Source organism: Podarcis muralis, chromosome 13 (genome assembly GCF_964188315.1).
Source record: "Podarcis muralis chromosome 13, rPodMur119.hap1.1, whole genome shotgun sequence".
Classification (NCBI taxonomy): Eukaryota; Metazoa; Chordata; class Lepidosauria; order Squamata; family Lacertidae; genus Podarcis; species Podarcis muralis.
The window spans coordinates 2,064,823-2,124,865 of record NC_135667.1 but is presented as its reverse complement, the minus strand read 5'-3'; the positions used below and the strand labels follow the sequence as shown (position 1 = coordinate 2,124,865).

Below are 60,043 nucleotides of genomic sequence, written 5' to 3'. Positions count from 1 at the left end.
TTTTGCCAATTTCACAGGTGTCAAGTACCAGGAGTACATCATTTTCATTATATTTTTTTTCAGGGTGGCACATGCTGTCAATTTTAGACTCTCATTCCACAAACCCACGCATCATGCTCGATATTGTACCCAAAATCCATTGCCCATTTCATCACCTCCTTTGTTCGTCTTTGGTGTACCATTCTAATAAAAAAATTGTACATTTTGGATAATAATTTGGTCCTGCCTTCCAACAATTCAATTTGAAATCTGGAATTTTTTTTTAATCATTAAATCCTTCTTTCTTATCACACATAAACACATCATTCACTTGGTGGAATTGCAGCTATCCTGTTAACACATCCTCAATACAATTGTAAGGCTTTAATTTCCAACCTCTGTTTTCATTAGGATCTCTTCATAGGTAACCCACCTTCTGGGGAGACCATTCCACAAGGGGGGGGGGGGGCGAGCCACTGCAGAAATGTGTCTCCGCATGGAAAGAGCATACAGAGAAGGGCCTAACTCAGTTGACCAGCGCAGAGTCCGGGTCGGTTTACATGCAATGGAACTAGACAGTTCAGAATTTGCAGAATTAGTGCAGAATTTGGTTGCAAACCGGAGCAAGACGGTTTGAGCATATTGCACCGATCCTGGCCCTACTGCACTGGCTACTGATCAGTTTCCGGGCCCAATTCAAAGTGCTGGTTTTGACCTACAAAGCCTTAAATGGCTCAGGGCCGCAAGACTTCAAGGACCGCTACTTTCCATATGAACTGACCCCTGAGATCTTCTGAGGCCCTCGGTCACGTGCCTCAAGAGGTCCGGAGGATGGCAAGGCGAGAACAGGGCCTTCTCTGCAGTGGCTCCCCGTCTGTGGAATGCTCTCCCCAGGGAAGTTAGTCTGGCGCCTTTATTATACACCTTTAGGTGTATAATAAAGTGCCAGGCAAACACGTTCCTTTTCAACCAGGGTGATCCGGTTGACATCCTATGCCCTTTGAAAATGTGGTGTTTTGGCGAGGGGGGTGGCTATTGGCTTTTGTTTTCATAAGGTATTTTGTGTTTTTTTAAATTAGGTGTCTTGGCTTTACTTTGTGAACCGCTCTGAGACCCCCGGGTATAGGGTGGTATATAAATTCAATTAATAATAATAATAATAATAATAATCATCATCATCTTATCGTGGCAAAATGGAAGAGTAATGAAATCCCCTCTATACAAGATCGGATCCAAAAGCTGACAGAATATGCCGAATTAGACGGTCTATCAGAAAAAAACAAAGAATAAATCAAAACAGGAATTTGTCTCAAAATAGGAGGTTTTCAAAGAATATTTGAAATATATAGTAGTTTAAACTCTGTTGCAGCATTCGAGGAACTTCAGTAATAGTTGCAAGGTAGATATAAGAATTAAGATATATTTAGAAAAAGTTTAATTATGATAAAAGCGTGTATTTCGTAATACGAAATTGAAAAATGGAATAGACGGGATTTTGGGTCTTTAGTGTGAAGACCAATTTATTACGTGTCTATGGTTATTCCTGTGTGAAATTTGGTATTTGTGTTTTCTCTTTTCTTGTTGTATCAATAATAATAATAATAATAATAATAATAATAATAATAATAATAATAGCTGGTCCTTGTGGTCCCACAAAACTAAGTATTGAAGAATGGTTTCCCGGCTCTCTGCAGGCTTCCTCAACTCCCCTTCCGAAGGACCCTCCACCTGGGGGTCGCAGTGGGGCTCCTGGTCTCCGCCATCCTGTACATCGGCCTGACCCACTGGGAGAACATCTTCGCCCGCCGCAGGTCCGTCGTCCTTCAGATGGGCAGCTGCCGCTTCCAGCTGGACCTCGGCGTCCACCTCGCCCTGTACCCGCACCTGCAGCGCTATCGTTGCCGGGAGCTGGTCTCTGAGGACGCCTGGTGCCGCGGCCCCTGGCCTGCCCCATTGCTCCTCCTGGCCATCAAGTCGCACCCGGCGTCCTGGGAAAGGAGAGCTGTCCTGCGCCGCACCTGGGCCCAGCAGAGGCCGATGGACGGCTTCTTCCTCCAGCCCGTCTTCCTGGTGGCCACGGCCTCCGAAGACAGTCTGGCCCAGGCGCTGAGGCAGGAAATCCAAGTGTTCGGGGACGTCCTGTGGTGGGACTTTGGGGAGTCGCCCCGAAACCAGTCCCTGAAGGAGCGCTGCTTGCTGCAATGGGTCCACAACCACTGCCAGGGAGTGGCCTATGTCTTCAAAGGTGAGTGGGTGCAGGTGAGGTTGGGGCATAGCTGTCAGCTTACAGATTTGAAAATAAGGGACCAGCAGCCTCGAAAAGAAGGGATCAGCAGCCAAAATAAGGGATTTTCCAAGCACAGGTATGTTCAACTTCTGAGCCAAAGGCAGAAAGCCCAGCCAGCAGCCAAACGAAGCCTCAAGCTGTGGTCCCCACAGCGCAGCAACCCGGCAAAGGGGATGCAGCAAGGAAAACCGCCGTCACCTTTCCGCTGGGAAGCGCTGAGCAAAGGCGAGTCCCCAGGCAACGTGGCCGATTTGATCGGCACAAGGCATGCAAGCTCCACCCCACCAGTCGTTCTCAGACTCCTTATTGGGTGAGCAACGCAGCCAAGCAACACAGCTGGAGCCTCCCTCCTCCCTGGCCGGCAGGGAGGGAGGGAGAGGAGCTGCTTCCTTTGAAACCCGGGAAATTTAAGGGACATCATCAATAAGGGACAGCAGCGGGACACAGCGCTGGGATAAGGGACTGTCCCACAAGATAAGGGACGGTTGACAGCTATGGGTTGGGGGGGGTGAGGAGGGGCCACACACCTGTTTCTTTCGGGGTTTGGTCTTTTCTTTCAGTGGAGAATCCTGAAAATTGTAGCATTGGAAGGGACTAGTGGACGCTTGGGTTGTGGACGCGATCCGTGCAGGAGGCACGTTCGCAACCTGCGGCACATGTGGGTTGTGATTCGGCGCTTCTGCACATAGCGTGATTTAGTGCTTCTGCACATGTGCGACTGACAAACTCCCTTTTTTTCCTTTGGGGATATTGTGCATTTACCCTTATCCAGTTATTGATGCAGAAAAGGAACATTGCGAAAAGCTACAGGGAACCATGCAGAGGGCCTTCTCAGTAGTGGCGCCCTCCCTGTGGAACGCCCTCCCATCAGATGTCAAAGCGATAAACAACTACCTGACATTTAGAAGACATCTGAAGGCAGCCCTGTTCAGGGAGGTTTTTAATGTGTGACATTTTAATGTTTGTTTAACTAAAATGTTTAACTAAAATACAATAACCTATTAAACATTAAAAGCTTCCCTGAACAGGGCTGCCTTCAGATTGCAGCGAATGACGACATCTTTGTGAACCCCTATGAGCTGACACAGTACCTGAAGGACCTCCCCAGAGCGTCCAACTTTGCAGTTCGAAAGCACGTCAAAGTGCAAGTAGATAAATAGGTACCACTCCGGCGGTAAGGTAAACGGCGTTTCCGTGCGCTGCTCTGGTTTGCCAGAAGCGGCTTAGTCATGCTGGCCACATGACCCAGAAGCTGTACGCCGGCTCCCTCGAGATGAGCGCCACAACCCCAGAGTCGGCCACGACTGGACCTAATGGTCAGGGGTCCCTTTACCCCTTTACCTAGGGCTTTCAAGGTCAGCACTAACACTTTGAATTGTGCTCGGAAACATACAGGAATGGTACGATGTTAAAGAATTCCAAATAAAACAATACCCCAATGGTAGGAACCATGCTAACGGGAAACCGAGCGCTAACCCTTATGTCCTGCCGTTGCAGCGAACGACGACATCTTTGTGAACCCCTATGAGCTGACGCAGTACCTGAAGGAGATCCCCAGAGTGTCCGACTTCATCCACGGGAACCTGGCCAACGAGGAGCCCGTCGTGAGGACGGGGGACGCCGCGGTGCCCTGCCTCCTCTACCCGCTGGAACACTACCCGCCGTTCATCACGGGGGGAACCATCCTGCCCGGAGCCTTGATCCCGGAGCTGTACCGAGTCTCCCTGCAGCTCCCCGTCTTCCCTCTCGACGAGGCGTATTTGGGGTTCCTGGCCTTGGCGGCCGGCATCACCCTTCGCCACGAGGGGCGCTTCCAGGTGCGTGGCGTCGTCAAGGACGAGCCCGAAGCGTACAAGGAGTCCCTGACCATCCACGGGGTCTCGATGGAGAGGATGGAGGAAGTGTGGAAGGAGCTCTGGGAATGAGCCAAACGTTTTAGGCGCACCCCCAAGGGGATGGGACCTGAATTAGGTACATACCCCAGTTTCATGGTTTGGGCTCAGGTGTCTAGGGTGCCCCCCATCCCCCACAGAGGGGCTGGCCGGTTTAATAGCCTTCTTGTTCAGAGTTCTTTAAAGTTACCCGGGTTGAACGGTGGCGTTGCGACAGCCCAGAAGCCTCCCTTCGCTCCTCAGAGTGGACTTGGAGCAGATAGAATCCAGGAATCATCCATTTTGGTCCCATTCCCCCCCTCCTGATGGTGGAGCAGGGCTGGGTTCAATTCTGCACTGCTGCAAGTGCCTGCTCCTGGTGAGGAACGGGCCCCCGCTGCTGAAGCAGCAAGATTCAACCCCTGATCGACAGGCACGGGTTCAAATCCTGCTCAGTTTGGCTGCGGGTTCGTGTGTCCCGTCTTCCAAGCTGCAAATGTCATAAAGCCGACACAACAGGGAGGGCCAGATTTTTCCTCCCATCGCTAGGCAGTCCCTGTCAGAGGTGACGCCTGCTTGCCCAAAAAACAGGCTTATCTTTCTCTGCCTGCCCAGTACCACTCGCTGGAGCAGCTCAGATAGATAAAATCCTAACAGGAAGAAGCTCTTTGCAAGAGCTGATCTTTCTTCAGGGGCAGCTTGGAAGCCCCCTCCTCTTTTCAGGCTCCACAGCCCTCGCAAGGGATTTCGGCGTGGGGTGGGGTGGGGCTGGTGACCCGTCAAATCAGGCAACATCACGATGGACAGGTGGGTTGCCCCCCTTCCCCGCGTCGAAGTTGGCCTTGCGAGATTCGGCTCCCAGAGCCCAAAACAGGCTCCCCCGGGCAACCCCTACCTTAAGGGGGGGGGAGAGTCAATTTTTACAGAACTCCGGAATTAAAAGGGCGAGATAGGCGACCCAACTAAACCCAGGAACGCCACCCCGAAACGGTTTTCAAACAGGGACGTTTATTGAAATCTCGTTGGAAAAGTTAACATGAATACCCATAAAAGGACACAGCATTTGGGTGGGTGGAAGAGAGACTAACACACGGGTGGGCGGGGGGCAAGCAGGATTGAGCGGCTTCATTTTTTTTAAAAAAAGAAAAGCTGGGGGGGGGGGCAGAACTGAAACCCAACTTGGCAGGACGACTCCCGGCTCAAAAGAAATCGACGTCTTCCGGGGCGTCCAAGTCTCGGTACTCCACGATGGCCCGTGGGTCGCCTCGCACCATCCTGCAGAGAGAATTGGGGGTGAGATGGGGGTGCTGGGGCCCGGCTGCGCCCTCTCTGACCCCCCTGTAAGGCACAGCCCCACACCCCTCCACAATGGGTCTGCGGCGGCCCATTTCTGCTCTTGCTTGAATTAGATACACGAACTCCTACCTGTTGCGTGGTTTGTTCAGGTAGCCGCCCTGCCCTCGGAAGGTGTCGTAGTTCCCCCTGCCGGCGGCGTATGGGGTCGGCGGGTAAGGAGGGCCCCCTGTGAGAGACCAAAGGGGGGGGGGAGATCATCAGAAACTGACACACTGTGTTATTATTGGGGTGTCTTTGGAAGGTGCCGGGAGGGTTTTCGTTTCTGTTGTAGTTGATAAAGCTGTTTTAAGTACACATGTTATTAAACTGTTCGTTCCGAAACAAAAATTAATGTGTTTGTTTTTCATAAGAAAGAAAGAGGAGCCTGGCTGCATCAGGCTAATAATAATAATAATAATAATAATAATAATAATAAATTTTATTTATACCCCTCCCTCTTCAGCCAAGAGCCAAGATTTATACCTCAGCCCTCCTCAGGGCGGCTAACAACCAACTTAAAAAACAAGATTAAAATACAACATTAAAACGTTAAAACATTAAAATAAAGCCTCATCACAGGAGAAGAAAGGAAAAAAGAAAGAGGGGAGAGGGAGCCAAATTGATTCTAAGCCACAGGCGAGGCGGAACAACTAGTCCAACATCCTGTCCTCACAGGAGCCAACCATTTGCCCCAATGAGAAAGCCACAAGCAGGATTCGAACCCAAGAGCCACCCTCCACTCTCGAGGTTTCCAGAAACTGGTAGTCAGCAGCACTGCTGCCTCTGACTGTGGCGGCAGAGCGGAGCCATTGCAGCCAGTAGCTGTGAATAGCCCTCCCCTACACGAATTCGTCCAGTCCTCTTGTAAAGCCATCCCAGAAGACAGCCGTCATTGCCTGTGGAATAGCGTTTCCTGCAGGGCTCCCCTGGACAAAGCCTGCTCCCAGGGCAACAGCACTGCTTGCTCCCCGGTGCCCCCTTGTGGGGAGGCCTCGCTAGGGCTGTGCCAGGAGCTTTTACGTACCTCCGTATCCCAGGATGGGCAGGCGGGGCTGTCCGTAGGGCAACAATCCCTGGGGGGCCTGCGGAGGGTAGGGCAGCCCTGGAGCCAAACCTGCAAGAGGAAGAGGGAAAGTGTAGTGTTCCCAAAATTTAAATTAATACAATACCCACGAGGCTTGACCAGCAAAACCCTGGGAAGAGATGCCAATAATAATAATAATTCCTCTCCACCCCTCGGCCCAGGTCGTTTTATTCACAAAAGAACTTTTTACACAGTGTTCATAAGAACCAATCAGATTTCCTATGAGCATTTCAAAAAACCCCATGTGGGACAAAGTTAAAACTACAAAGAAACTATTTCCTACTTGAGCATGCATATGTCGTTCAGAGTAAATAAAAGAGGAATAAAAGGAGGAATGCATTCAGCAAAACCCCGGAGGTCACAAACAGGAGAGACAGAATGGCAGTATTCGCCATCTCCTTGTGAACTCTCTTCCTGGCCCTTAAGATCTATCTAAAGATTAAACTACATCAAAGTAACCCACTATCCTTATGTACTGAGGATGCCTGATGAAGCAACTGGCCTGTGCTTCAGAATGCTTATACGTGCCTGTCAGCAAATGGCAGAGATGCAGAGGCTTGTGGGATTCGATCAGGAACTATTGTCACTGCATCAAACCCAGTCAGCGCAATGCTTTCATTGCGGACACAATGGCTTGCTTCATTTTTTATAATTCCTCATAGCAATCCCACCTGACCCCCACACTCTGGATATCTGCACCCCTACAGAAAGCACTGCGGTTGCTGCGGGAGAGAGGCAGAAGGGATGCTTGGGGAGAGGAAGAGAGCTGCTGCGTCAGGCCAGGGCCCCCCTCCGTAGTCCAGCATCTTGCTCTCACTCTGGTTTTTAAACCGCTTTGAGGTTTTTCCTTACGAATATAAGAATAAATACCGTATTTTTCGCTCCATAAGACACACTTTTTTCCTCCTAAAACGTAAGGGGAAATGTCTGTGCATCTTATGGCGCGAATGTGTGGATGATCGCTGGCTCCCTTTCCAGCCCTGCCCCCTTGCCCAGACCTCCATTGTTGAATGTTCTGCAGACGGAGGCTGTTTGTTTCCCCAACGACATGGGACTGGCTGATTAGATTATCTGTCTGGAAACAGTAGAAACGGCTCCCTTTCCTTTCCTATAGAAGCTGCAGAACTGTGAGTTGAACCCCATAAAAACAGGATTTTTTCCCCTTTGCAAAGTAAGCTCAACAACTTTGAGCTGATCCTCAAAAAAGGGGGCTTTCCCCCTTTGCAAAAGAAGCTGCACAACTGTGAGCTGACCCCCCCCCCACAAGGCTTTCCCCCTTTCCTCCTCTAAAAACTAGGTGTGTCTTATGCTCAGGTGCATCTTACGGAGCGAAAAATACGGTACATTGTCAGTGGCAACACATCTGTCTCGAGAGACAACGGAGTGTGCCTCCGGAGGTGAAGCCAAACAGCTGGAGAATCGCAGCGCCTGCTGTGGCTGCAGAAACCGGCAACTCGTAACTGCTGCCTCCTGCGTTGTTTTCGCTGCATTAGGAGCCCCGGAGCGCCCTCTCCCAATATAAAAATATTGTGGGAAACGAGCACGATCTGAGTGTGTCCTCTTCTGAAAAGCACCCCTGCGCCCTGTGGATTTGCTGATCCCCCTGGTTCTGCCTGTCCCCCTCTGCCTTACCTTGTCCTGGGGGCTGGTTGGGCTTGAGCTCCGGCAGGGCAGGCCTCTTGGCGTCCATGAGGAAGTTGTTGAAGAAGGACACTTCCTTCTTCACCTCCTCGATCTTCTCCGCATGCTTGTTGAAGATGTGCTTGCGCACAAACTCTGGGCCCTGAGAGAAGAACGAGAGCGATGGAATCGGGGAGTCCGAAAGGGAGTCCCTGAGCGTCATCTAGTCCAACCCCAATGCAGGAATCGCACCTGAAGAAACCCTGGCAGGTGGCCACCCAACTTCTCTTTATCAGCCTCCAACGAGCCTCCCTTCCGAGGGAGTCCGTTCCACTGTGAAACATCTCTCACTGTCAGAAAGTGCTTGCTAAGGTTAAATCAGAATATCTCCCTTTGTGCAATCGGAGTCCTTTGGTTCAGGTCCTGGCCTCTGGAGCAACTCACTCCATTTCTCGTGCATCAGCCTTCAGGTATTTGATGAGAAAGGCTCTCATTTCCCCCTCAGTCTCCTCTTTTCCAGGCTAAACATCCCCACTCCTTCCTCCTAAGGCTTCCCAGACCCTTGATCATCTCAGTCTCCCTCCTCTGCACATCTTCCAGCTTCCATTGTAACTCGCTCTACGTGGGGCTGCCCTTGAGACTGACCCAGAAACTTCAGCGGGTGCAGAATGCAGAAAGCGAGACTCCTTACGGGGTCCTTGCCACAGGATCACATTCACCTGATGCTATACCAGCTGCACTGGCTCCCGGTGGAGTACAGGATCAGGTTCAAGGTGATGGTTTTACCTTTAAACCTTTAAATGGCCTAGGACCCTCATACCTACAGGACCGCATCTTCTGGTATGTCCCATGGAGGACCTTACGGCCTTTAAACAAAAACATCTTGGAGATCCCAGGCCACAGGGAGGTTAGGCTGGCCTCAACCAGAGCCAGGGCTTTTTTGGCTGTGGCTTCGATCTGGTGGAACACTCTGTCACAAGAGACTAGGGCCCTGCGGGACTTGACATCTTTTCGCAGGGCCTGCAAGACAGAGCTGTTCCACCAGACCTTTGGCCAGGGCACAGTCTGACCCCCTCCTCACAGAACTCTAGCCCAATGGTTGCCATCAATTTGATTTTGAATTGATTTGAGAATGAACTGATTTTAGAATGTTGTGTTACTTTTATTGTTGTTAGCTGCTCTGAGCCCGGCTTCGGCTGGGGAAGGCGGGATATAAATATAATTTTATTATTATTACTTTTATCAATAACCTCCTTAAATTCTGGCACAGGACTCCAGGTGGGGTTTGACCAAGGCAGAATACAGCGGCACTATGACTTCCCTTGATTGGGACGCTAGACTTCTGTTGATGCAGCCTGGAATAGCATGTGCCTTTGTTGCTGCTGCATCATGCCGCAGGCTCGTGTTAAGCTGGGGGCCTGGAGAGGGAGGAGAGGGGCGTTTGTGCACGTGCGTCAGGGAGTGTGGCCTCCCCCTTGGTCAGACCTGAAGCTGGGAGACCGGGCTCACCTTGAACTTCTTCCCGCTGAGGGGGCACAGCCACTTGTCCTTCCCCAACTCCTGGGTGTTGGCCGTGACGAACTTTTCCACCTCCTGCTCCGGGTCCTTCTTGCCCATCTTCTGGGCCTCCTCCTCCGAGAGGAACTCCCGGGCGCTGAACAAAGGGCTCAGCTTCTCCTCAAAGGTCTTCTGCCAGTCAGACACTGCAAAGGGAGGGCAAAGGGAGCTCGTGGGGCCTCCGAGGAAGCTGCATGTTGGGAGATTTGGGACAGACCAAAGGGTTTCCCTTGGGGGGCAACTGGTTGGCCACTCTGAGAACAAGGATGTCGAATTGGATGGGCCATTTGAAAGGCAACTCTTATAGTACAGTGGTGCCCTGCAAGACGAATGCCTCGCAAGACGGAAAACCCGCTAGACGAAAGGGTTTTCCGTTTTGGAGGTGCTTCGCAAAACGAATTTCCTATGGGCTTGCTTCGCAAGACGAAAATGTCTTGCGAGTTCCTGCAAGGTTTTTCCCCTCCCCCCCTTTCCCAAGCCGCTTAACAGCTGATCCGCTAAGCCGCTTAACAGCTGATCCGCTAAGCCGCTTAACAGCTGATCCGCTAAGCCGCTTAACAGCTGATCCGCTAAGCCGCTTAACAGCTGATCCGCTAAGCCGCTTAACAGCTGATCCGCTAAGCCGCTTAACAGCTGATCCGCTAAGCCGCTTAACAGCTGATTCGCTAAGCCGCTTAACAGCTGATCCGCTAAGCTGCTTAACAGCTGATCCGCTAAGCCGCTAAAGAGCTGATCCGCTAATAGCGCTAATCCGCTAATGGGCTTGCTTCGCAAGACAAAAAAACCGCAAGACGAAGAGAATCGCAGAACGGATTCCTTTCGTCTTGCGAGGCACCACTGTATTGAAGTGAGCTGAGGAGCCAGGAGTTCTGGTCACCCAAATGACCCTCTTTCTTCCCAGAAGCAGAGATGGTTATCCTCACCAAGGTCCTGAAGCGTCTGTAACCTGAAGCATATGTAACCCGAGGTACCACTGTATTATCATAAGGGAGCTGTGCCTGGAGGAAGAACTGTGAGGGGAGAGACTCCACCAGGCAAGGCTTCCTTCCACCTGCCTTGCCCCACCCTCTAGTCTCTGCTTCTCAATTTGTATTGTATTATGTTATGCTCTGTGGCTTGCCGTTGTTTTATTGATTGTAGTTTAAAAATTATTTACAGTGGTACCTCGGGTTACAGATGCTTCAGGTTACAGACGCTTCAGGTTACGGACTCCGCTAACCCAGAAATAGTACCTCAGGTTAAGAACTTTGCTTCAGGATGAGAACAGAAATTGTGCAGCGGCGGCACAGCAGCAGGCCCCATTAGCTAAAGTGGTACCTCAGGTTAAGAACAGTTTCAGGTTAAGAACGGACCTCCGGAATGAATTAAGTTCTTAACCCGAGGTACCACTGTATTGTAATTGTTAAGAGTGGATCTCTGTTTAATTTTTATATGCTGATATGATTATTCCATACTATTCTAACGATTGTTGAATGTTACTTTATTTGATGTAGGTTGCTTATTTTAAAGTTATGTTTTATTAGCACATCTTTGCATTGTGTTAAAAAGGTAAAGGTACCCCTGCCCGTACGGGCCAGTCTTGACAGACTCTGGGGTTGTGCGCCCATCTCACTTAAGAGGCTGGGGGCCAGCGCTGTCCGGAGACACTTCCAGGTCACGTGGCCAGCGTGACAAAGCTGCATCTGACGAGCCAGAGCCGCACACGGAAACGCCGTTTACCTTCCCGCTGGTAAGCGGTCCCTATTTATCTACTTGCACCCAGGGGTGCTTTCGAACTGCTAGGTTGGCAGGCGCTGGGACCGAATGACGGGAGCGCACCCCGCCGCGGGGATTCGAACCGCCAACCTTTTGATCGGCAAGCCCTAGGCGCTGAGGCTTTTACCCACAGCGCCACCCGCGCCCCTTGCATTGTGTTAGATTGTTATAAAGTGTGCATCCTTTGTTTCTTCAGCTTGTAAACCGCCTTGGGGTATTGTAAGATAGAAAGACGGTACACAAGTTAAAAGTGATGACGATGATTCTCTCTCTCTCACACACACACACATGCCGCCCACCTTCTCCATGGGTGACCCGGTTGGGGGGGATGGGCCCCCGCACGTGGATGATCCCGCAGCGGTTGGGCATCTCGTCCTCGTTGACGTACTCCGAATTGTTGTAGTAGTCGACCGAGTGGACGATGCGCAGGTACAGAAGCAGCTTGTCCAGGACCTGGAGGGAGGGAAGGAAGGAAGGAAGTTGGCCCTGGGTGAGTGGGGGGTCCTTAAGGGAAGCCCGCCGGGGGTGGAGGGGGAGGCTGAGCTCACAGCAGCCCCCGGAGTTAGTGGATCTCTGGAACGGTTATTATTAAATTGCACCCAAGGATCACAGGACAGCTTAAAGCGCAAAAATACAAAGATGCATAACATTCTAACAAACCAACCATTATCTCCCTTCCCCAGTTTAAAAACATAGACTGTTTTAACCATATTTGCACAGCAGTTTCTAATGTTGTGAGTGTCCTCTATTTCAGAGGCTTCTACTCTGCAGCCTCTTATAGTTGTTTTAACTGCGAGTCTTTTAGTTCTTATGCTCTTACCGTTGTTTTAACTGCGTGTTTTTCTTTGTTTTTAGTTCTCATCTGTTTTAATTATCAGTTTTTATCCATCCATTATCTGTGTTTAATTTTGTATTTTATTCAGATGTTTTATCCTATGCTTGTTTCTTTGTCCTTATTTGCTCTAACAATTATCGGTTAAAAAAATACTATCTTATTTATATGTTTTGGGGGGTTTTTTTATCCTGGTCTGTGACCGTAATAAAGTTCATTCATTCATTCATAGACTGTTTAATTCGCCAAAGGCCTGGGAGAAGAAGAAAGTTTCCATCTGTAGTGAAAGTGCCAGGCGAGCCTCGCTGGGGAGAGCATCCCATGAGCAGGGAGCCAGTGCAGAAAAGGCCCCGTTCTCATGTTGCCACCCTCCGGACCTCTCTTGGAGGAGACACACAAAGAAGGACCTCAGATGAACGTGGTCCTTGAGGCACTGCAGTCCTGAGCTGTTTAAGGCTTTATAGGTCACAACCAGCACTTTGAACTGGGGCCGGAAAACACTGATCGGCAGCCAGGGCGGTCGGGCCAGGATCGTTGTCATGAGCTAAGACCGCCTTGCCCCGCTGAGCAACCCAGCTGTCAAATTCTGCACCAGCCAAAGTTTCCGAACAGTCTTGGGGGCAGCCCCACATATAATGCGCTGCCGTAATCTAACCTTGAGGAGTTATGGGCTTTGTGTTGTGGGGCTGTTGCTCTGGACTCAATCTCCTGTGGCGTCTCCGCAGGAATTTCCCTGCCTGAAGCTCTGGGGAGCTGCTGCCAGTCAGTGTAAGACAGCACTGAGTTGGACGGACCCTGATGGTCTGACTTGGTCGGAGGCAGCTTCCTAGGTCCCCAGCTTTGTAGGGGTGCAGATATCTGGAGTGTGGGGGTCAGGTGGGATTGCTATGAGGAATTATGAAATATGGAACAAGCCATTGTGTCGCCGATGAAAGCATTGCGTTGACTGGGCTTGATTCACTGACAATAGTTTCTGATCAAATCCCACAGGCCTCTCCACCTCTGCCATTTGCTTTCTCTACGCCAGAACGGCACATATAAGCATTCTAAACACAGACTGGGCATCCTGAGCCATAAAGATGGTCTGTAACTTTGATGTAGTTTAGATAGATCTTAAGGGCCAGGAAGAGAGTTCACAAGGAGATGGCAAATACTGCCATCCTGCCCCTCCTGTTTATTACCTCCGGGGTTCTGCTGAATGCATTCCTCCTTTTATTCCTCTTTTATTTACTCTGAACGACATATGCATGCTCAAGTAGGAAATAGTTTCTTTGTAGTTAAAAGAATTTCTTCTGATCTGACTTTGTCCCACGTGGGGTTTTTGAAATGCTCAGAGGAAATCTGGTTCTTATGAACACTGTGTAAAAAGTTCTTTTGTGAATAAAACGACCTGGGCGTGGACAGGATTATTATGATTGGCACCTCCTCCCAGAGTCTTGCTGGTCAAGCCTCGTGTGTATTCTATTAGTCAGAGTCCAATCCTTCCTTGTTTTGGGAATGATACACAGCTTCCCAAAAACTAAAGCTCTAGTCCTCCGACCTCCCCCATCCTCAAACCGAGCCACTCTCACTCAAGAGTCACCTTGACGAGCTTCTCGTCCCTCTCCACGTTGAGCTCAGCGGGGTTCCCTTCCTTGGGGGGCTCTTCAGAGGGCTCCCCGCTTTTGCCCAGCAGCTCCTCCTCCTCGGCGCTGACCTCTTCTATCAGGTAGTCCGTGATGTTCTTCAAGATGGGGTTCTGGGAAGGCAAGCTCTGGGGTGGCAGAGAGAGAGAGAGAGAGAGAGAGAGAGAGAGAGAGAGAGAGCGCTGTGAGCTTTGCTCCCGAGAGCAAGTGCCTCTCTAAAAGACAGACGGCCAAGCCTTCCTTCCGACGGCTATGGGTCCAACTTCCCTAGCTTAATTCTGGCCCATGTAGGACCAGTCTGGAAAGTTAGCCTTGGTGAAGACTGGACGTTTTCATCCCCCAAAAAGTTTTTGATTTGAGTTTCCATTGAAATGAGGCTGTATTTTAATATTTGAATGTTGTATTTTAATCTTGTTTTTAAGTTGTATTTCAATTAATTTGTTTTTATATCGGGTGTTAGCTGCCCTGAGCCCGGTCTTGGCTGGGGAGGGCGCAGTATAAATAATAATAGTAGTAATAATAATAATAATAATAATAATAATGATGATGATGTTAAAAACCAACAACCCATCCGCTTGAGCCACTGTGTTTCTCTATGGTCAGACTTTCCCTGAGCTGGTGCCCCACCAGCTGCTTTGGACTACAACTCCCATCAGCCATGCTAGCTGAGGCTGATGGGAATTGTAGTCCAAAGCAGCGGGAGGAACACTAGCTCAGGGTAAGTGTGATAAGAACAGAGGCGACTTCCTGCATCATACGTAGACATTCGGCTGAGAACTGGCTTGCGAGGGGAGCCCTTTTCATGGAGTCACAGAGTTGGAAGGGACCCCTGGGGGTCATCTAGTCCAACCCCCGGCAAGGCAGGCAGCGCAGCTAAATTTCTGGTTTTCACATACAGCAGGCTCGATCCACTTGGCCATCTGATGAGGCACAGAGAAATCCAAAGGGCAGAAAAACCCAAGGGCCGCGGGCGCCTCCCAAACTGTCCCCCCCACCCCGGGCCCCGAACTGACCGAGACTTCGGAGGCAGGGCGGGCCTCCCCGGCCCCCCACAGCTGGGTGCGGTCATCCATCGTCTGGATCAGCTTGGCCGCCAGCTTGATGTCGTTGCGCAGGATCTGCTTGTGCTGCGTGATGCCGTTGACGTTCCTGACGCGCCGGGTCAGGTCGCGGTTGACGCCGGGGCTCAGCTCGCATTCCCGCAGCTGGGGAGAGGGCGGAGGGCAGGGTCAACGGCAGAACAGCTCCCCAAACCTTGCTGAAACAGGGAGGGACCCCCCTCCTCCTGGCATGCAGTTGTGTCCAGGCATCGCATTTTAATAATAGCACAGCACACAGGCACTGTTTATCCTCTCTACCCCAGGGGGAAAAAACCCCTACAGATCAGGATATACAACTTAAGAGAAGAATGAGGTGGGATTGGTCTCTCGCAGTTCCCAAACTTTGGGGGGCCATCCTCGCCTCTGCTTCACCCCCCCAGTGCCCCTACAAAAAGCATTATTCAGAAAAGTGGTTTGCACAGCCTGTTCAGGAAGATAACAACGTGATACAGTTCAAAACAGGAAAGATTAATTGCAGAGTATAGGAGGGCACATGTCCAGAGTGTGGGGTCAGATGGGATTACTATGAGGAATTATAAAATGCATCAAGCCCATAGCTGTCAACTTACAGATTTGAAAATAAGGGACCAGAAGCCAAAATAAGGGATTTTCAGGGCACAGGTATGTTCGACTTCTGAGCCCCTCCGAGCCAAAGGCAGAAAGCCCAGCCATCAGCCAAACGAAGCCTCAAGCGGTGGTTCCCACAGCGCAGCAACCCGGCAAAGGGGATGCAGCAAGGAAAACCACCGTTACCTCTCCGCTGGGAAGCGCTGAGCAAAGGCGAGTCCCCAGGCAAGGCGGCCAATTTGATTGGCACAAGGCATGCAAGCTCCACCCCCCAGTCGTTCTCAGACTCCTTATTGGGTGAGCAACGCAGCCAAGCAACACAGCTGGAGCCTCCCTCCTCCCTGGCCGGCAGGGAGGGAGGGAGAGGAGCTGCTTCCTTTGAAACCCGGGAAATTTAAGGGACATCATCAATAAGGGACAGCAGCGGGACATGGCGCTGGGATAAGGGACTTTCCCACCAAATAAGGGACGGTTGACAGCTATGATCAAACCATTGTGTCTGCTATGAAAGCATGGCGTTTACTGGGTTCGATTCACTGACAATAATTTCTGATCAGATCCCACAAGCCTCTGCATCTCTGCCATTTGCTGACAGGCACGTATCAGCATTCTAAACACAGGCCAGTTGCTTCATCAGGCATCCTCAACCATAAAAGATATCAGGTAGCTTCTGTGATGTGATTTGTTAATCTTTAGATAGATCTCAAGGGCCAGGAAGAGTGTTCACAAAGAGATGGTAAATTCTACCCTTCCTTCCTTCCTTCCTTCCTTCCTTCCTTCCTTCCTTCCTTCCTTCCTTCCTTTATTGCTGTTTATGATCTCCGGGTTTGCTGAATGCATTCTTCCTTTTTAGTTCTGTTTTATTTACCCCAGAAGTATGCATGCTTAAATTAGTTTTTGTAGTTTAACTTTGTCCCCATGTGGGGGTTTTGAAATGCTCAGGGGAAATCTGATTGGTTCTTACGTACACTGTGTAAGAAGTTCTTTTGTGAATAAAACGACCTGGGCCGAGGGGTGGACAGACAGATTATTATACGCACCCCTCCCAGAGTCTTGCTGGTCAAGCCTCTGTGTGTCTTGGATTAATCAGAGTCTAATCCTTCGCTTTGGGAATGCCACAGCAGAGTTCATTCAAAACCCAGTTAAAACGATTCAGTTCATCAACAAAACAGATGAACTTGATTCCAGGGATACGAGCTTCTCAAAATTCGATAGTCGTTTTGCCCCTCCAGTGCCCTCCCCACTGCCCCCTCGCCTCTGAGGATCCCCTGGGGAATCCCCCTGCCCCCTTTGGGAATCGCCCATTTACCCGAATGTTCTGGAGGTTCCAGCAGATCTCCTTGATGTTGACGCTGCGGTCAAAGGTCACCCAGCCTCTTCGGAAAAACCTGAAAAGGAGAAAGATGTTCGGCTGCCGGGCTTTTCAAACGCCCTCTGCCCCTCGCAGGCACAAAAACACGCACAAGCCACACACACACACACCCCCGCCTTTCCTCCAAGCCAGTTCATAAACGGCCTTCTTGTTTCAGCCACACAACGGCCCTGCAAGGTAGACCAGAGGCTGAGGTGCAGCAACTGCCTTGCTTTTCTCTGTAGAAAGGACTTCTCGGCTGCCAAATTGCTGGTATAGTTGTTCCGGCCTGACAAAGGAACCTTCTGCACTGTTTAAAAGTGGATCTGCAATTGCTTAGCAGAAGAACCTCTTATAAAGGGCAGAAATGATGAGTAAGTTGTTCACAGCCACTCAGTTAAGGCTTACGGCTCCGCAGAGATTTGAAAATAGGGGAATTCTTCCCCCACCCTCTAGAGAGCAGGAGGAGGAGGACCAGTGGATCTCCCAGGGACGTGAAGCAGATCAGGAAGGATTTCTGACTCCCAACTATTTAACGACGGCACCAACTTAAATGACTCCCCCCACAACGCCTTCAGTATATTGCCAGAACGAAGAAAGCTTGAGCAGCAGGGAGGGTCTGTATTCGTTTTTAATCTCTAAGAGCCTTTCACACCCGGCTGCAGTTAGTGGTTCTAGCAAAAAAACGAAGGAGATGCCACACGCCTGAAGGACTGGACAAATTCTATCGAGAGGGCTGTCGATGGCTCCTAGCCACAATGGCTCTGCCTCCACAGTTGCAAGGCAGCAATGCTTCTGGGTTCCAGTTGCTGGAAACCGCAGGAGGCGAGAGTGTTGATCCTGTGTTCGAATCCTGTGAGAGCAGGTGGCTGGCCTAGATGAGCGCCCTTTGGTCTGATCCTGCAAGCTCTTCTTACCCTCTTATGCTGTTCTACAGACAGCGGATCCTATGGAACTATGACTGATATGACACAGACAGACACATGAGCACACGCAAGAAATATTTGGGTGTGGGTGGGTGTTAGAAAAACGAAAGTTACCTCCTTTCCGGCTGGGGTTCTGAAAGAGCCACTCTCATGAAGCCAGGGTACCTTTTGCAAAGCTGAGAGAGAGGAGAAAGAATGGAGGGGAGTCAAAAGCTGGAAATTTTGGGGGTGGATACAGGGTATGTTAAGGCTGAAATAAAAAAATAAGGTCTTATATATATAATAAATGTTCATAAATGTACCAAGCAAACACGTACATAAATATATAAACCACATGTCTGAAGCAGCACAGGAAAAGAGCCCTGAAACCATTTTGACTCCCAAACTGACCAAATGATTTCTCTGCAAGGTCGAAGGCAAAAGGAAAAGCCTCCCCATTGCCTTTTCCTTCACAAATCCTGTCTTAAGGGTATGTCTGTGTATGAATAGGGTGAGCCTGTGACCTGGCTCAGGAACGAAGTATTTGTCATTACAAAAGACTGGCCAGGCTCCCCAGGGTATCCAATCAAAAACTCTGAAACCCCATTTTAAAATACACTATACTATAGAGACCTCGTATGCTGCGTTTAGAACCAGAATTGCATTTGCATAGAAACTGTTTCTCAGGCGGCTAGTCCTAGTCTTTATAACCCTGTACCTTCTTCCAGAAGGCAGAAGCTGAAAGAGATCATTTCCGGGGTGCGCACTATCCTGCGCTATCTCTGCCGCTTTCTTATGGCACCTAGAAGCATAGATTTGATCCAGGGTGGGAAGAGCGCACCCAATTATTCTCTCCGCAGTCTTTGCAACCCTGGACAGCATTGTTTTTTCCCTGGCCGTGCAGCTCCCAAACCACACACACAGACCATGAGTTAATACACTCTCCACAGTACAATGGTAAAATGCCACCAACTGCTCCTTTGAGAGATTGTTTTTCCGGAGGATTCTCAGAAAATATCGAGAGGCCAGCGCCAGGCCAGCTGGGTTCCACTCACCGCCACGATCTCTGCCTGGGAGATGTTGGGGGCGATGTTCCGCACAAAGAGGGAGCAGGTCTTGTGCAGGGGGCGGGGCTTGGGCTCCCCGTCCTTCTCCTTGGCTTTGGGGGGCTCCTCGCCGCCTTCCTTCGCTGGCCCCGCCGTCGCGCCGGCCGCCCCTGCTGCCGCCCCGGCCTTCTCCTCCTTCGGCTTCTTGTCTGCAAAAAAGAGACGGCAAGGAACTCTGAGCAAGGCCTCAGGCTAACCGGCGGCGAGGGAATTGCGAATCCCAAGGCGTCGGAAGAGCAAGTTGACTCTTGCGAGCTGCTGGATTACACGTCTCAAGAAAAAAGCACACCAGGAAATCAGGCCAATGTAAGTTTCACGAGTGGGAGTGGTCCCTACTGACAAGTCAATAGTCAAAAAAACTAATCCATTCAAAAGTACTGTATTTTTCGCTCTATAAGACGCACTTTCCCCCTCCTACAAAGTAAGGGGAAATGTGTGTGAGTCTTATGGAGTGAATGCAGGCTCCATGGCTTCAGCGAAAGCAATGCAAAGCCTCTGGAGCGCTGCGCTCCAGAGGCTTCAGGCGGCTATCCCTGAAGCCTGGAGAGCGAGAGGGGTCGGTGCACACTGATCCCTCTTGCTCTCCAGGCTTCGCTTCGCTGGAGAGGCGCTGCAAAGCTTTCCCTCTCTGCGCAGCGCCCCTTCAGCGAAGCGGGAGGAGAAATGGAAGGGGCTCCGTTTCTCCTGCCGCTTCGCTGAAGGGGCGCTGAGCAGAGAGGGAGAGAATTTTTTTTCTTCTTGTTCTCCTCCTCTAAAACTGGGTGCGTCTTATGGTCGGGTGCGCCTTATAGAGCGAAAGATTACAAACTCTAGCAGAGTGAAAAAGAGAAAATCCTTGCAACGAATTATTGTGTTATACATATCTTTATGAGTTTGAGTTTGTGCTCTCTACTTGAGTTTGTAATTCTTGTCAGAACTGACTTGTGAGTAGGAACCACTCCCACTATTGAAACTTACATTGGCCCGAGTTCTTGGTGTGCTTTGTTGTTGGAATTACACATCTCAGCAAGCAAGCAAGCAAGCAAGCAAGCAAACCCCTGCATCTCTAGGTCCAAAGAACTGGAGCTTTGGTTTACCAGAGGCGATGCTTTTTTTTTAAAAAAAAAACCAGACGCAGGAAAGAAACAGCTCAGGCTAGAGAGGCCTATCTCTGGCTTCAGCAAAGCCATAGAGGTAAAACCCTTCGCTCTTTTCTAATTTGGAGACCTCTAAACGTTAAGAAGGTAAGACGGGCCTGCAGGATGAGGTCATCTAGTCCGGCACCCTGTTCTCACAGCGTCCGACCAGATGGCCATAATGATATGCCAGCAAGTTGGACCAGAGCGCCGGGGCAAACATCCTTCCGCAATACAGCTTTCCAATCCTTTCTTTCACTGTTCACGCATCTTAAATGTATACCGCGCGTTTCGGTGTACAAGAGTGTTTTTTCTTAGAAAATTATGACATGGGGGGTATTTATGGGGTTAACCTCTATGCGTCCTGCATCTGGGGAGGGGCTTCCTACATCTGGGATCTGAGTTCTTTGTCTGTGTGATACTTTCACTTCTCACGGAGAAGAGTCAGAGACGCACACCATGTCTCCGGTCTCTGATGGGATTGTTTGTTTTATCTGTCCGATGTACCGTATTTTTCGCTCTATAAGACGCACCAGACCACAAGACGCACCTAGTTTTTGGAGGAGGAAAAGAAGAAAAAAATATTCTGAATCTCAGAAGCCAGAACAGCAAGAGGGATCGCTACGCAGTGAAAGCAGCAGTCCCTCTTGCTGTTCTGGCTTCTGGGATAGCTGTGCAGCCTGCATTCGCTCCATAAGACGCACACACATTTCCCCTTACTTTTTAGGAGGGAAAAAGTGAGTCTTATAGAGCAAAAAATACGGTAAATAAAGCTGTTTAGTATAGAAAGAAACAGCGTACGGACTCTTGTCTTAACGCACACATCAAGCACACGCTGCCGCTCTGCTACTGGCTGGGAATTCTGGAGAAGTGGGAGTGTACCGGACCCAGTCAGATGTACAACAGGAGGTTGTCTTATACACGGATAGTGCATAGTGGGGACGTGGGATTGGTTGCTCCCGGGAGCCGGAGATTGTCAGCGGCTATTGGGCGTGTTATTGGTGGCTGAGGCAAGGGCTGGTGTTGATTGGCTGTCACTGCAGCTATTTGGCGGATGATAGGTGGGTTTTGCAACGCGTGTGAGTGGCAACGTATGTCAGGCAGGTGAGCGATTTTTGGCAACCTCCCCTAAAAAGCTCAACAACTCTGGGCAATCCTCCCTCCATTTTCTTAATTTGGAGTCCCCCCAAAAAACCGGGAGAATCCGCGACCAGAAAGAAGAGGAACATCGAGAAGACAGGAAGAAATTTAAAGACTATTTGAATAAATATTGTAATATTAAAGATATATAACCACTTGAAAGAAACAATTAGGCCTAGGATTATAATGGAATTAAATTTATAAATAAGAAAATGTACGATAAGGAAAGCTGTGTAACATGAATAGGACTGTGATATGGTCTTTTGAAACACTGATATTGGAAACTGCTACATATAATTACTAAGAAATTCGGATGGAAGAGATTCGAGGAAGTCAAATACTATGTTTATGAAGATGGATGGTGCTTAATTTTAATTAATTAAGTGGTAATATGTTCTATGTATCTTTTTTTCTTATTCCCCTCTTTTTCTTTTCTTTTTTGTTTGTTTTTATTATTGTTAATCTTTTATTTCTTTACTATGTTTATCTACTGAAAATAATAAATATTATTTGGGTGGGGGGAAGCTCAATAACTCTGTCCCCCCAAAACTCAACAACTCTGGGCAATCCTCCCTCCATTTTCTTAATTTGGAGCCCTCTCCCCAAAATAGGGGGCGTCTTATACACAGGGGCGTCTTATACACGGAAAAATACAGTACATCCATTCGTTGTTTTTTACTACCACATCTCTCCACCCACCTTCCTTGTCGTCCTCTTCGGGGCGCCCACCTTCTGACTCTGTGTCCGATTCAGAAACGCTGCCTTCGTCGTAGCTGTCGTCCCCGCTGCGCTTCCGTTTGTGTTTGTGGCCGATCTGGGAGGGGTGGGAGAAAGGAAGCAGTCAATCCTACCCCAAAAAATCTCGTTTCTGGTGCATATTAATCATCATTATCTCTAAATCCCGCCTCCCCGCCGGCTTGCAACAAATTAACGCAACACGGATAAAAACGTCTTAAGAGAGACCCGTTAGGAAATATGTTTGATGTATCACAGTATTTTAATATTTTTTGGGAAGCCGCCCAGAGTGGCTGGGGAAGCCCAGCCAGATGGGCGGGGTATAAATAATAAAGTATTATTATTATAAATAGTTAAACTACGAGAGACTTAAAAATAAATATAAAAGGCAGGTCTATTAAAACACAGGTGATGAGAACAGCGTGGCGTTACTTCAAAGCCCTTTCTTTAATTGAAAACAGTCAGCTTGCAAAAGGCCTGTTAGAATAAGGTATCCTCCGCTGGCTGACAAAAAGAGAACAAGGAGGGAGCCTTTGGTCTGACCCAACAAGGCTCTTGTTTCCTCACGCCTCCTTTGCACCATTTACTCCTGGAATAACACTTGGCCTTTCTTTAAAGAGGCAGGGAGGTTTGTTTCCGATCTACCTACCTACCTACCTACCTATATAAAAGGGTAAAGTACCCCTGGACGGTTAAGTCCAAAGGCGACTCTGGGGTTGTGGCGCTCATCTCGCTTTATCAGCCAAGGGAGCCGGCGTTTGTCCATAGACAGCTTTCTGGGTCATGTGGCCAGCAGGACTAAACCGCTTCTGGAGCAACGGAAATGCTGTTTCCCTTCCCGCCAGAGCAGTACCCATTTATCTACTTGCACTGGTATGCTTTCGAACTGCTAGGTTGGCAGGAGCTGGGACTGAGCAATGGGAGCTCACCCCGTCGTGGGGATTCGCACCATCGACCTTCTGATCAGCAAGCCCAAGAGGCTCAGTCCAGTATACCTGAAGGAGCGTCTCCACCCCCATCGTCCAGCCCGGACACTGAGGTCCAGTGCAAAGGGCCTTCTGGCGGTTCCCTCACTGCGAGAAGCCAAGTTACAGGGAACCAGGCAGAGGGCCTTCTCGGTGGTGGCGCCCGCCCTGTGGAACTCCCTCCCACCAGATGTCAAAGAGATAAACAACTACCAGACTTTTAGAAGACATCTAAAGGCAGCCCTGTTTAGGGAAGCTTTCAATGTTTAATAGGTTATTGTATTTTAGTGTTTTGTTGGAAGCCGCCCAGAGTGGCTGGGGGGACCCAGCCAGATGGGCAGGGTATAAATAATAAATTATTATTATTATATTATTATTTAGACCACAGCGCCACCCGCGTCCCTCCCACCTATCTCACCTCCAGCACGGCACAGACCTGCCTCTGCACACACCCTACTCTGGCAGCTCATCCACTTCCCGCCCGCCCTGATTCAATGAAGAGAAGCATGGAGGGCCCTGCACCTTTTTAGCTTCCTTGTCCGTCTCCTCTTTCTTCTCAGCCCTCTTCTCCTCCTCTTCCGAGGCCTTCTTCGCCTTGTCCTCGACAGCTTCCTCATCGCCAGCCTAGGACAGAGCAGGGAGGCACGTCAGACACCCCTGCCCAGCTGGCAGCAGCAAGGAAGGCCCAGCCAGGATTGCACCTGCCTCCTCAGCACCTACCTTCTTGGCCTCCTCCTTCTTGTCGTCCTTCTCCGAGGCTTTGCGGTCCAGGTCCTGCAGCCGGTTCTCTTCCTTCTTCCCCGGCTCTGCCTTCTCCTGACGCTCCTCCTCTTCCTCCTGGTCCAGGATCTTCAGGTCGTGCTCAGTCCCGCCTTCCATCTTAATGACGGCTGCAGGGGGAGAGGGAGCCACCACCATCAAGGCCCTGACAGGCTCTTAACTATGGCATGTGGAGGCAATTCTTGGGGGGGGGGGGCGGGGTTCAGCAGCTTTCAAACTCGGCAAGAGATCTACATGGACCCCGGGCTGCCCCAAACGCCGCCACCTTTCTTCACAACTGTTTATAAAGATAATTAAAACCGGCAGCCTAGAAGATTAAAAATATGTCAACGCCTATGTGTCTGGAGCTAGGCTGTCTTGAGTAAAATAATAATAATAATAATAATAATAATAATAATAATAATAATAATAATAATATATTTTATTTATACCCCGCCCCCCCCAGCCAGAGCCGGGCTCAGGGTGGCTAACACCAATAAAAAATCACAGTAAAAACGTAATAGGTAAATTGAACAGAACTTTGCTTCAGGATGAGAACAGAAATCGTGCGGCAGCGGCACAGCAGCAGCAGGAGGCCCCATTAGCTAAAGTGGTGCTTCAGGTTAAGAACAGTTTCAGGTTAAGAGCGGACCTCCGGAACGAATTAAGTACTTAACCCAAGGTACTATTTCTGGCTTAGCAGAGTCTGTAACCTGAAGCGTATGTAACCCGAGGTACCACTGTATGCAACCGTAGCCAGATATACAACGTCCCAGATTGCAGTTACCCAAGCTCTCATGATTGGGGTTCTCATCCCCCCTCCCCCCCTCCAGTTTTGACAAATAATTCTGGCAGCACTTAAGAGACGTTGCATTAATTCCCTGTCCTCTGTTAGTGCTTATTTCCTTAACATAACCAGATAGCAAAATTAGAGGATACATGGGTAAAGCAAAGCCAGTTATTACTTCAACAGTAGGGTTCAATTTACCTGATTTTGCCTCAAGATTTCTAGCGGAGGAGAGTTTTTGCTTTGGGTGCCCAGAAGGCCATTGCGTCTGTCCTCATCACAAGCCAAAGCCTCCTTCACCTCCAGGCTTGATTATTGTAACTCGCTCTACGCGGGGCTGCCCTTGAAGCTGACCCAGAAACTCCAGCGGGTGCAGAATGCCGCGGCGAGACTCCTTACGGGGTCCCTGCCATGGGATCACATTCATCCAGTGCTTTACCAACTGCACTGGCTCCCGGTGGAGTACGGGGTCAGGTTTAAGGTGCTGGCTTTGACCTTTAAAGCCCTATGCGGCCTAGGACCCACATACCTACAGGACCGCCTCTCCTGGTATGCCCCACGGAGGACCTAAAGGTCCACAAATAACAACACTTTGGAGGTCCCGAGCCTCAAGGAGGTTTCAACTAGGGCCAGGGCCTTTTCATCACTGGCCCTGACGTGGTGGAATGCTCTGTCCCAAGAGACCAGGGCCCTGCGGGACTTGACATCTTTCCGCAGGACCTGCAAGACAGAGCTGTTCAACCTGGCCTTTGGTTTGGACTCAGTCTGACCCTTATGTTTCCCTCCCCTTATGGTCTTGATTTATCAGCTATTTTAAAATGAGATTGCATTTTAACCTGTATTTTAAATTGGTTTTTTTAATTCCCCTTCTCTTTTTCCACTATTACGTTTTTACTGTGATTTTTTAATTTGTGTTAGCCACCCTGAGCCCAGCTCTGGCCGGGGAGGGCGGGGTATAAATAAAATGTATTATTATTATTATTTTACACGAGACAGCCTATCTCCAGACACAGAGCACGATTTCTGTTCTCATCCTGAAGCAAAGTTCTTAACCTGAAGCACTATTCCTGGGTTAGCAGAGTCTGTAACCTGAAGCGTCTGTAAGCTGAGGTACCACTGTATATGGCGAGAAGCAGAGAGAAACAGAGTCTTTTCACGATCTTCTTGAGAAAGGAGGTCTGTGCTACTCAGAACTTTGAGATATTAACTTATTACGTGGATTTTGGGCATGGAAATCTGTCCGTATAAGTGTGGCACTGCACGTCTGCATCGTTCTGGCTTCTGTTGCTTTTCGTTACAAATAAATATCGTATTTTTTGCTCTATAAGACTCACTTTTTCACTCCTAAAAAGTAAGGGGAAATGTGTGTGTGCGTCTTATGGAGCGAATGCAGGCTGGGCAGCTATCCCAGAAGCCAGAACAGCGAGAGCGATTGCTGCTTTCACTGCGTAGCGATCCCTGTTGTTCTGGCTTCTGAGATTCAGAATTTTTTTTTGTTTTCCTCCTCCAAAAACTAGGTGCGTCTTGTGGTCTGGTGCGTCTTATAGAGCGAAAAATACGATATATGCAAGGAGGACGACAACAACAACAGCAGCAACTGTACCGGCATCCAAGACTTTGATGATGGCGTTGGCCTTGTCAATCTCCAGCTGCAAGTTCTCGAACCAGCCGTTGTCCATGAGGTAGAGGAAGACATTCAGGCGGTTCTGCAGGGCGTTATGAGACTCCTGCTTCCTCCGGCCGGCTTCGTCCGGGTGGTATTTGGACCGGAACCTGAACGGAACCCAAATTAGCAGAAGGGTGGGGGGCGGGGAGGGACAGGAGAAAGACACAGAAAAGGAGGGGGAGGGGAGGGGAAGAAATGCGTTAGCCAGGAGAAAGGGAAAGGGAAGCACGACCCTCTCGGTCGCTAATTCACACATGCAAAGCGAGGGAAGGAGGGAGGAAAATCCAGGTGCCTTTTATGTTTGGTTTGGTTTCTGCGGAAATGGAAGTGTAGAGGGGAGGGGAGCGCTGCTTGAGGAATTTCTCGGTCGCTGGCAGGCCAGGCCAAAGCCCACCTCCGCAAAAAGGGGTGCCGATCGCTCGCTGCCTCCCAGGTGCCCCAGCAGGGTTGCCCTTGGGGCGAGATTCTTTGCAGAGTGGGTGCTTCGGGGAGACTGCTTTGGTCTAAGAAAGGGCCTCCTACTCCTCAACAGCTTGGCTCGGTGCAGAATCCTTTTCCCCTTCTCTCTTTGGGTTTAGTTTGTTGCTGCTGCTGCCGTTGTCAAGTTTATTCCACGCCTTCCCTCCTTAAGGTCCCAGAGAAAGGTTGTGGCTATCAAATCTACTTAGCCACTGCAAAGGGAAGGCGGGCGTTAAAAATGTACGCCTCAAGTGTCGAACGCCAGGGGGAAAAGGGGCGTCTTCAGCACCCGCCGGGAGCAGCACAGTGAAGGGAGTTCCACGGCTTAGGGGCCACCACAGAGAAGGTCCTCTCCCCCTGGGTCACCCCTACCCTGAGCCTCTGAGGGTGGAGGAACTGCCAAGAGGGACCTCTCCGCAGATCTTGGCACCCGAAGGGGTCTGTAGGGAAGGAGGCGACCTTTCAGGTAACTTTAAACGCCGACACAAGCACCTTGGATTGGGTTTTCATTGTCACGCCCTGCAAGCCCTGGGACTTTAGGAGTGAAATGTAGGTCATAAATTGTAATAATAATAATAATAATAATAATAATAATAATAACAACAACAACAACAACAGCAGCAGCAGCAACTATTCCAGGCCCCTCCTGCCTCACTCTCAAGGCTTGCCACAGGCTTCTCCTCAAGTCTCCCCTGGTCTGGTCCTCCACCATGGCCAGGGCACAGCTGCCATGCTAAAATGCCCCACAGCTAAAATGTCCCCACACCTCAAGCCTCACCTGTCCGCAGATCCTAACTGTGTGTAATAAGGAAGTAGAGCCCTGTTTGAAGAAAGCCTCAGCCCGCCCCCCAGCTCAGAGTGTGGGGTGGTCTAGCTCCACGGGGGTCGCTCCTGTCAAAGAGGTCAAACTCTGCGGGGAGATCTGGGGGTCCCTGCTTGTGAGGCAGCCGTTTACTCCATTTTCGTGGAGGAGAGGGCTGCCGAAGGCCGCTGGCCACAACAGCTGCGCTCTGCCTGCACGGCTGGAGGAAGCGATGCTTTTGAATCCCAGTTGCTGGAAACAACAGAAAGGGAGAGTTGCTGCTTGCTGGTTTCTCATAATGGGCACCTGAGAACAGGATGCTATGAGCCTCATCCAGCAAAGCTCTCCTTACGCTCTTATGGACACTGCAGCCTCCACAGCCTGTCTACCTAGAATCCTAGGTTCTTTGGGGCATTCAGCTACTGTGGGTACAGGACGCAATTCTCTCCTCTTTGGCCCAATCCTGCCTCGCCCTATTTGGGACACGGTACGCTCTCAGGATTTGGAGATGGGGGGAGGGGGAGATGTAAAAGCAGCTTTGATGGGGGAAGGCAGTTAAAAAGGGGAGGGTGGAAATTAATACAACCAAATCCAAAACACGCCTTCTACAGTCTTTCTTTTTTTTTACCTTTTGCAAATACAAGATATGCGTTTTTAGAGTTTTATTTTTTTTGCTCTCAGCTCTGATTTAAGAAGACAGAACACGTCATACATACACTGAGAGGAGTCACACTCCGAGCCTTCCAAGCGAAGAGAGTTTTCTTCGGCGGATTTTTTAAGAAAAAAGCAGCACGGGCTTAACCCCAAAAGATTGGAAAATCTCTCTCTCTCTCTCGCGCTGGGCCGCAGGACTTCGTAAAAAGAAAAACAAAAGAGAGAGGAGGCTCTGGCGCCTGCGATTTCGCCCTGCTCTGCCTACATCCTGCCAACTCACATTCAGCTAGTCACTGCATTGTGCACAGTGAAGACCCTGACTGTCTGCGCTACGGAGGAAGAAGAAAAAAAATCGCCACCACCAGCGGAGAGAGGAAGGGGGTAAAATTGAAAAAAAAAAAAGCACATTCAAGGCTCTTTGTTTTGTTTTGCTTATTTATGGATTCTCCAGGCTGAGGACGGATGGTTTTTGGAGTCTCCTGTGAGAGGTTCTTGGGAGGAGGGGAGAAAAGGCCAAGTTATTACAGTCAACAACCAATTAACAAAAATGAAAGAAGTTCAAGTCTATCAAAGGAAATTAAAATGGTCAAAAGTGAACACACACACACACACACAGAGACACAGCTGTGTTAGATACCCAGTTGCCTAGGGAAGAGGAACCACACACAGCCGCCTCCCCTCTCTGAGATTCCCCCATCCAGCGCTGCAGCAAAGCGGCCCTCCGCTCCCCAGGCACGCAAACACCTCGGCCACGTCCATCCAGAGGGCACCTTTCGCCCTCAGCCTCCTTCCCTTGCCCTGGAGCAACCCTCGCCAACCTGGTGCCCTCCCGGTTCTCCGTGGGCCTGACCTGAAGCCTGTTCCACCCATCCTGCCACCCTGGTAAACTGATTTCGGATGGTTCAATAATAGCAGCTGCGGTTGTGCTCTGTAGAAACTAAAACAAAAAAACCAGAAACGTCCCCATCCGATGGGCCAAGCCCCACCCACACATGCCCTCAAAAGCAGAGTGTTGCACTAGAACCTGGCAGAGACCAGGGTTCGAATCCTCCCATTCAGCCCTTGGGGGCCAGTCACTGCCTCTCAGCCTATCCTATCCTGCAGGGTTACAGTGGGGATTAAATGAGGCGGGAGGACCATGAACACGCCCCCTTGAGCTCTTTGGATAAAATAAGTGGGATATAAATGCAGCAGATAATTAATACAAGATCAATACAAGGACGCTTCCCCTGACTAGTGGCTGGCAGTTTTCTTTCTCAATTTTATTTTGCGTTTGCTCAGTTTTCAAGGATTCTGCTGGAAAGCGTGCGTGCGCTTTTAACAGCAGGAGAACTAGCTGCTGGAGCTATTGAGCGGCGAACCCAAGTAAAAGAGGAACTGGGTTTCCAAACTGGAATTCTGAAAGTATTTAGTACACAAGCAAGTCGGCTGAGAAGCAGACAGGAATTAGGAAAAAGCACAAGACATCTAAATGATGAAAAGATGCATTTTACAAGTGAGAGCAAAACAGCCTGTTACCATCTGGATTCAGATAATCATGGCTGTGTTCGCACACAATGCTAAACCATGACGAACCACATGACAACAAGCCATGGTTTGTTCTCTCTAAAGCTTGCTTTGCTCCCCAGCTGTGCTTGCCTTGTAGCTTGGAGAGCATCTGGGGTCAAGCAAGATAATTGGGTTCAAACCTGGGGTTAGACCGTAATTGGAACAAACCATGGTTTACAAGCCAGCAACAAGCCGCGGCTTCACATTGCGGTCTGCTGCCAGAGAACAAACCATGGTTAGCATGCTGGGCTTGGGACTTCTAACAAGCAACACACACGCTAAATGAGTCATGTGTGAACCCAGCCGGTGGTGGAAGAAGTTTTTACGCTTACTGATGCGAAAGAGAACTAGCGGAAAACATGTCAAGGGAGCAAAGACGGTATGTAGGTGATGAAAGATGGCAGGAGAACAACAAAGACTTCCAGAGAGGCGGGGTTTCTACACGTCTCTCATTTCCCACCTCTCTCGTCCCTATCTCCACACATTCAGTATTCCTCAGCATCCCTTTTTGACCCCCTGAACCACCACAACCTTCTAAGCAGTTTCTCCATTTCGTAGAGCACACCCGAGCGCGCCAAGTCAAAGGCCGCTGCTTCAACCAAACCAACCAACTCCAACCTGGCAGCCTCCAGATGCTTCAGAGAACGGGCGCAGCCGGCTCGGATGAGAGATGATGGGAACTGTGGTCCGAAACACCTGGAAGGCACCAGGCTGGGGGAGCCAGAGCTGAATATGCTGGGAACAGCTGGTTGATTTCATTGGCTGCGCTGGTTGTAACAGAGCTCTCTATCGCTCACTAACGCTGCTCTGCTATCTGCAAACCGGAAACGTAGACCAGGGAGGGTGAATTAGCACCCGAATCTGGCAGTCCAAGGGGGAGCCTATTTATGGAAGGGGGGGCCCTCAGGAACAAGGCCAGCACCCAGAATGGATGTGTGCGTGCTTCTTCTTCTAGCCTGCCTGTGTGTGTCTGGGATGGGGCTCATATACCCCTATGGAAAAAAGGTGTAAGGACTTCACAGGGATATGTGCAGAACATTCTTTCAATTAGCTGGAGACTTCATGCTACACTGAATTTTTTTAACTCGCACAAGTCATTTAAAGCCCTGAGCACTCCAGCAAGCTACACCCATCGGAAGACCAGGAAGCCTTCTAACGCCTGACATATCTACCAACTGGTTACTGAATTATCTTCCGCTCTGAAGGCCTCTTATTTAGGTTGCCAGTCACACATAACTACAGATACACATCCCTGAGGGAACCAGACCTCTCCTTGCTCCACCTCCCGCCTCTCCCCCGCCCCGGTCCAAGGCAAGAAGGCCCAGCCCACGAGAGACGTACCACTCTTCATCCTTGTGTGCCAGGAAGAAGTCTTGCATCTTTTGGCGCTGGAAGTCCAGCTTGTAGTCGTTGTAGCGCTTGACGGCTTCCGTCTCGTCGACGGAATCGTCCAAGGAGAGGAGGAACTCCTTGAAGTTCTTCATCACGGGAGGGGCGATGCCCAGGTCCACCTCCGCGATGTTCCCCAGCCTGGGAGGGAAAGAGAAAAGGGGAAATAAAAAGGTGTGCGTTCTCGCAATTCAACGTCTCCGGCGCAAAGAGGAGACGCTTTCAAAACCAGCAAAGCTCTGCAGACCCTTATCAAGCACACAGTTGAATTGTCAAGCGCAGGAGATGGGAGGGGTGGCCTGCCCTGGATGGGGTCGCACCCCCTCGGAGGAATAATAATAATCATAATCATAATCATAATAATTTATTATTTATACCCCGCCCATCTGGCTGGGCTTCCCCAGCCACTCTGGGCGGCTTCCAAAAAAATATTTGCAGTTTGGGGCCGCTCCTGGATTTGACTTTGGCTCTGCTAACTTTCCAGAATGGATTACTGCAACGCGCTCTACGTGGGGCCGCCCTTGAAGACGACCGGGAAACTTCAACGGCTCCAAAACTCAGTGGCCGGATTACAGCTGCATTGGTTGCCGGTTTGTTTTCGGACCAGATTCAAGGTGCTGACATGACACAGCGGTACCTTGGAACTCAAACGGCTTGGCTCCCGAACAAATCGGCTCCCAAACGCCGCAAAACTCGGAAGTGTTCCGCTTTGTGAACTTTTTTGGAAGCCGAACGTAGCTTCCAATTGAGTGCAGGAAGCTTTTGCAGCCAATCAGAAGCTGCGCCTTGGTGTTTTGAATGGTTTCGAGAGTCGAACGGACTCCCGGAACGGATTAAGTTCAAGAACAAAGGTACCACTGTAATTTAAAGTTCTAAATGACTCTTGGTGGTAGATTGGGGGAGGGTCTTCTCTGTGGTGGCCCCCAAGATATGCAATTCCCTCCCTTCAGGGGTTCACCTTTCACCTTTATCATACAGCATTCCGGAGGACGCTGAAGATACACCTCCTTCCTCTGGTTTTTGACACTTGAGGGGCATATCTTTCAGCCCCACTTTAATTTTATGTTTGTTGCTTTAAACTGTTTACAACGTTTTGTTTTAAAGGTGTAACCCACCCTGGGACCTCCAGTGAAAAGTGGGCATTAGCTAAACGAATAGCTAGTATTGTTTTTATTTGACCAACAGGATTAACGGCAAACCCAATGTAAACCTGACGTAACCAATCCAAACCCTGCTAAATCCAACATAACCGTAATTACTTAAGAAGCCTGTACAAGGCTTACTTAACTGTAATTATTTAATTAACTGTAATCACTTAAGAAGCCTGGGTACTTTCTACTGTTAAGTACCCGGAGCGGCGCAACATGAATTATAAGACCATGTGGCAACCTGGTCCTAAGCCACTTAGGGCTTTAAAGGAGCCCAGGTGGAAATTGGAAGCCAATGGATCTGACGAAAGCTCAGTTATGTTTCCCAGCCTATGAGCACTAGGCAAAGGCCTGGCTGCTGCATTTGAAGAAACCTGAAGCTCTCAGACTATCTCCAAAGTGAGCCCCACATTGTGCGCATGGCAGGGCCGCCCCTGGAAGTAACTGAAGCATGGATGGCGCAGGCCAAGTCCGCCTTCTCCAGGGCCCATCCACAGGTGACCAAATGCTGCCTTATCATGTGATTTTTCATGCCCGGGTTTGAGCTGCAGGACAAGTGGGACGAGCCTGATTTAGCTGTAATTCCTGCACCTCAGGGGTCTCTTTCGCCTCTACAAACCTATTTCCATTTCCAAGCATAATTCAAAGTGTTGGTGCCAACCTTTAAAGCCCTAAACGGCCTAGGCCCAGTATACATGAAGGAGCGTCTCCACCCCCATCGTTCTGCCTGGACGCTGAGGTCCAGCTCTGAGGGCCTTCTGGCGGTTCCCTCCCTGAGAGAAGTGAGGTGACAGGGAACCAGGCAGAGGGCCTTCTCGGTGGTGGCGCCCGCCCTGTGGAACGCCCTCCCAGCAGATGTCAAAGAGAAAAACAACTACCTGACATTTAGAAGACACCTGAAGGCAGCCCTGTTCAGGGAAGTTTTTAATGTGTGACATTTTAATGTATTTTTCATCTTTGTTGGAAGCCACCCAGAGTGGCTGGGGAAACCAGCCAGATGGGCGGGGTACAGTAAAAGGTACCCCTGCCCGTACAGGCCAGTCTTGACAGACTCTAGGGTTGTGCGCTCATCTCACTTAAGAGGCCGGGGGCCAGCGCTGTCCGGAGACACTTCCGGGTCACGTGGCCAGCGTGACAAGCTGCATCTGGCGAGCCAGCGCAGCACACGGAAACGCCGTTTACCTTCCCGCCAGTAAGCGGTCCCTGTTTATCTACTTGCACCCGGGGGTGCTTTCGAACTGCTAGGTTGGCAGGCGCTGGGACCGAGCAATGGGAGCTCACCCCGTCACGGGGATTCGAACCGCCAACCTTTCAATCGGCAAGCCCTAGGTCCTGAGGCTTTTACCCACAGCGCCACCCGCGTCCCGGGCAGGGTACAAACAATAAATAAAATAATAATAATAATTATTATTCTACTTCGTCACACGGAAAGCAGCAGGGAGGCGTTTCAGTATTTGTAGGCACCTGTTCTTGGGCAGAAGATTTGACCAACATCTCTCACAGTCTTCAGGCAGAGCAGCCCTCACCTGAGTGGCAAAGGCCACCTGGCTTGAATAGGCAGGATGTGCTCGGAGCAGCTTACCTGGCTTGGATAGGCAAGATGTGATGCTGCGTCACGTGCATTTCTGGGTGAGCCCAAGGTTGCGGAGGTCCATAGGTAGGGCCGGTGGTGACGCCACTGTAAGGCATCTCGTAGCCACTGTGGTAGGGGTCCGATGTGTGCTCATCCCTGCAGGAGTTTTGGGGAGCGAGGGGGTAAAGTTAAAACCACCAAGAGGACTGGGGGAGAACCAAAGTGTTAATTGATCCCGATTTATTTTGGAGCAAGGGGATAGGTATTAAAACCAGTTCTTCCCAAACTGTTTCTGGCCGGTCCACACCCTTGGTGCCATAACCTCATCCCCAGTGCGTCCTGCCTTACGCTACAAAATGCAATATTCAGAATACCAGTTTGCACAACCCACGATAACGGCACAGTGAAATTCAGAACGGTGCCCATTAACTGCACATTTATTCAAAATCTACCGTATTTTTCGCTCTATGACACACTTTTCCCCCTTCAAAAATGAAGGGGAAATGTGTGTGTGTCCTATGGAGCGAATGCAGGCTCCTTGGCTTCAGCGATAGCAATGCGAAGCCTCCGAAGCGCAGAGGGAGACTCCCCCCACGCTCCAGAGGCTTCGTGTTGCTTTCGCTGAAGCCGCCTGAAGCCCCCAGAGCGCAGGGAACTCCCGCTGCACTCCGGGGGCTTCAGGCAGCTATCCGCAAGCCTTCAGAGCGAAGCAGGAGTTCCCGCTGCGCTCCAAAGGCTTGCGGATAGCCACCTGAAGCCTAGAGAGTGAGAGGGGTTGGTGCACACCAATCCCTCTTGCTCTCCAGGCTTCGCTGGAGAGGCGCTGCACAGTTTTCCCTCTCTGCGCGGCGCCCCTTCAGCCAAGCGGGAGGAGAAATGGAAGGGGCTCCGTTTCTCCTGTCGCTTCGCTGAAGGGGCGCTGAGCAGAGAGGGGGAGAATTGTTTTTCCCCTGTTCTCCCCCTCCTATGGTCCGGTGCATCCTATAGAGCGAAAAATACGGTAATTCAAACCATTTAGCTTGATTAATTCAACAAAATGGACAAACTGGATGCAGTGATACCAGCTTGTCAAACTCGGACAATCGTTCCACCTCCAACATCCTTCCCCCTCCGCCCAAGTTATCCTGGATAAAGAAAAAGTTTTGCCTCCTTCTCTCTTATCACTAGAACTCAAGGACATTCAATGAAGCTGAACGCTGGGAGAGCCAGCACTGATAAAAGAAATGCAGTGGAATTGTGGAACTCCTTCCTGCAGTCACCAACTAAGGTGGCTACTAGCCATGACTGCTACGTTCTGCCTCCGTAGTTGGAGGCAGCAATGCTTTGGAATGATTGTTATGTATTTATTGATACCCTGCCTTTCCCCCTGACAAGGACTCAGGGTCCTTGAGAACAGCTAATCCCAGTTGCTGGAAAGAGTTGCTCTTGTGTAGTGATCAGATGGGATTCCTAGGAGGGATTATAAAATATGCATCAAGCCATTGTGTCCGCAATGAAAGCATTGTGTTGACTGGGTTTGATTCACTGACAGTAATTTCTTATCAAATCCCACAAGCCTCTGCATCTATGCCATTTTTATCTACTGCCCATTTCTCTACGTCTGACAGGCACGTATAAGCATTCTAGGACACAGACCAGTTGCCGGTTGCTGCACCAGGCATCCTAGGCCATAAAGTTAGTAGGTTACTTTGATGTAGTTTAATCTTTAGATCTTAAGGGCCAGGAAGAGAATTCACAAAGAGATGGCGAATACTGCCATCCTGCCTCTCCTGTTTATGACCTTCGGGGTTTTGCTGAATGCATTCCTCCTTTTATTCCTCTTTTATTTACTCTGAACTACATATGCATGCTCAAGTAGGAAATACCGTATTTTTTGCACCGCAACACTCACTTTTTTCCTCCTAGAAAGTAAGGGGAAATGTCTGTGCGTGTTATGGAGGGAATGCCTACGGGTGGCATGCCTACGGATTTTCCTCCTCTAAAAACTACGTGCGTGTTATAGAGCGAAAGATACAGTACTTTCTTTGTAGTTAGAATAAATTCTTCTGATCTGACTTTGTCCCACGTGGGGTTTTTTGAAATGCTCAGAGGATATCTGATTGGTTCTTACGAACACTGTGTAAAAAGTTCATTTGTGAATAAAACGACCTGGGCCGAGGGGTGGAGAGGAATTATTATTATACGCACTCCTCCCAGAGTCTTGCTGGTCAAGCCTCGTTTGTATCTTATTAATCAGAGTCCAATCCTTCCCTGCTTTAGGAATGCTACACTCTTGTGCGTACGTCCTGCTTCTGCATTTCCCAATGGGGCATGTGGCTGACCACTGTGATAACTGGAGGCTGGATTAGATGGGACGTTGGCCTGATCCAGAGGGGCTCTACTTATGTTCTTCACGCTCTGGAGGGTCACGGATTCCCCAGACCTGATCCAATATGCTGTTTCTGCTGAGCAGTTCCTCTTGGGAACTGGACACTGAAGAGTCATGTAACGCAGAACAAGAATGGAAGAAGCAACCCAGAGGAGATCAAACGGCAACCTACCAGTCTCGTCGCATCCGCTTTTGTGGAGGGCTCAGTTCGTGGCGAGGTGGGGAGAAGCGTTCCCGCCGGTTCCGGTCATAATCGCGGTATTCGCCTCTGCTGCGGCGCTCTCGGCCCCTGTCCCAGTCCCTGGATGCAAACACCACAGAGATGGTAAGAAGGGCAGGCATAACTGACCCGTCTCTGAGGCTGGCAGGGCAGAAATCAGCCCAACTGGGTTTTCCACCAGCCCTCTGTGCCATGAGCTGAAGTGCCTGAGAAATATTTCAGGACCTGCTCCACCTGGATTCCACACTGCCCCCCTCAAAAACAGGGCAATCAACAATCAACCATCACATGTTAAGGATTCTAATACGCTTAAAACATTTTTCTTCAGGCAAGCCTACCCAGATGGGCAGAACTGCTGCTGTCACACAAAATACCTGCTCCACGTTTGTAAGAACTCAATCTTTTAGTGCAGCAGCACTTATGGAACTCCCTGCCTGTTGATACCAGGAAGGCAGATTCACTGTACTCTTTTTGGTGCTTGCTAAAAACATTTTGCAGGGACGCAGGTGGCGCTGTGGGTTAAACCACAGAGCCTAGGGCTTGCCGATCAGAAGGTCGGCGGTTCGAATCCCCGCGACGGGGTGAGCACCCGTTGCTCGGTCCCTGCTCCTGCCAGCCTAGCAGTTTGAAAGCACGTCAAAGTGCAAGTAGCTAAATAGGTACCGCTCCAGCGGGAAGGTAAAAGGCGTTTCTGTGCGCTGCTGTGGTTCGCCAGAAGTGACTTAGTCCTGCTGGCCACATGACCCGGAAGCTGTACACCGGCTCCCTTGGCCAGTAAAGCGAGATGAGCGCCGCAACCCCAGAGTTGGCGACGACTGGACCTAATGGTCAGGGGTTCCTTTACCTTTACAAACATTTTTGTTTAGACAAGCAGGAGTTTAGAAAGCTGGTGCAGGTTTTAACCTGTATTTAGCCTATTGTTATTTTAATTCTTATTTATAGCTTTATTTTATTTTTTTGTAAACCACTTTGATGTGTTTTTTGTGGGGGTTTTTTAAACAATCAAGCGGTATATCATTTTAATGAAATAAGGAAAACAATAAATATAGAACTCCTTCCTGTCTTATAGACCCCCCCTAAGAATGAATGGGCTTTCCTGCAGCCACAGAAAAGGCATCAGGTTTGGTCTCCCTGGGAACACAGCAACTCTCTAAGCACATCCGCCATTGCTTCCATCCCCCAGGTGACTTGGGGTGTACCTGTCGCTCCAGTCGTCTCGCCGCCTGTCATCTCGTTCTCGAGAACGGTCGTAGTCACTCCTTTCACGTCTGAATTTGTCCCTGCGCCTGCGGTCATACTCATCATCACTGTCACCCATAGTTGCAGGATGTGACTATCCCTGGTTCTGCAGACAAGAGGCAGTTATTCTGAGGGGGTCCAGCACAGCTCTCTTCAGGGCAAAAAGACCCCTGGCAAAGCACAGGGAAAAGAAAAATAAGTATGCCCACACTTGTTCCCAAACATTTCCGGAACCCAACCCCTTTAAAAAGCACTATTCAGAATGACAATAAAATTTGAAACAAGAACAATTAATTGCACACTTCTTCACAATCCAATTAAAACTGTTTAATTAACTCAACAAAACTGAGGAATTCGATCCAGTGGTGCCAGATTTTCAAAGACGGATAGTCATTTACATATGGTTGCATGGCATTATAGTCAGAGAAGTTAAAAGGAAATACATTTAGAAAACTCTCGGAACGTAGAAAGATGCCTTAGATCAGTGGTTGCCAATTAGTTAAGTACTGCAGACCCCATTTTTCAAAAGCCAAGCCATGGATCCCCTACTTTTGAAATTGTTGATATATCTATGGCAATTTTTGTTATGCGAATGGTTCCACAGGCTCCCTGGAGTCCAAAGAGCACCAATTGGGAACCAGTGCCTTAGACTGAGTCAGGCCTCTGGTCTATCTAGCTCAGTATTGCCTAGGGTAAGCATCCCCAAACTTGGCCCTCCAGCTGTTTAGGGACTACAACTCCCATCATCCCTAGTTAAGAGGACCCATGCTCAGGGATGATGGGAATTGTAGTCCCAAAACAGCCGAGTTTGGGGGTGCCTGGCCTACGGTGACTGGCAGCTGCTCTCCAGCTTTTAAGGCAGAGGATGCCCAGCCAGGGATGGGAGTTGCCGTCACAAAAACAGCGTGAGCCCCAAGTGTGGGAAACCCTGCTGCAGAAAAATCTTCCCTGACCTGGTGCCCTCCAGTGGTCTTGGACCACACATCCCATCATCCACGGCCAGCTCAGTCCAACGACCAAGGATGATGGGTTTTGTGGTCCACCCACACCAAGCCCACTTCACCCAGGTTGAAGAAACACTGTTCTAGTCCAGGGTTTTCCAAATTTGGCCCTCCAGCTGTTTTGGGGCTACAATTCCCGTCATCCCTGACCACTGGTCCTGGCCCAACCTGGTGCCCTCCAGTGATCTTGGACAACAAGTCCCATCATCCACGGCCAGCTCAGCCCAACGGACAAAGACAGGCATAGGCAAACTCCGGCCCTCCAAATGTTTCGAAACTACAATTCCCACCATCCCTAGCTAACAGGACCAGTGGTCAAGGATGATGGGAGTTGCAGTTCCAAAACATCTGGAGTGTTGGGATTTTGGGCTTCCCTTTAGGGCAGGCATAGGAAAACTCAGACCTCCAGATGTTTTGGAACTACAACTCCCATCACCCCTAGCTAACAGGACCAGTGGTCAGGGATGATGGGAATTGTAGTTCCAAAACATATGGAGGGCCAGAGTTTTGGGCTTCCCTTTAGGGCAAGCACCCCCAAACTTGGCTCTCCAGCTGTTTAGGGACTACAACTCCCATCATCCCTAGCTAACAGGACCAGTGGTCAGGGATGATGGGAACTGTAGTTCCAAAACATATGGAGGGCCGGAGTTTTGGGCTTCCCTTTAGGGCAGGCATAGGCAAACTCGGCCCTCCACATGTTTTTGGGACTACAACTCCCATCACCCCTAGCTAACGGGACCAGCGGCCAGGGATGATGGGAATTGTAGTCCAAAAACTGCTGGAGGGCCGGAGTTTGCCTGTGCCTGGTCAGGGATGATGGGCGTTGTAGTCCAGGCGCCCCTGGGGAACCACAGGCTGAAGAGACGCTGGTTTGGGGCCTTGGCTCCCCTGAGGGGGGGGGCCTCACTCACCGACGGGCCGCCTCCCTCCCCGGCCAGAGGAGGAAGAGCAGGGAGGAGGAAGGCCGGGCCTCTCCTCTCCTCCTTTCCCGCCTCCTTCTCTCCTCGCTCGCCCGCGCAGCCTCGCGCTCCTTCTCCTTCCCTCGCGCCGGAAGACTGGCTCCGGGTCACCCGGCACTTCCGGTTCCTCTCCGGACAGCGAATGAGGTCGCGAGGCACGGAGGCGTGACCCGGATGTGCAATGGGAGATGAAGAGGCGGGACTTCCGGCATCTCTCCTCCCGTCAATAACAATTGGGCTTGTGTGGAGGCGGGACTTCCGGTAACTCTCCTTCCTTTCATAATGATAATTGGGCTTGTGTGGAAAATAAGTAACGACTTATTAGACGAAAGCAGCGTTCGTGGAATTCATAAGGGGGGAAAAAAGGAACCAAAGCCCCACCCAGACTAGGCAAGGGGGGTGGGGTGGGGCGCTCTAGGAGGCGGGCGCTCTGTGGCGCTCCGCCATGTTGGGGAGAAGAGGCGCGAAAGAGGAGATGGCTAGAGCGGCACGCGTTGCGTCTTCCGGCGAGGAGGCCGCCGGTGGCTAGAGTGTCGTCAGCGCGACCATAGAACTGGGTGAAAGGTCTAGAGTAGCGTGGCAAGCGGAAAGTCCCGGCTCCCTTTCGCCCCCGTTCCCCAACCGGGCGCCCTCCAGAGACTCCACCTCCCGCCAGTGACAGCTGGGCGAGGCTCGCAGTGAGAGAGAGGATGGGAGGTGTAGTCTTAAAAGGAAATGTTCTCTTTTTTCTTTCTCCTCCTGTGATGAAGCTGGATTTAAAAATTTTAATGTTTCAGTATTTTAATGTTGTATTTTAATCTTGTTTTTCAGTAGCATTCATTCAACTTGTTTTTATTATTGCTTGTTAGCCGCCCTGAGCCCGGCCTTGGCTGGGGAGGGCGGGGTATAAATAAAAATTATTATTATTATTATTAAAAGGAAATGTTTCCCTTTTGGAGGGCCAGGACCGCATAGCGGCCAACTTTCCCCTTTTCTTGCGAGGAATCCTATTCGGAATAAGGGAATTTCCCTTAAAAAAAAAAGAGAAACATTGACAGCTATGCAGGACAGGGAAGGCTGCGCCAGGATACTCTCCCCCTGGGTGCCCTGCTAACAGCAGCCCTGCAGTGCGGTCTTTGATATTTATTTTATTTTAAAAGCTCTTACGATGGAGATCCCCAATTTTTGCACCAAGTTCAGGCCGGCTGCCTCAGCCTGCATAACGGATCTGCCTCCCAGTTGTGTGTTTTCTCTAAACCAAAAAAGATCCACACCCTTTGCCCTTTCTTATATGAATTCTTATGAATTCTGGTGCTGGAGGAGACTCTTGAGAGTCCCATGGACTGCAAGAAGAAGGAAATCAGCCCTGAGTGCTCACTGGAAGGACAGATCCTGAAGCTGAGGCTCCAGTACTTTGGCCACCTCATGAGGAGAGAAGACTCCCTGGAAAAGACCCTGATGTTGGGAAAGATGGAGGGCACAAGGAGAAGGGGACGACGGAGGACTAGATGGTGGGACAGTGTTCTCGAAGCTACCAACATGAGTTTGACCAAACTGCGGGAGGCAGTGGAAGACAGGAGTGCCTGGCGTGTTCTGGTCCATGGGGTCACGAAGAGGCGGACACGACTAAACGACTCAACAACAACAACATGGTGACACTATTTATTAAGAAATTTAGAATTACTTGGGTTTGTGGCAAATATTCCAACAAGGCGACTTTATTTCAGCGGCTCGACCGGAATGGTGAGGGAGAATGAACTGCAGGTTGATAACGGGTTGAGAGGAATGTGGGATCCGGAACAAGCCTCCCCAACTCTGCACCCCGTCCTCCAACCCCAAACGCCGCAAACCGGCTGTAGACCTTCCTCCTTGTTGCAACGCATCGTTTCAGTTCCAAAGGAAAAAGCCCCGCGCTTCCACAAGGCGAAGGGGAGAGGAGGCGGATCGCCCCCGTTCAGTCCAGCGTCCCTCCGAAGTGGTCAACAGCTCAAGGGACAGAGAGCGGGGAGGGAATCGGTTTGGGGGTCTTACGAGAGCAGGTAGGTAGGGAGAGATCTGGTTCTTGGAAGCAGGCAGAGGAAGACTGTCATGGCTGTAACTTGGGAGGTCCAGAAAAGATCCCACAGTTCCCTGAGAGCAGGATTGGTGGCAGCAGTCGGAAAAGCATCCCGTCTTCTCCCCATTAACCTCCAAGTCGGATGCTCTGGATAATCTGGAAGATGGCTGTGAAGATTAAGAGGGGGAAACGTAAGAATAACATGCCTGGATCCGGCCAGTGGGCTCACCCATTCCAGGATCCTGTCCACGCAGGGCAGAACAGCTTTACATTTCAATACAGTGGTACCTTGGGTTAAGTATTTAATTCGTTCCGGAGGTCTGTACTTAACCTGAAACTGTTCTTAACCTGAAGCACCACTTTGGCTAATGGGGCCTCCTGCTACCACCGCGCCGCCGGAGCACGATTTTTGTTCTCATCCTGAAGCAAAGTTCTTAACTCAAGGTACTATTTCTGGGTTAGCGGAGTCTGTAACCTGAAGCGTCTGTAACCTGAGGTACCACTGTAATCTTAAATTATTGTTGTTCATTCCCTCTGCCTGCACATCAAGTGGTGTGTGAATTTTATGAAATTAACTAAAAATGTTTTGTTGGGCCATGTGGGGAACAGCAGGTAATAATAATAATAATAATAATAATAATAATAATAATAATAATAATAATAATTTAACCAGACCTTTTCAGTAAGTGCTTCTTGTCAATGAGGGACGCGGGGGTCCTGTGGTCTAAACCACTGAGCCTCTTGGGCTTGCCGATCGGAAGGTCGGCGGTTCGAATCCCCGCGACGGGGTGAGCTCCCGTTGCTCAGTCCCTGCTCCTGCCAACCTAGCAGTTCAAAAGCACACCAGTGCAAGTAGATAAATAGGTACCGCTCCGGCGGGAAGGTAAACGGCGTTTCCGTGCGCTCTGGCTTCTGTCACGGTGTCCCGTTGCGCCAGAAGCGGTTTAGTCCTGCCGGCCACATGAGCCGGGAAGCTGTCTGTGGACAAAATGCCATCTCCCTCGGCCTGAAAGCGAGATGAGCGCCGCAGCCCCAGAGCCTGTCTTTGACTGGACTTAACCATCCAGGGGTCCTTTACCTTTTACCTTCTTGTCCATGTTAAGTGAATTTATCTTTCCATGTACCTTTGTGTACACTGCTTAAGCAATATCTAAATTGTTGAAATAAATGAGTAAAAATGTTCTTCTTGGACTGGTTGCTCTCTCTCGCCCCCCCCCTTTATCCTCATTTTTGCAAGGATAAAATGGGAAGTCGCATTTGCCACCCTGAGCTTTTTAAGGAAAAGAGAGACACTGTGGCGGGTTGGGCTGGATGACCCCTGGGGGTCCCTTTCAATTCTATGAGAAACTGTTAATAAATGGGGAAATCACCTGATCCGCAGACCACGAAGACGAAGAGGGCCAGGAGCCAGGGGCCAACGGGGGCTTTTTCCTCTTGGGGTGTCTTCGCAGAAGGGAAAGAGACCAGGAAAGGGTTAGAGAGACAAGACACCACCTGCGATTCCTTTTATTTGCTTATGATGGGATAAATCTGGGCTTATTCTTGCCTATTCCCCTTTCCTGCAGCCTCAATCGGGGGGGGGGGGGAGCACCCGTGAGGACAGGACGGGGCACAAGTTTCCTAGGTGACATCCTCACATTCCCAAAATTCCCTTTTAATGTTCTCCCCCCGCAATTTGATCATAGGACAGCATTGCACAGATGGGCCCAGAGACCATTATTATTATAATACTTATTTCTACCTCCCTCGCTCTCCCAAACACTGGGATTCAAGGCGGCTTACGCAAACTAAATCGACGCAGATGAAACGCAAGTAGCTAAAAACGTAGAAAATATAACCGTTTAGCTACAATTATCTTCCATGTGTTTTTCGCTTCCTGCAACTCTTAGAGGTTTACCCCTATTCAAACGCAGGTAATAAACACAGGGCAAAATCAGAAAACGGTGGAAGAGGCCCCGGAAATTAATAGAAACTAATCGGGGTGGGGGAGTCCTTCCAAGGATAGACCCCCCCCATTCCAGACCCCTTAAGAGACAATTGCAACCCCCCCCCTCAAAAAAAATATCAGGCTTTCCCTAAGCAATCCCTCCAGCGGTGAGGGTGCAACTCCGCTCTCCTTTCCGCAGAAGACCCCAGGGTGCTCAAATGGGGGGGGGGCTTTGCTCCCAAAGAATTCAGGGTGCATGGATGGGGTTGCAGCCTCAGACTTACCTGTGGGGTTTTTTTTGGGGGGGGGGCAAGAGTTCAGGTGATCCTCCCCACTCCCCTCCGAACCTCATCCCTCCTGACCTAAGCTGCTCCCCCCATCTTTGCAAATATCTCAAAAGGGGGGGGGGTGTTTCTGAAATAAATTCATTGCTTCCCCAATTCTTCATCTCCCCACAAGCCCAGGTGCTCCCCCCTTTCACCCCCATTGCAAACTCCCCCTCCCCACTTTCTCCCCTTTCCAATTCCCCCCACCTAGTCCCCCCCATTGCAAACTCCCCCTCCCCACTTTCACCCCCCATTGCAAACTCCCCCTCCCCACTTTCACCCCCCATTGCAAACTCCCCCTCCCCACTTTCACCCCCCATTGCAAACTCCCCCTCCCCACTTTCGCCCCCCATTGCAAACTCCCCCTCCCCACTTTCACCCCCATTGCAAACTCCCCCTCCCCACTTTCTCCCCCCATTGCAAACTCCCCCTCCCCACTTTCACCCCCATTGCAAACTCCCCCTCCCCACTTTCACCCCCCATTGCAAACTCCCCCTCCCCACTTTCTCCCCTTTGCAATTCCCCCCACCTAGTCCCCCCACTCATTGCAAACTCCCCCCCAGCCCCCTCCCCCATATACCGGGGCCCGATGGAGGCCCCCCCTCTGAGTGATGCTCTTGCTGTGCCTCTCGTTGGCCACTTTCATCCGTTGCACCCCAGACATGTTGGCGAGTTGGGGGGGGCTGGTCAAGGTGGGGGGGTGGGCACAGACCACCACCTCTGGAGCAGCTGCCGCTGTTGTCGTGGCGCCTTGGGCGGGGGGCCGCCTCCTTACCCACCCCCCAACCCCGGCTCCTCCCCGCGCAGGCGTAGCTTCCTGACGCCGCCCAGGAGGCCGCCATGTTGGCCTTTGCCCACAGTACCGCCGCCACCTAGTAGAAGGGCCGGATTCCTCCCGACGCCACCAAGGGCTACCGTATTTCTCCTAGTACAGAGGCACATGTTTGTAGAACGGGGGGAAAGTTCGAAAAAGAGCCACCGAAACGAAGAGAGGGATTCCCTCTTAGCCTAGGAGGAAAGTATTGCAGCGTTTGGGGTTTTCCAGTGTAATAAACGAAAACCTGCCCTTATTTCCTTATGGGGGACACAAGAGCCCTTAGAGAGTCCGTTGCAGGTTCTCCATCGGTCGGAGAAAAGAACAGAGGCCAAGCAGAGAATATTGAGAAGCAAAGTGGCTAGTAAGCCTGATCTTTACTGAACTGTTGCAACAGGGTGCTCCCCTCACACGCAGGAGGAGGAGGAGGACCCTGAACAAAGGTGCCCGCCCTTAAATAGACATTTTAAATTGCCTGCCCTGAAGTCCAAGACCACCCCCCAGATACATCATACCTACATCACAGAAAAGGCGGTCTACAGCAGAAATCTGAGTGCGTTGTTTATATCTCCCGTCTGGCAGGTTACCTGTTAATGCTCACTTAATTGGATACCCTGGGGAGCCTGGCCATTCTTTTGCAATGATAAATACAGTGGTACCCCACAAGACGAACGCCTCACAAGACGGAAAACCCGCTAGACGAAAGGGTTTTCCGTTTTGGAGGCGCTTCGCAAAACGAATTTCCCTATGGGCTTGCTTCGCAAGACGAAAGCCCATAGGGAAATCTCTGGGACAGCGGGGAAGCGCAGCGCGTCTTCCCCACTGTCCTCGGACCTCCTCCCGCCGCCCGGCTTCGGAACGATGCTCCGAAGCCGGGCGGCGGGGCGGGGACGCCTCCTCCCGCCGCCCGGCATCGGAACGAAGCTCCGAAGCCGGGCGGCGGGCAGGGACACCTCCTCCCGCCGCCCGGCTTCAGATGGCTTTCCTGAAGACTTGGGGTGGGAGGAGGGTTTTCCTTCCCACCGCCAACATTCAGAATGCTGTTCTGAATGTTGGCGGTGGGGAGGAAAAACCCTCCTCCCACGCAAGCCCCGGGAACAGAGGGAAAGCGCTGCGCACCTTCCCCTCTGTTCCCGTACCTGTCCTGAAGGCTTGCGGTGGGGAGAAAAGCCCTTCTCCACACCGCCAGCCTGGCAAGCGGTTTCCCTAGGAACGCATTAATTGATTTTCAATGCATTCCTATGGGAAACCGTGCTTCGCAAGACGAAAAACTCACAAGAAGAAAAAACTTGCGGAACGAACTAATTTCGTCTTGCGAGGCACCACTGTACTTAGTTCCTGGGCCAGGTCACAGGCTCACCCTATTCATACACAGACATACCCTTAAGACAGGATTTGTGAAGGAAAAGACAATGGGGAGGCTTTTCCATTTTCCTTCGACCTTGCAGAGAAATCATTTGGTCAGTTTGGTCAGTCAGAACGGTTTCAGGACTGTCTTCCTGTGCTGCTTCAGACATGTGGTTAATATGTTGATGTACGCGTTTCCTTGGTACATTTATGAACATTTATTATATATGTTATACCTTAATTTTTTTATTTCACCAGTTTGAAGAAGAGGCTCGGATCCTGTTTGCCGGATTCCCATTTAGGCAACTGTTCAGCTGCTGTGAGCTTAGGAGGCTGGACATGGCCTGATCCAGCAGGGCTCTTTCTTCTCCATCCCAAATACAAAGCAAATTCCCCAACTGATGGATAACCTGCAAAGGACTCTAGAAGGACTCTTGTATCCCCCATAAGGGAATAAGGGCAGATTTTCGTTTATTACTGATGAAAGGGGCCAGAAAAAGCACAAGGGCCCCCACCCCAAAAAGCAATTCCGACTTTTTTGTCCCGCCTCGTTTTGACATTCTAATTCCCCTGCGCTTGGCAAGGCTGCAAAAAGATCTACTGCCCTCGTCATCCATAGTACTGCAATGTCAGCACAAACTCCTGTCAGGTGCTGCGCATGCAGAAATGGTCGTTTCCAAGCCCGTAAATAAAATTAATCCGATCCCATTATTCCTCTTTGGGGCAAAAACAAGTGTGGGAAAATATTTTCCCCTCTATCTCTCCAGAAATTCTGGAAGGAAAGAAGAATTTGAGAGAGAGAGAGAGAGAGAGAGAGAGAGAGAGAGAGAGATTTTCTCCCACAATCAACCATTAATATAGAGGTTTTTTAAAAAAAATTCTATAAATTTTATAATAAATAAAATTTATTAAATGTGTTAAAACACCTGTAGCTGCTGATAATGGAGTAAGATCAAGACTGAATGTAATTGGATGAATTCAGACTTCGGAAACAGGCTGAAACAAAACCATCTCACCTTGAAATCCAGAACAGGAGACCATCCAAAATGTATAATTGGCTTTATAACCGATATATATTTGAATCTGAATTGCCATTTGAAATGGATAACATGCGGTTTATATCGGATTTTAGTAAATGAAAATTAAAAAAATAATTAGTTACCAAAAAAACCCAACAACATTGAAGTTTTACATACAATAATCTTTATTTATTTATTTTCCTTTTTTTAAAAAAAGAAAGCCAGTGAAAGAAAAAGTAGTTTAAAAGCCGCCCCCTCTTCGGAGGCAGCGGCTTCCTGTTCCTTGATCCCGAAAGAGGGGCACAGGACCCCCACCCAAAGGCTCTTGCTTCGCCCCCCCCAAACTGCCAGAGGAGGAGCGAGGTATCCAAAAGACACACCCCCTTTAAAAAGACCAGCCCCGTGTCAAACTTCCCCCACCCCCCCAAAAGAACCGACTTAAAAACCCTGACTCTTCTGCAGAGGTAATTAACCGTAATACTAAATCCTGGTACCGTTAAAAACAGGGCAGGTGGGGCGTTTATGGGGGCCGGAATCGGGGAGGAAAGAGAGGGGGGAACGTACCAGCTAACCGTTGCTGTGCAGCACAATCGAATCCCGTGCGCACCTGACTCGCACAATTTCAGCCATGCGCGGCTGAAACGGTGCAAGTTGAATGCAGGCGAGGTGGAGAGTTCGAGGGCTGTTTTCGCACCAGGTCCACCTGGGGTTACCCAGGACGTAAAGTGCCTCTAAGTCAGGGGTCAGCAAACGTACCGCACCTCGGGCCGGTGTCTCCAGCGCCGATCGCGCGGCGGGCTGGAGGGCGCATGCACTTTCCGGCACACTTCTGGGTCGGAGGAGCACCGGAAATAGCTTGCGCGCATGTGCACGGACCTCCTCCGACCCAGATGTGCACCAGAAATAACACTTGCGCATGCGCAAATAACGCATGTGCATGCGCACAAGCTATTTCCGGTGCTCCTCCGACCCGGAAGTGGGTGGCCGCACAGTGCCGGTAAGAGCGGGGGGCGCCACGGGCCGGATAAACGAGTCTCTTGGGCCTGATCCGGCCCGCGGGCCTTAATTTGGGGACCCCTGCTCTAAGCTCTCTGATATGCTTGGGGAGTGAGATGCCTGCTCATTGCGCCGGCTATGTCCATTGACATCCAAGTTCCTGCACTGCCACACACACCCCAGGTACCCTAGAGCCCCGCAAGGTTGGTTTCTGCTCATTTATTCTGTAAAATCCATGCGCCGATTGATGGCAAGCGCCTCAAAGCGGTTTCTCCCAAAAGATGAAACTATGAAATCGAGGGGAACTTGATCAACGGCAGCAATTTAAAACGTAGCCATACCTCATGTTACACCAGCTTCATGTTACTGTATTTTTCGCTCCATACGGCGCACCGGACCATAAGGCGCACCTAGTTTTTAGGGGGGGGGATCAAGAAAAAAAATCTTATTTTCGCCCCCAGCCCCAAAGAGCAAAGAAGCGAAGACAGCGAGCGGGATCCATCCTGCTCGCTGTCTTGGAAGAAGAAGAGTTTGGATTTGATATCCCGCCTTTCACTCCCTTTAAGGAGTCTCAAAGCGGCTAACATTCTCCTTTCCCTTCCTCCCCACAACAAACACTCTGTGAGGTGAGTGGGGCTGAGAGACTTCAGAGAAGTGTGACTGGCCCAAGGTCACCCAGCAGCTGCATGTGGAGGAGCGGAGACGCGAACCCAGTTCCCCAGATTACGAGACTACCGCTCTTAACCACTACACCACACTGTCTCTCGACATTGGCTTCCTCTTTAGCCATGCGCAACCTCTCTAGCCAGGTCCAGGAGCGGAGTTCCCGCTGCGCTCCAAAGGCTTCAGGCGGCTATCCCTGAAGCCCGGAGAGCGAGAGGGGTCAGTATGCACCGACGCCTCTCGCTCTCCAGGCTTCAGCGAAAGCAACGCAAAGCACTCCCTCTGCGCTTTGGAGGCTTCGCGTTGCTATCGCTGAAGCCAGGGAGCCTGCATTCGCTCCATGGGACTAACACACAGGTCCCCTTAATTTTTGGAGTGAAAAATACAGTACGTTCTTTCAGGTTGTGACCCACGGCAACCCGGGAGTACTGGAAAGGGTTACCTATGGGTTTCGCCGCTCGCGCATGAGCGCAAAATGATGTCACACGCATGTGCAGATGCAGCGAATCGCAACCCACGCATGCACAGACGCTCTGCTGCGGGTTGTGTCCTTTTCATGTTGTGAATGGGCCTCCAGAACGGATTCCGTTCGCAACCAGAGGTACCACTGTAGTTGAAATGGGTTGAAATTCCAAGTTGGGTTTCTAAGCGCCCGGTCAGGCTTGCCTAAAGGAGAACGCTTTTAAGCAGGCGCTGAAAGGGGCACAGCTGAAAGCGCTCGCTTTGGGATCAATAGGCGGGGAGTTCCAAAGTCTGCAGGCGCTGCCGCGCCGAACGATCGAGGGCTTGTGAGCGCGGGAAATGGGGGTTTACGCAGCCCCAATTCTGCCAATCGAAGAGGTTGAGTGGGCAAATGTGGAGCGAGGAGGTGAGATCTCGCAGGCTAAGAGCCTTTTAAGCTCTCCCCGCTTTGCTTGCTGGGCTCTGGGAGTACAGGGGATTTCCCGCCGCCCCCCCGGCGCTTGGGTGACTCCCAGGGTTTGGATACACACTGTTTCCGCGTACGCGCAGAACCCTCAGAACCGAAGCACCGCTGTGTGAGACGCACGGAACGCTACATGGCTTGGAGCGTGGGGTCTCGCCACGCCCACCTTACGGAGAGAAATAGCAGCTTGCAAACTACAGTCCCCAAGAGGCGCTTCCCCTCAACGAACCCAACCAAGAAAGGGTGTGGAATAAATAATAACGATAATAAAAGCTCGGAGGCGTTTTCCCGGCAAGGAGTGCGGCTGCAGCAACACAAGGGCCTCTTCGCCTTGCGCACCCGGTTCCTGCGGGGTCCGTCGCCGCTATCAGGCGCTGCTCTCGGCGGGGGGCACCTGGGCCCGGGTGCTCGTCTGGGGCTGGGGAGGCCAGTCCGGGTCGAAGAGAAGCTCCTGGGCCAGGCGCTTGTATTTGGCCCGGGGAGGGGCGTTCCAGCGGCAGGAGTAGCCAGGCGCCCCCTCGTCCAGCTCCAGCTGCAATGGGGAGAGGGGAAGGGGGTCAGTATCTTCGGACAGCTCTGGGAGCCCAGAATCGAGAACTGTGATTGAAGGGAAATCGAAATTACTGAAGGCCACATACTATCAGAATGGGAGACCAAAGATGAAGGGGTAAAATCAGTTATGGTTAAATGGGCACAAGATGTAGGTCACAGCATTATGATGGAAGATTGGGAAAAATTATGGAAACCTGATTTAAAATTTACAGGTTGTTCCCTATTGAAGGAGAATTACATGAAGGTGATGTACAGATGGTACACGACACCAGTGCAGTTAGGGAAAATGTACAAAACTAGGTCAAATATATGTTGGAAGTGTAAGGAAAAGGAGGGGACATTTTATCATATGTGGTGAGATTGTAAAGTAATTTTAAAAAATTGGGAAATGATATACAATGAATTGAAGAAAATGTTCCATTTAACATTTGTTAAAAAACCTGAAGCATTTTTGTTAGGGATTTTAGGGAAAGGTCTGCCAAAATAGCTGAAAAACATCTTCATGTATGCGACAACGGCTGCGAGAGTTTTGGGAGCACAAGGATGGAAGACTGAAGAAACCCCAACTAAAGAATCATGGCAAGAAAAACTGATGGACTATGCAGAACTGGCAAAACTGACATACAAGCTGCAGGATAACTGTGACTTTAAAGATGAATGGGAATCCTTTACAAAGTATTTGAAGACATAACAAAGCGAACTGGACTCCTTGGCTGGTTTCGAATAAACATTCACAAACTTTTTATTGATAATAATCAGCTAAATAGTTTGAGGATCTATAAAAGTTTGTAACATGCAGAAAACAGCATTCTCAGAGAAATCAAAAACTGGAACTGAGGGCAATCGGGGGGTAGGGGTGGGGTTTTTTTGGGGGGGAGGGAGGGAAAACGGGGGGGGGGGACAAGGATGATATGTTTCTGGATAATATGTTTTGTTTTAATTTTGAATTTAAAAAGTATAAAAAAAAAACCAACAAGAATTGAGAACTGTTTTCCCCAAAAGACAAAAACAAGTTTTTCTTATATGTGACATCTGCAGCAAGAATCCTGGTGCCTAAGTAATGGAAAGGGAATCAGCTACCCACTAGGGGGAAATGGCTATGTAAGCTTTCAGAATATTTAGAACTAGCCAAATTGACAGATATAATAAGGCAAAACCCCAAAAGGGAAGTGAAAAAGGAATGGGAGTGCCTAAAGGAATACCTTAAAAGCCAAGGTTCGAGGACAGAAATCTGGCCAAGTCTAGAATAACCTCGTGAAGTGAAAGGATAAGAAAGAGGGATTTATATCGAGATGCTAGGATAGAGGTGATAAGGAAGACAAGAAAACAGGAAGACACAACGAGAGGTAAAGGAGGTTCTGTGGAATTGGTGAAAGTCAATGTTCGTTTTCCTTTTTAGTGTTTTACTTGTAAGATATGGATTTGTTGTTTCTTTGTATGCTGGTTTTTGTGTATTGTTATTTTTTTGATATTTTTGTGTTGTTGTTGTGTGGAAAATACTAATAATATTTACTTTAAAGATTAAAAAAAGAGAGAGAGAACCGTTTCCCCCAACAGATGGCATTTTCTAAGCTACATTTTCTACAAAGACTTTCCCCCCCGCTCAGGACTTGTGCGACACAGCACCTGGCACCCTCCTGCTTAAATGTGGTTGCTGCGTGGCAGGGGGTTGGGCTAGATGATCTCTGGGGTTCCCTTCCAACCTCGCAGTTCTGTGATTCTATGACCTCAGAAGGTGGGGGACTCTCCTCTGTTTTTGGGGGGCGTGGGGGGTGTAACAGAGGTTCGAAGGCCACCTGTCAGGGAGTCTTTAGTGGTGAATCCTTCTCTGAGAACCTTGGGGATCCAAAGATGTAGGAAAGAGATGATGATGATAATAATAATAATAATAATAATAATAATAATAATAATAATAATAATTTATTACTTATACCCCGCCCATCTGGCTGGGTTTCCCCAGCCACTCTGGGTGGCTTCCAACAAAAGATTAAAAATACATTAAAACAGGGGTCAGCAAACCTTTTCAGCAGGGGGCCGGTCCACTGTCCCTCAGACCTTCTGGGGGGCCAGACTATATTGGGGGGGGTGGGGGAATGAACGAATTCCTATGCCCCACAAACAACCCAGAGATGCATTTTAAATAAAAGCACACATTCTACTCATGGAAAAACACCAGTCAGGCCCCACCAATAACCCAGAGGTGCATTTTAAATAAAAGGGCACATTCTATTCATGTAAAAACACGCTGATTCCCAGACCGTCCGCAGGCCGGATTGAGAAGGCGATTGGGCCACATCCGGCCCCCGGGCCTTAGTTTGCCTACCCGTGCATTAAAACATCAGACATTAAAAACTTCCCTAAACAGGGCTGCCTTCAGATGTCTTCTGAACATCAGATAGTTGTTTATTTCCTTGACATCTGATGGGAGGGCGTGCCACAGGGCGGGCACTATGGACCATTGTTCTCCCCGCACATCAGTCAAGTATCCCGGCAGCCTTGGAGTCCCAACCCACAGAATCTATGGGGTTCAGACACACCCTCCGACTGGCTGCTCCCCATGCCCTGCCCTCTTCAAGAGGAAGAGAGGCAGAGTGGTTTAGTGGTTAGAGTGTCGGACTAGGGCCTGGGAGAAACCCGCTGGGAGGTGAGCTTGGCGGCCAGCCCCCCACTCTCAGCCTCACCTCCTTCACACGATTGTTGTGGGGAGACCCATGCGCGCCACTTTGAGTTCGCTGCAAGAAAAGGAGGGATGTTTCCCAGTCGTGATGTATGGAAGTGAGAGCTGGACCGTAAAGAAGGCTGATCGCCAAAGAATGGATGCTTTTGAATTCTGGTGCTGGAGGAGACTCTGGAGAGTCCCATGGACTGCAAGAAGATCCAACCTCTCCATTCTGAAGGAAATCAGCCCTGAGTGCTCACTGGAAGGACAGATCCTGAAGCTGAGGCTCCAAGACTTTGGCCTCCTCATGAGAAGAGAAGACTCCCTGGAAAAGACCCTGATGTTGGGAAAGATGGAGGGCGCAAGGAGAAGGGGACGACGGAGGACGAGATGGTGGGACAGTGTTCTCGAAGCTACGGACATGAGTTTGACCAAACTGCGGGAGGCAGTGGAAGACAGGAGGGCCTGGCGTGATCTGGTCCAGGGGGTCACGAAGAGGCGGACACGACTAAACCACTAAACAACAACAACAAAAAGGAAACAAACCCACAAACTGTCGGTCTGCCCTTACCTGGGGGTAGGTGGCCCGGTTCGGATACTCGTACTTCCTCCTCGTGTAGCAAACCCGCTGCCACAGGGTGTCGCAGTCGCAGACAAAGTTCTAGGCGATACAAGAATTAAAGAGACCCAGGGTGCGGGCTTTTATTTTATTTTAAGAACGTTCCAATATTCATTGCATCGAACCTTTGGCTTGAATGCCTCCACGAATGTTCCCTGCATTTTGTGACTCTCACGCCTCCCTCCTTTTGATACATCCCAGGGAAGTTGATACCTATGTACCGTATTTTTTGCCCCATAAGACGCACCTAGTTTTTAGAGGAGAAAGACAAGAAAGAAAATATTCTGAAGGAAACAGTGGATGTATGATTTTTGTGGTTCATGCTGTGGCCACAGACATGTGATCTGATGGTGAATTTGGGGTGACCCAATGTAAAAATCCTGAGGATCCATGTGGATCCGTGCTTTGTAACCACGTTTTTGCACCATTGCAGCCCCAGGAAACAGTGGATGAGTGATTTTTTTGGTGCAGGCTGTAGCCATGGACATGCCATGTGATCTGATGGTGAATTTTGGGTGACCCAATGCAAAAATCCTGAGGATCCATGGGCTTTTACATCCCCCCTCCCAGGCAGCCTCCTTTATCGCTAGCATCCCTTATCTCTCTTCCGATCCCGCCGATCAGCTGTTTCCTTTCAACACTCCCTTCCCTCTGGTTTGCCTTAGTGTCTTTTCCTTAGCTGGAGCAGTTTTTTGCTCCTCCTTTTCTTCCAATTTCTCTCCTCATTGATTTAGTCTTTCTGTTTCCCCCCCTTTGCAAGTTTGCTGCCTTTACCTCCTCCCTCCCAGGCAGCCTCCTTTATCTCTAGCCTCCCTTATCTCTCTCCCGATCGGCAAATGATCAGCGGCTTTGTTTCAACACCCACTTCCCTCTTTCAAAAAAAGAAGCATGATCTGCTTTTTGCCCCTGGGCAATTCGGCTCCAGGGACCACGCATTCGCTCCATAAGACGCACAGGCATTTCACCTTACTTTTTAGCAAGAAAAAAGAAATGTGTCTTATGAAAAATACGGTATCTTGATATCCCTTGGCCTGTAAGCTGATGTATGGAGAATGGCATTTGGCATTTGAGGATTCATCGGTTGCTGTGTCTGAACTGCTACCTAAGTTTCATTCTGATACGTCTCTGGGCAGCCTTTTTGAACCGGCACTTCCGAGCCACTGGTTGGCAGGGCTGCCCTATTGCCATAGCTGTAATAAACGTTGGGAGGGTCCTTCATGGATTAATCGTTTTATTTAAGAGGCGGTCCCTCACCTGTGTAACAAACAGTGCAGTATAGAAGCAAACTCTTGCCGTACAGGTTAAGGAGGGAGGTGAACGGCGAGAACGACAGGCTTGGTCTGTTACGGGACGGAGACTTGGAAACCCAAATTGGGGAGAGGAAAAGAGCCCACCCACCCTCCTGCCCCCTCGGCAAACATCCCCAAGAGGGGAGCAGGATCCTTCCCCCTCCCCGACTCACCTCCAGGGAGAGGGACAGCGCCAGGTTGCTCAGCGTCAAGGCCAGCAGGATGAGTCTCCACTCAAAGGGGATGCAAGCCAGCTGGAAAAAGAGGGGGCAGTGAGTCTTGCTTTCCTTCTATGGCAGAGGTTCCCTAAATGAGTTGGAGGACCCTTCAGTGGTCCGGGGGTTCCTTAGAGGGATGCTAAGAGCCAAGCTTTGAAAAGCTGTTATCCCTGGCTCACGTTCAGCCAATTTATAGTTGTATAAATGATACCTGAAGGAACATCTCCACCCCCATCGTTCGGCCCAAACACTGAGGTCCAGCTCCGAGGGCCTTCTGGCGCTTCCCTCCCTGTGAGAAGTGAGGTTGCAGGGAACCAGGCAGAGGGCCTTCTCGGTGGTGGCACCTGCCCTGTGGAACGCCCTCCCACCAGATGTCAAGGAAATAAAGAACTATCTGACTTTTAGAAGACATCTGGAGGCAGCCCTGTTTAAAGGTAAAGGTAAAGGGACCCCTGACTATTAAATCCAGTCGTGGACGACTCTAGGGTTGCGGCACTCATCTCGCTTTACTGGCCGAGGGAGCTGGCGTACAGTTTCTGGGTCATGTGGCCAGCATGACGAAGCCGCTTCTGGCGAACCAGAGCAGCGCACGGAAACACAGCTTACCTTCCCGCCAGAGCGGTACCTACTTATCTACTTGCACTGGTGTGCTTTCGAACTGCTAGGTTGGCAGGAGCAGGGACCGAGCAACAGGAGCTCACCCCGTCGCAGGGATTCGAACTGCCAACCTTGTGATCGGCAAGCCCTAGGCTCAGTGGTTTAGACCACAGCACCACCCGCGTCCCTTAGCCCTGTTTAGGGAAGTCTTTAATGTTTGATTGCGTTTTTAATATTCTGTTGGGAGCCGTCCAGAGTGGCTGTGGAAACCCAGCCAGATGGGTGAGGTATTAATAATAATAATAATAATAATAATAATAATAATAATAATAATAATAATATCTGCATACTGCCCTTCGCTTTGGGGTGGTTCACAGCATAAAACCACAAGGTTAAAGCATTAATCATTTAATTTAAGGATTAAATATTACACCTTCTCCCCTTTGACCAGTCCCCCACACCAAATCAGCTGCCCCAACCAGGCTCTCAGGACCTTAGTGTCACTCTAGATAAGGCTGCTGGACTTGGGAGTGTCCCAAAATCTGCAACAGGGAGTGCGAGACAGCAGACCCTCCCCCAGTTGCAGAATCCAGAGGGGGCCCCTCCAGCTCACAGTGTCCTGGGGTGAGTGGGGGGCAGTTGCAGGCCTCTTACCTCAAAGAATTCATCCAAGGCAGGGATGGGCCAGAGGAGGAGGAAGAGCAGAAAGCCGGAGGTGGCTGCGAGGGAGACGACAAACATCGCTGAAAAACACGAGCAAAGCGTCAGCCAGCGGGATTTATAAACTCACTTTGTTTCATAAAGTTTATACACTGATCGTAAAAAGGAGGAAAAAACCCACCTCTAAGCAGTTAAGAAAGAATCACAGAAGTGCACTAAACAATGAATATCACAATCCTTGTTGTTTTGAAATAATAGTTATTTAAAATTGTTGTCCAAATACATACCGTATTTTTCTCTCTATAGGACGCACTTTTTCCCCTCCAAAAATTAAGGGGAAATGTGTGTGCGTCCTATGGAGCGAATGCAGGCTCCTTGCGCTGCGCTCCGAAGGCTTTGGGTTCCTTTAGCTGAAAGCAGGACTCTCCTGGCTTCAGCCAAAGGAACCCAAAGCCTTTAGAGCGTAGCACGAGGTCCCACTGCGCTCCAAAGGCTTCAGCCACACGCCTGCCTGGAAGCCGGAGGAGGGGCAGAAGGGTCTCCTTCTGTTCCTTCTCCAGCTTCACTTGAAGGGGCGCTGCGCGGTTCTCCCTCTCTGTGCAGCGCCTCTGCTTTGCAGGAGAGGCGACGCGCAGAGGGAGAACTGCACAGCGCCCCTTCAGCCACGCGCCTGCCTAGAAGCCGGAGGAGGGACAGAAGGGTCTCCTCTTCTCCGCTCGCTCTCTTGGCTTGTGCCATAGCCGTGCGCAACCCCTCCGGCAGGGAGAGGTTGCGTGCAGCCTGTACACTGCTCTTTGGGACTGGGGGGGAAATAAGATTTTCCTCCTTGATTTCCCCCTATAAAAACTAGGTGCGCCCTATGGTCCGGTGCGCCCTATGGAGCGAAAAATACGGTAACTATCATGCAAAAGTATTGTTTTTAAAAGAGCGAGCAGCGGCGGGCAGGCATAGAACCACGTTCCCTGAAACCCCAAAGCCACGCCGAGTCGAGCAATTGCTTAACCTCCCGACCCCTTGCTTGAATTTGGGGTTTCGCCCCCCTGAACCGCGTTCGCTGAAACGGGTCCCGAGAGTCCGATACGGCGCTGGCGGACTCACCGTTGGTGCGGGTGGGCTGGCGGAAGGGGCGTCCCTTAGCAAAAGCCAGCGCCACAGCCACGTACTGGAAGCAGGAGACGTAGAAGAGGGTGGTGTTTTCGAAGCCGCGCACGGAGTCCTCGTCTTCCTCGCCGCTGCCTTCCAGAGCCGACCCTGCGGTGACGTTCGCCGGGGCTGTACTGTTGGGAAGAAGGCTGCAGGTCCTGGGGGAGGGAGGAGGAGGAGGAGACCCCTGTCAAGCTCGTTCGCTTACACCCCACCTTTCCTGAAAGCTCAAGGCAGCAGACAAAGAGAAAGGCATATATAACTGTCCAAGAAAGATGTTAAATTATTTTTGTATGCCACAACCGCTGCTCGAATTTTGTTAGCTAAGAATTGGAAAACACAAGAAGTTCCAACAGTGGAAGATTGGCAGATGAAGATGATGGACTTTTCGGAGCTAGCCGACCTGACGGGAAGAGTCCATGACCAGGAGGAGGAGGAGTATCAGGAAGAATGGACGAAATTTAAGGACTATTTAGTTAAATATGTTACGTTAAATTAATTGGAGAAGCTTGCACATAACAGATAGGCTTAGGACATAACTAGGTAATGGATGAATTAGTATGTTTAATACTGAATTGGAAAGGGAAATATAATGATGTTACGTGATTAAGTTAATTTTATAAGTTAATTTTTTTTGTTTTGACTATGGCAGACCAACACGGCTACCTATCTGTAACTTAATTTTATAAGAATAGTGGTTTTGGAAAACCGTTAAAATGATATACACTGAAATTCAACCAGGGGGATACGAGGAAGTCATTTAACAATGTTATTAAGTTTGGTTTAAATACGGCTGAGATTTATGTTTGTTTGTTTGTTTGTTTAAAAAATTCTTTGGAAAATCAATAAAAAATGGGGGGGGGGGAGGCATCTATATGCTATATAAATATACACGTAACGCATTCCAGATGCAGCTACCCAGCTTTCCCCGCAGGGTTTTATGATATGGAAAGCGAACCATGGAAAGAGAAGAAGGGATGAATATCTTAAGGACGTAAAACGAGTCTTTTGAATTGTAAAACAGAAAATTTAATAAAAATTATACATAAAAACACAACACGCATCATAACAAGGAAACGAACCAAACCAATATCAGTTAAAGGATGTCTTGAAAGTTTTCATACAGCACTTAAAAGGCGTGTGATGAAGGTACCAGGCGGGCCTCCCTGGGGAGAGCGTCCCACAAACAGGGGGGCCACTGCAGCAAAGGCCTGTTCTCATGCTGCCGCCCTCCGGAAGAGGCGGACGAGGAGGGGCCTCAGAGCACGGTTGCAGAGGCGGACCTCAAGGTATGGCACCCTCCCGTCCCAGACCCCTCGCCCCGGCCACTCACCCGTTCTCCTGGCTGTGGTACCAAGGCTGTCCCTGGACGAGGAGGAAGGCCCCAACCTGAAAGCCCAGGGACAGCAGGATCTGGGTGAAGACGGAGAGCAGCAGCTGGGGCGACACCAGGCTGGTGGGCGGCCGCTGGGGGACCAGCTCCCTCCAGGCTCGGTTCAGGCTCACTGGTAGGAGGGAGAAGAGGGGTGGGAAGTGGGGCGGAGGGTCTCGCAGCCCCTTCCCCGCCAGGTGCCCAGCCCAGATGGGGTGCTGAGGTCCCGTCCCCCCAATTCTGCATGCAGCAGGTCAGCCACCATTCTACCATAGCTGTCCACTTTTCCCTTTTCTTGCGAGGAATCCTATTCGGAATAAGGGAATTTCCCTTAAAAACGTTAACAGCTATGATTCTACACCCTTGGTCTCTGGGGAGGGAGGGGGGCACACACAGTCTTCCCTCCAAGTGCCCCCCACAGCAGACATTTACCAGGGCAGGGCTGGCACCACCAAATTTTATACATGCTTCGTTGTTAATAATAAATAATAATAATAATAATAATAATAATAATAATAATAATAATAATAATAATTTATTATTTATACCCCGCCCATCTGGCTGGGCTTCCCCAGCCACTCTGGGCGGATTCCAACAGAATATTAAAATACAATAACCTATTAAACATTAAAAGCTTCCCTAAAGAGGGCTGCCTTCAGATGTCTTCTAAAAGTCTGCTAGTTGTTTTTCTCTTTGACATCTGGTGGGAGGGTGTTCCACAGGGCAGGCGCCACCACCGAGAAGGCCCTCTGCCTGGTTCCCTGTAACTTGGCTTCTCGCAGGGAGGGAACCACCAGAAGGCCCCCGGCGCTGGACCTCAGTGTCTGGGCTGAACGATGGGGGTGGAGACGCTTCTTTAGGCATCCTGGGCCTTTGAGGCCGTTTAGGGCTTTAAAGGTCAGCACCAACACTTTGAATTGTGCTGGGAAACGTACTGGGAGCAAGTAGGTCTTTCAAGACTGGTGTTATATGGTCTCGCTGGCCATTCCCAGTTAATATGTTACTACGTAGTTGATTTAATTGCAAGCCACCCACGCAAGGGATTCCTTAATGCACCAGGCGCTTAATGCACTGCCATGCCCCTTTAAGCAGTCGTGGCTCCCCTGCCGCAAAGGATCCTGGGAGATGTAGTTTGTTAAGGGTGCTAGGGGGTCCCTGCTCCCCTGGACCACTTACTGGTGAAGGCCAATGACATGATGATGGCCACGTCGATGAAGAGGTACTGCACATCTCCCAAGTTGCCCTGGATCTGGAAGAGAAGGGAGAGGTCGGACGCAGCCTTCACCTCTCACGCAATCCTGCAAATACCTGGCCCTGGGAATTTCCCCCTTGCAGGTCTCCCGAAATAAGCTCAGCCCGTTGAGTATGAGACCGTGTATCT

The 60,043-nt window shown here is 50.1% G+C and overlaps 3 protein-coding genes across 4 annotated transcripts; 1 reads left to right on the top strand and 2 right to left on the bottom strand.

Moving 5' to 3' along the window:
* Positions 1-1,818: 1,818 nt before the first annotated feature.
* LOC114583631 (acetylgalactosaminyl-O-glycosyl-glycoprotein beta-1,3-N-acetylglucosaminyltransferase-like) lies at positions 1,819-4,463 on the top strand (the record flags this gene model as incomplete). The annotated part of the gene is made up of 2 exons (XM_028704918.2): positions 1,819-2,224; positions 3,764-4,463. Coding segments are annotated over 2 exons (834 nt in total), but the record flags the coding sequence as incomplete, so codon positions are not given.
* A 665-nt stretch (positions 4,464-5,128) lies between these two features.
* On the bottom strand, positions 5,129-39,606 carry SRRT (serrate, RNA effector molecule). Of its 2 annotated transcripts, none has more exons than XM_077916764.1 (20): positions 39,454-39,606; positions 37,502-37,711; positions 36,255-36,383; positions 33,724-33,870; positions 30,946-31,134; positions 26,079-26,248; positions 23,650-23,819; positions 23,452-23,553; positions 21,929-22,043; positions 18,924-19,123; positions 18,004-18,065; positions 16,922-17,000; positions 14,959-15,150; positions 13,903-14,073; positions 11,788-11,941; positions 9,686-9,879; positions 8,189-8,339; positions 6,497-6,586; positions 5,563-5,659; positions 5,129-5,412 (listed from the first exon to the last, which is right to left on the bottom strand). In XM_077916764.1, the coding sequence occupies exons 2-20, from the start codon at positions 37,618-37,620 to the stop codon at positions 5,337-5,339; spliced, it is 2,607 nt and encodes an 868-aa protein (XP_077772890.1). In that variant the 5' UTR covers positions 37,621-37,711; positions 39,454-39,606; the 3' UTR covers positions 5,129-5,336. The 2 variants fall into 2 exon arrangements, with proteins under 2 accessions (XP_077772890.1, XP_077772891.1); XM_077916765.1 differs by having other exon boundaries at positions 37,502-37,647.
* A 1,522-nt stretch (positions 39,607-41,128) lies between these two features.
* LOC114582498 (stress-associated endoplasmic reticulum protein 2-like) lies at positions 41,129-44,578 on the bottom strand. The gene is made up of 3 exons (XM_028703573.2): positions 44,370-44,578; positions 42,907-42,979; positions 41,129-41,703 (listed from the first exon to the last, which is right to left on the bottom strand). Exons 1-3 carry the CDS (start codon positions 44,451-44,453, stop codon positions 41,663-41,665), a joined length of 198 nt encoding a protein of 65 aa, XP_028559406.1. The 5' UTR covers positions 44,454-44,578; the 3' UTR covers positions 41,129-41,662.
* Positions 44,579-60,043: the final 15,465 nt, after the last annotated feature.

Coding starts and splice junctions, on each gene's coding strand:
- LOC114582498 (XM_028703573.2), bottom strand. CDS start 44,453: ATGTCTGGGGTGCAACGGATGAAAGTGGCCAACGAGAGGCACAGCAAG. Junction 42,980..44,369: donor GGGGCCTCCATCGGGCCCCG/GTATATGGGGGA, acceptor CCTTCTGCGAAG/ACACCCCAAGAGGAAAAAGC. Junction 41,704..42,906: donor CTTCGTGGTCTGCGGATCAG/GTGATTTCCCCA, acceptor TAATCTTCACAG/CCATCTTCCAGATTATCCAG.
- SRRT (XM_077916764.1), bottom strand. CDS start 37,620: ATGGGTGACAGTGATGATGAGTATGACCGCAGGCGCAGGGACAAATTC. Junction 23,820..26,078: donor CATCAAAGTCTTGGATGCCG/GTACAGTTGCTG, acceptor CTCCCCCTGCAG/CCGTCATTAAGATGGAAGGC. Junction 9,880..11,787: donor CCGGGTCACCCATGGAGAAG/GTGGGCGGCATG, acceptor CTCCCTTTGCAG/TGTCTGACTGGCAGAAGACC.